This window comes from Corvus cornix, chromosome 4A (genome assembly GCF_000738735.6).
Source record: "Corvus cornix cornix isolate S_Up_H32 chromosome 4A, ASM73873v5, whole genome shotgun sequence".
NCBI lineage: Eukaryota > Metazoa > Chordata > Aves > Passeriformes > Corvidae > Corvus > Corvus cornix.
In genome coordinates this window covers 3,440,070-3,512,158 of record NC_047058.1, presented here as the reverse complement: position 1 = coordinate 3,512,158, position 72,089 = coordinate 3,440,070, and the positions used below count along the sequence as shown (strand labels likewise).

The 72,089-nt window shown below is 42.2% G+C and overlaps 1 protein-coding gene across 3 annotated transcripts; it reads right to left on the bottom strand.

The window, feature by feature from the left end:
• Positions 1-42,996: 42,996 nt before the first annotated feature.
• Positions 42,997-71,602, bottom strand: LOC104691323 (transmembrane 9 superfamily member 2-like). 3 transcript variants are annotated; one of them, XM_010402772.2, is made up of 17 exons: positions 71,370-71,566; positions 70,929-70,996; positions 69,545-69,638; positions 67,847-67,974; positions 67,493-67,622; positions 66,412-66,539; positions 65,118-65,229; positions 62,911-62,990; positions 61,911-62,019; positions 58,601-58,733; positions 57,394-57,513; positions 57,159-57,216; positions 54,729-54,888; positions 53,922-54,073; positions 52,017-52,128; positions 51,435-51,606; positions 42,997-43,634 (listed from the first exon to the last, which is right to left on the bottom strand). In XM_010402772.2, exons 1-17 carry the CDS (start codon positions 71,484-71,486, stop codon positions 43,567-43,569), a joined length of 1,941 nt encoding a protein of 646 aa, XP_010401074.1. In that variant the 5' UTR covers positions 71,487-71,566; the 3' UTR covers positions 42,997-43,566. The 3 variants fall into 3 exon arrangements, with proteins under 3 accessions (XP_010401074.1, XP_019143279.1, XP_019143280.1); XM_019287734.2 differs by lacking the exon at positions 42,997-43,634 and adding an exon at positions 43,641-44,140 and having other exon boundaries at positions 71,370-71,602; XM_019287735.1 differs by lacking the exons at positions 42,997-43,634; positions 69,545-69,638; positions 71,370-71,566 and adding an exon at positions 43,641-44,140.
• Positions 71,603-72,089: the final 487 nt, after the last annotated feature.

Below are 72,089 nucleotides of genomic sequence, written 5' to 3'. Positions count from 1 at the left end.
TTGGTTGGGCTATTCGGGCTCTGCAGTTACAACAAAGAGATCAGCTGCTTCCCAGAGAGTGAGCACTACAGTTTGTAGCCACTGAGGAAACGGGTGGAAAGCAGCTGCATTTTGTGGGAGAAGAAAGAAGTACTGTTTACCCGAACCATGAGAAGTCACCTTCATTAAAACTTTGTGACTGTCATTTGCTTCCACCCATGCAGCACCAATGGTGTTTGTTGTCAGCTGATCTTCAGCCTGACTTGCAGGCAAAGCCTCCTGTAGGGCACAGGCCACTTGTGGGGCAAAAGACCACGTGACAGTTTTGATGTACCCACAACCCTTTACAAAGCACGTAGCCAGTAGCAGAGACGGTGACACACACACACAGGATAACTCCTGCAGATGAGCCATACTGTGAGCTTTACCCCTGCACACTGCTATAACTATCCAGAGCTGCAAGAGCAAGGGAGGTCGTGTCCTGTTCCACCATGTGACAGCTTCCCTGGGACCTCCTGCACACACATGCCATGGTTGGTATGAACAAGCTACTCTTTTGCTCTCACAGTGGTCAATGTAAAGCAGTCCATTGCTCAGCAGTGACATTCTATTCCTCCTGCAGTCTTAAAAAGCTCTAGGACTCTCCAGCATCCGAAGAGGCAAATCAGCTCAGCTGTGGCAACACCAAAGTGGCAGTTTTCCTTGTTCCCAAGTGGGAAGTGATGAACACCACAATTCCCCCTTCTCCAATCCCCTGGCCCTTTTCTAGCAGCACCATGCACAGCTACAGCCATGGAGAGAGTGGTAACGCTGGTGTTGAGGCAAGAAGGAATTTCTGCACCATTTATTATTAAAAAAAAATACATGTGACTTAGTTTCCCCAAGAGCTGTGTACTTCAAAGAGACAGTTTTGCTCCCAAGTTTACTTTTAAGGCACCCAAGCCACGGAAATGCAGTAACTCCTATGTGAGGGGTTTTGTTGGCCAACATAAAATAAGAGGAGTGGCATTTTTGGCAACTGGCACAAATTTTTCCACTGGCAGGGAAACCCTTGCACAAAGGGTGCTACCAAGAGATCAAGAACATCACTAAACTGGTACAATTGCTTTTTTTTTTTCTTTTTATATTTTCAAATTAAAACAATCTTTTGTATCAACAACAAAGAAATGTTGCTGAATTTTTATCTACTGTTTTGAAGACTGCTGCATCAAGTCCTTCCTTTAAATTTCCATCTTTATCAATGCAAAATGATATTCTGTCAACATCAAAATATCTGGAGAACATTACCTGACATTTCTGCTTGCAAGTGCGTTTGGGGAGCATTCATACATTTATTTGCCTGGAAGAAATATAGTTTTAACTGACTCTCTAGTTGCTCACTTTTCAGAAGAGATTATCAAAACACTGGATGAGAAGCTCAGCACAAAACTTGGAAGGAAATCAGAGGAGAATTATCCTATAGGAACTGATCTAATATATCAAATCAGACCTGCATGTAACAGCCCGAATCATTGCTGTGACATTTGTATTTCTTTCTATCACTTTATTCTTCAGGGAGTGGAGGAAAAAGCACCACTTTTTCAAAGAATAGATGAGCCTGGCCACAAAAAGCTCCTCCCAGTGTAAGTAAGTTATTTCGCCTGGGAGAACCCTTCCTCCAGTAGAAGGTTGGAGGGGAGAGGCGGACCCTTCCCCAGGAGAAAAGGCCGCCCTGCGCGCTGCTGCTCCCTGTTGTGCCGGCTCGAGGGTTTACACGGACTAGAGACCCCTGCCGTGGCACAGCCCTCCCTGCCCCACGGGGCTGGGGGTAGCCAAGGGCTGGAAAACAGAGGCAGGGGAGCAACCCCTTCCCCACGCTGCCTTCCACCATTTCTGACACAAAAGGGGAAAATGCAATGTTGCACCAAGCTATTTTTCCAAAAGACGGTTACTTTGGAATAAAAATAATTCTCTTCAAATCCTTTCCATCACATTTTACTTCTTGTGGAGGAAAAAGTAAATATGAAGTTACTTTTTCTCACTCTGAGGACTAGCCATCATGTTTACCCATTTCACTATGAGAAAACAGAGCGTTTTCTCACTCTGAAGTCCAGCCAGTTTTGTTATGACTACCACTTCCTAATGCAAAAAAAGAGGAGGTGGTTTGGGGGGGAAAATCACCTGTAAAGAATTAGGTAACAGAGTGTGAAAGGTCTCTGCTATTCAGGAAATACTTACCGCTGGATTTAATTACAGATTGCAACTAAACCCCCCTTTCCCCTGGTTTTTTTTTTTTTTTTTTTTTTTGAACTTCAGACCTACAATAACATGACATTTATTGAATGTGGTACCGTTGAAGTGCTTGGGACAGTAAAAAGCCTGGGGAACTCTGTTGTTTACAATAAACTTTAAGAATATACTTTATACACAAGATTAATGAGAGTTTTATGGAGAAAGCACATTTTATCCATCTGCATTAGGAAGTACCAATTACGGAAAGAAGAGGCTGCAGGGAGCAGTGCCGGAGACCTGCCCAGGTGCCAGGGCTGTGCTGGCAGCAGCACTCCCCAGCCACATCCTGGGGGCAAGCTGCCTTTTATGGCCCAGCGAACTCGCTCCCTGCTCCCAGCACAGGAACTGGCTTCATCCAGTCCCTCGCACATTTGGTCTAAATTGTGTATTCTCCCCTCAGTATCTCAGCTGAGATGAGCGGTCCTGATACAACGGTATTAAATGTCAAATGAGCAAAAAACAATGTGCAAAGCCAATGCAACTCTGCATTTAATTTAGGCAGTGTCAAAGCAAGGAGTGGAAAGGAATGGCTCTTTTTTTTACACATTTTTATAAAACCACCAAATCCAGCTCATACTTCAGGCTCCTGTCCTAAGCACCTCACGAGAACCCGTTTCTTCCCTCATTCCCTACCAATATTAAATTAATCAGCAGTAAGCAAAAAAACCTAACAATATCTGCCTACATTTGAGTCACTAATTATACAAGGCAATATTAAAACTTCTCCTCTGTTGTGCATTTAATTTGCCCACTTTGGAATGAGACATTAGGATTTTATTTCTAAAGGTATTGATTAAATTGTGTCTCTGCTTTTGCAGCCAGAAATACAGCAGCTTTCCTCTCCACGTATGTAATGAGGCATCCAGCGCCCTGGAATTCATTTAAAAATTTGTATTCCATCATAATTATCTCCACTCATTGTCCATAACACAACAATTTGTTATAAATCAAATACTGTGCATACATATACATGGATTTGGTATCAAGAGTGTCTCTTAAACTTACAAAAGGGAACAAAACTCAGAGTCCAGGCAAAAAATCTGTTTCCCGGAAGGTGTTATCCTATCAATGCTACAGGGTAATTTACAGGATCTGCCACATTTAGGAGCCTGTGGCTTGACTTCTTTGGCTTTTATGAGCTGAAGAACAGAAGCAGGGTCACTGGAGAGATTAAGTTTCCTTTCTGCACTAACATTAGGGAGAGAGACAGAGAGAGACACAGCAAATAAGTGCTCTGCTGTACCCTGAAAATTAAAATACAGCGGGATTACGACTCTAATGATGCCAGTTTTTACAGGGCTCATAGCCTCCCAACACACAGCCACGGGCACAGAGAACTTATATCCTCAGCATTTAACCGAACAAGGAATTGGAAATGGTTTTCATGCCTTTTTTCTTCTTGATTGGGTTTTTAACAAAACAAAAACCTTCTCCTGTTCATGCAGAGCACAGTGGAAATCACCAGTAAATTCTTCCACTGATTCATTTGTCTGCAAGGAAGCTGCTTTCAGTGAGGTACCAATGCCAGTGGAGTAGCACGAAGGCAGATTTTTCCCTTCCTCTGTGCTACAAACAATAAAAATTCAGGTGATAATTTACTCCACAGTGCAGCACCCAAAGCAGGTCCCTCCCATTCCTTAAAAAGCACACACACGAGGGATAAGGAAAAAAATAAAATTGGAGGCATATTCAATTCTCAAACCTTTTCTTTTGATAGGTTATAATTGTAAATCAGGGGGGGAAATTGGATTTCAAATTCTGCCTGCATTTTTTATACATCTGCACTTTTGATTTATCCAAGTTACATGGGAGCAGAAGAGGGAATGTTTGCCTCTATGCTTCTGAAATGAAGAGACAAAACTTTATTTTGCAATTATAGCAAGATATGTAGGCAAAACTAAGAAAGTTTCCTATTTTTTTCTTTTTTTTTCCCCTTTCTTTTTCCCAGGAAAAAAAAAAAATTTACATTGCAAGTCTATTCCGGAGCAAAATGGTATTCATCGCAGGAAGGGAATTTAACCTGATAAATCAGCTTTCTGCAGCTCTTGATTGAAGTGGTTCATGTTCGCATTTGAATGAGTTTTCTTCACCTACACAATTTTGTTAACTGGTTTAATAAATTATGGCAGACCTTTAAAACATGATCGGAGCTGTACAGGGTAGATTTACAGTCAGCCAAACAGGGCAGCAGAAGGTAAAGGCACAATATTTTAGTGTTTTCAATAGGAGGACTCTAATTTTTTTTTTTTTCATTTTTATTATCATCATGAAATGAATATCTGAAGTCTAATGCTCTTTAGTGATCATTTTTCAAAGCAAACTGCAAAAAAAGAAGGAAGCTGTTTAAATCCAGAAACTATTTTGAACCAGTTAGTTGGAAAAACTAAATTAGAATATTGTATTAATATACTCAAATCAAGGAGTAATTTAAAACTGCATCAAAACTGCAAGAAGAAAATTAGATATTCAACAAATGACTTTTTCAACTAAATTTTTTATGGTATTAAAGTCTCTCTTCTCCTTTCCATATTTTCTTACAAAGCATTTGCTATCAAAACAGCAACAACTTTACATTTCTTGGGAGGTGGCTGGTGGGATCAAAATGCCATTTCTTAAACCAGAGGACAAACCAGGTTCATGCCCTGCAGTTTTGTAGGTGTTGTTATTAAATGATGGACAGATAAGACAAGCGTATCCTTTTGTGAACAAATTGTGAGATACCAAAGGGATAGTCTCTTTAAAAAAAATACCAAGTTATTTATATTTTAGAAGCAAATTTTACAATTTTGTATGAATAGTTGTATTTAGGTATCTACTGCATTTAACATTATTGCTGAAATCTAAACTAGATATGTAGATTCTGCTTCTTTTTTTTAAATTGGGATCCATAGAAAATACAAACTAATTAGCCACATGTATCAAAATTATTAATGTAACCTCAGCTATTCAGTTTGCTTGCATTATGCAATAGATGATCCAATAAATTAGGTAACATAACAAAACTAAAAATCAGGCTTAGCTCTCAGTACAAATTAAACTATAAAACATTGTACTCGGTGCCTGAAAACACCCCATCTTTCGTTTCTAAATTATTTAAAAACTAATAAAGGTGGTTTCAAAAAATAAGGAAAACAAACTTATTCCAATTTGGTGTGAAAAATAATTGAATGTGACAATTTTATGAAAGGACTTTGTCTAAGCAGAGCTACAATGCACAAATAAAACACAGTGATTACAAAATAGCCATAATCATCTGACTGGCATTTAATGTGCTTGATGCTTGCAAAAAATGGAGATTATGAACTGAGCACCATAAAATCCCGCATAGTCAAGAGGAGGAAAACCCTCCAAACTCAAGAACACAATTGCTCTGCACCATCGCTGTGCTGCAGCCTTTCACTCCGAGTAGGCTTTTAACCAAATCTGGCTACAGGACCGGAATGGAAAATGGACGAAATATAAGTTTGTTCTGCTCTTTCATCCCTTTCTTGTAGCAGTGCGAGAAGAGACCTTTCCAGGTCTCATTTGTCACAGGGCAAAATTTCTTCCAATGCCTGTGCCTTGTCCTGGTCGCAACACCGGGCTGAGCAACCCATAAATGAGTCTGTTTGCAACTAAACCTGGTTTCCGAAATAGAGAGAGGGGGATGACACTGTCCCTACCTGTGCCCTCCATTTCATCCCCGGCCAGCTAAGCAGAAATCCTCTTACATCCAGTAAAGGGAGAAATTCATCCAAAAGGAAACAGTAAACTTATGTTTAAAAGTGGTGACAGAGGCAACAATGAATACTCCAGAAAAGGCAGACAGCACTTTGAGGATTTATGCAATTAAATTAATCTGGTGCTTGTTCTCTAAAGCATCACTCCTGAATTAAGAAAACCCATTTGACCCAACTATACATTTAAAAAACTCTGCAAATCTTAAAAAATTGACTGATGAAGATTAGGAAAAAAAAGACCAGAAGAAATCCCCAAAGCAGCGTCCCCAGTTGAATCAAAGCATCACGTCAGAAGAGTGAAAATACTGGAAATCCGCATAAACTTTGAGGAGAAATTTTGTTGTTGTTGTTGTTGTTTAGAAACTACACTAAGCAAGAAAGCTATGGTAGAAACCGCCATAGTTTACAGAGGTAAACTACCAAAACCAACACCACTTTTTTTTTAATACCTTGGTGCCCCCTTTTGGTCCATACAGTTCAAGGCATTTTTCCCCGCTTAAAAATTTAATCATAAAAATACAGTAACTTTTCACTGGTGAAGTCTTAATCGAGAGTCTCATGGCTGCTCCATCTTAATGGCAGTCCACTGTCCCTGCGATCGATTTAGCCCCTGTGAACACGCACAAATAGGTCAAAGTAATGGGCTGATTTCCATTAGAAAAATTGCCCAGTTCAAAATTCTTCTTTATGTAGTTATCTTGATAGATAGTAGGAAAAAAAATTAAAAAAAAAAAAAATTAAGAAAAATAAAAGAAAGGAGAAAAAAAAAGACCCATTCATTACCTTTGCTACAGTACACTCAATGGGGGTAGGCTGAGGCGGGTGTGCGGATGATAACTTTGCCTTGCTACATTTGTATGTGCAACACCGAGGAAAGAAAAGCTCCCCAGCAAGTGGGAGCCTGTGCTTGGGTCCAGGTTCTTGGCATGCTGCTAGCACCCAAACCTCGCCAATCTTTGAGGAGAAGAAAGCAAAGTTTGATATATATTAATTAGACAAAAAAAAAAAAAGTCTCATCCTGACCACTTTCATATTGCGATGCTAGTAATTATGCCACAGAAACAAGATCTTTCCACGTTCAACATCACTTTGTGAAGACAAACTTATTTCCAGCAGGGATATTGAGTCCTGCCATCTGAAGGGCCAATCAAGTGTGAAGTACAGTATAGTTTTAGACTCAATTGAAAGGAAAAAGCTTGACTACTAGTTCATAGCATGACAACTTTCATGGATTAGCTCAGACCCTATTCTACTCCATGAAAGGGTATCACAGCATGAAGACAGTTTTCAATGCACTAAACTTTAATAGCTGAGTGGGGGAGCCAAAGCTTCCTTTTGGTCTCTATAGAAACAGTATAGCCAAAATTTGAGGCAAAATTAAGATTCCTGGGTTTCAGTCCTGTATTTAGCCTCCAAGATCCCTATTCACAAAAAGTCTTCAAACTATATATATCGCTATATATATGTATACACACACACATATATAAAAACAATAATTATAGAGAAAACCACATACATGTTTGTGCGTGCCATTTTTCCAATGGAAGATGAAGTGAGTTAAATGCAATTAACTAATTCCCCAGAGCCCCACCACTGCTTTCCAGTGTCCCCAGAGTCCTGGGAGGAAGCAGTGGGTGCAGAGAAGCACCTGAGGAGGCATCACCAGCAATCACTGACATTTCCCTCTCATCCCAGCTGCAAAGCTGTGTGCCATTCATATCCCCATCCCACCAGAGCCCTCACCCCTTTAGCATCCTGCAGAAAGTTGGAGATTTTATTTAGATACCAACTCCCCAAGCAAGGCACTGCCTCCACTGAGCATCTCCATAGGGAACACTGTGTTTTGGCTGTTGATGCCAGAGGCTGATGGAAACTTAACCTGCAGTGGCAGAGGACAACAGCGTTCAACCCAGCAGGAGAAGTTCCCTTTCTGCATTTTAAGAAAAGCGCTCTCATGATGAAATTAAGTTCTGAGAGCAAGGGAAAAAACACGCTCCCACAACAAATTCCTCCCCCGCTCCCCTTGCCCAGCCCATGTGGAGAGTGCGGGTGGCTTCCTGCAGGCGTTGTGCCCACGGAACACGGGGCCAGGCTATGTCACCGTGGGTGTGCCCATCACACAGGGATGCAGAGGAGCCAGCTCCTCTGCAGAATTAACCTCGTTCCTTGTTTCACACTTGACCGTGCATTTGCTAACTACAGTTCCCAGCAAACGTTACCCCTGTACACCAACATGCAGGCAAACACATTTTCTCTTCCCACCTCTCACACGTCCTCTCTTTGCAATCCTTTGATCTGTGCTGTAGAACCAGGGCTGGGCATCCCCCAGTATATTACCTGCAGGTACAAATGCTGTGCTTTTCACCCGTCCTATTCAGGTTTGGCACTTGCGCCTGGGCACTGGCAGGGGCGATCTGGCTCCCTCCGTAAACTTGGCTGGGCCACAGATGCCTTTCTCCCCCCTCTTCCCTCCCCGCACCATCGAGACGTATGAGTGCCTCCTATGGAGAGTCTACATTTCACTATAATGCTCCTACCCTCCTTTTGTGGAGCACTAATCCTGAGTCGCCAGAGCCAGAAACTTGCCTTGCATGGCCAGAGAAGTGATTCCCCCACCCCCCTTACGCCGCCCCTTGGGTCTGAAGTTAATCCAGCTCTGGGCAAGGTCTCTCCACAGCATTCCTGTTACCAGAGCTGTGAATTTCTGCACGGATGCAGGTTTTGATGAGGTTTTGATGCTAAGGCAGGGCCATCCCTGGGATTCTAACAACCCTGGCCGCCAACCCTCCTTGGCCACACAGAGAGCCAGGATCAGCCCAAGGCCCTCTCCCACTGAGCAGGGAGCTGCTGTGGGAGCACGGACTTCACCATAGGGATTGCAACTGGTGGCACATGGAGGGGTTGAGCTGCCCCAGCTGCCCTGCTCATCTCTCCAAAGGTTCTCCTGCTCCGCTGTGCCCTGGGAGTCCCACAGACCCTGGCATGACCCTCCAGGTCTCACCTCAGCAGCATCCCAGCAAGATCCAAGACTCCCCACAAGGGTAAGGAAAGCCCAACTTCACCCATCATCTTCCAGACAAGCATGGCCCGAAGCCCTCCCTGAACATGCTCCACTGTGTACATCTGCTAAAGAGGTTCTCCAAAGACAAATTTTGAATAAGAAGTTCACCTACTCACAAGGAAACAGAAATTTCACATTACCTCATTAAGCCAGCATGTTTCAAAGCTAATGTATCTTCTTTCTTCACCATTCCAGAGAGTCACAATGTCCCAGGACTGGCAGCTTCACCACTCTCCCAGTACATGCTTTCCACAGAGATGCAAAGAGCTGCTTGCTGTAAAACACCCCTCTCCTTTGGGAGCCTCTATCCAACTGTTTCCAGGTGAGAAGTGAGGTTCTGGGGCCACAAAGAGCAGCCAAAATCAATAGGCACCTGATGCCCTTAATAAATTTCAGTCATAACCACATCCCCCATAGTGCTTGCCCTACTTGGGCATCACTTCACAGGTTGAGTGCATGGGTCCAGTTTTCCGAAGATCCTATCTGTGTGCTCTAAGGAATGCTGACAGGCACCTCACAGATGAGCAAACACCTGCACACAGGAGAAAAAGCATCAGCACCACTGTTGTGTGATAAACAAACTCACATTCCTTCCTGGAGGAGGTACCTTTGGACCAGCCAGGCTTGCGCAGGTACTCACTGTAAGAAGAGACTGTGATAGCACTGAGCAGCTGCTGGAAAGCTCAGCGATGTGCAGGCTGGGGGGAGAGTTGCCTGGTCACAGTCCTCATGCTTCAGGCTGGACCACAGCCTCCAAGGCCATCTCCGTCTGGAGAAGCCTTGACTAGCAGAAGCAAACTGGGGAAAAAAATCTGTCCTTGGAAAACAGTGCCTTCTCTTGTCCCCTGGTAAAAGGGATGAAATCCCTGTGGTCTTGGCATCAGCAAAATTGCCTTTGATGCTCAGACCCACTCATCATTAGGACTGTAAGCAGAAATTAGAGAGACATGCTTACAGTTAAACACTATTTCCTCTGTTGGTTAAACACTGCCTACTTCTCTCTCCATTAGGGAAAACATCTCCAAAGCTCCGGGGTGTAATAATAACTCTGAACGGAGACTTTTTCCTTTGTGCAGTGCTCAGCTATGGAGGGAAACAGATTTGAGAAAGCCATGCTGCAGTAATGACACACACACTGGATGGGTCCTGTACCCCCCCAGTCACTCCCTGAGCAGCCAAATATTTTTCCAAGGCTTGGATCAGGCCCAGTGCACTAAGAGCAGTCATTTTTGCACAGGACAGAAAGTCCAAAATGTGGTCCATGGGCACACATTGACAGCTCAATCGATCGCTGGGCTCCTGCCCCCGCCAGTCATGTGCATGGGTGCATGAGTCAATGGCACTATTTAAACCTGCTCCCAGAGCCCTTAGGCCCTACATGTGTCACTGTGTTAGATGCCACTGATGCTGCAGCAGCTTCTTTGCAGGACATCAAAGCATATTGGAGCAAACCCCTCATGTGTGAAGGGAAAGCCAGCCTTTTGCACTGAGGAATCCCCTCTATTCAGCCCTGGAGAGGTTTATGTTTGGAGTCAAACCAGACAGACATCAGTGTGGCCAAGCCCTACAGCAGGAGTGAAACAATGGTGACAGCCAGCCTGGACATGCCACTGTCACCCAACCCCATCCCTGGGAGGGCATGGTAAGAGGAGGATTTGTGAGCTGACAGCAGGAGGCAGGTCTCTGCCTCTCTGCAAGCACCAAAAGAGGAAGAGCCCAACCAGGCTCATGCAGGATGGGTGAAAGTGGGCTGTGCCATCCCCAGCAATGGGACAGGATGCTGGGAAACCCAACCTCTCTTTTTCTCCAGCCAAAGCAAAGGCAGTGGCTGCTCGAGGCAGCTCTGCCACTGGCCTGGCTCAGCACCACACAGTTTCTGGGAAAAGCCAGGAGTGGCTGATTACGGCCATGAACGGATCAGTGCCAGCTTCCAAGGACACAGAAAGGCACTGGACCTCACTTGGGGGATGATGCATACATCTTGCACCTCCAGGTAGACTACAGGTCTTGGTTTGGTGCCGTGAGACCGTGCACTATCTCCAAGGTCTGTGCACTGTGTCACTGTGCCAGAGGTCTCTCTGTGCCAGATATGAAACACTGTGGGAAGTCTCACTCTGCTTCAGTTTCTCCTCCTCATTCAGCTGCAGACTCCTAAATGTGCCTTAGTCTGATAATCCTTTTGTCCAAGGCACACCTGCTTCTTGTGTTCTCTGTTCAATCTGCAGCCCAGCCTTCCCTCCGGTGGAATCATCTAAAGGATCTCTCACACTTTTTGCTGCCCAATTTTTTGCAGCATTTGGGGCATAAACTGTTTGATAGATTCTGAACGGTTGCCTTTGTTTCCCCAAAAAGGTGTTATTTTGTTCACAAACACTCCAAGGAGCTCAGCAGTCTCTTTTCCTACCTCTCTTTTCATCATTGTGACACAAAAGCTAAAGCTTTTGAAATCCCCGTTTCATGTTGGTACATTAGGTATCTGAATTCCTCCCACAGGTGAAGCCTGAGTCTGAACATGAACTCACCCCAAAAATCTCAAGTTTGCAATTTAAGCATTTCCCTTTGATGCATTATTTAAACATACATTTTAATTATTAATTGAGACAGCTTAGTACTGTAATTTAATAGCCAAACCCTGCATTGGGACAGATCCTCACCTGCTGCAAATCCAGGCTGCTCCCATCCCAACACCCCAGCTTTCCTCCCCCTCCATCCTCCACTCCTACCAAAGCACTTCATTAAATTATTTCAACAAGCTTCTCTAATTGGAGTTCAAAGAATTCAGCTAATGAAGTATTTAAACATTTTTGTACCCAAAATTAATCAATTTAGAAAACACCTGGAGAAAACAAAATGATAGTTTTATGGAAAATCATGCTTCGCAATGAATATCTGGAGGAAAAATTGTGCCCCTGCTGTTTAATTTACGGAGGAAACGATCACCCATTACTTCTCTTGATTTCCTGAGAAGTGGGAGATCTCCTCTACAGATGTTTTACCCTCTTTGTCCCTATATTTCCCAGCCTCTTCAGTTGCAGCCATCATGCCTCCAAGAATGGAGTCGTGATTTTTCTGTTCCTAGCCCAGATAGGTCCATCTTTCCTCAGTGCACAGCTGCACCAAGAGCAGAGCTAAACCTTATCCATGGCTTCTCCAGGTGTGGAGAGAGCCCCAAGAAAAGTCACACTTTCTTGCTCATCCCCTGTCTCACTGGGACTAGAGATTGCTCCTCCTCAAATGTCCTTTGATCAAGGTCCGTGCTGTGCTTACAAAGCTTAACAGATGGGTGCAGAGGAGCAATGTGCATCACCTGAGGCAAGTAGAAAGGGAATGCTACATCCACCCTGGTAGATGGGAAGAGTGTTTAGGAACAGGACTATGGCTCAGGGCTGGCAGGAGAAGGCAGCAGCCCTGGAAAAACTGCAGGTGTTGGGGTGCATGTGGGGACTCACTCTGCCTCTGTGCCTCCAGATCTTGGGAGCACCACTACAGCCACAGCTGGGGATTTTGAGTACTCAAACCCAGGATTCCTGCTGAGTTTGGGGTATTAAATGGGGAGTTTCAGGGTGTTGAGTGAACTGCAGGGAAAGCAGACTGCTGCACCCAGGTGGGTCAGCCCTGCCAGCAGCAGGTGCCTGGGGGTACACTCACCTCTGCTCAGTGGAATCTCCTACATATCACCACTGGAGCTCTTAGAAGGAAAAATTAGAAGACCACGTGACCTGCATCCATTCAACAACAACCTACTTCATCCCGGCCCCCAAACAAATCCCTGTTTATCCCAACGCATGAGCAGGAGCCTGGATCAGCCATGCCCATCCCACAAGCACCAGTTTAACACGTGCTCCTTTGCATTTCAGGCATCTACCTGATGAAGATCTCTGCTGTCCACCGAGAATTGGTAAACACGTTGAAGGTGGTCAGCAAGCAGCTCCCTGGAATTTTCCAGGTTATCCCTCCCTGTGCATGCACTGATAGCCACGAGGAGCTGCTGCCTGCACCGCTGGAAAACCAGGGGCTGTGGAAAACAGATTCTGATGCTGCTGAATACCCACAGAGGAGTTGGGGGGTTGATTTATTATGGCTGTGCTTTGGGTTGAAGTCATATGCTCTCCAAACCATAATTAACTGCCATGCTCAAAAAAAATTAATAATAATAAATTACACTAAACAAAAGCCCGGAGGCTGCCCCAATGTGATGCACTTTGTGTAATTACCCAGCACAGCACGAGGGCTGGACCTCATGGGTTGGAGTCACTCATCATGTTCACCAGCACCAAATTCATCCACCCGAAATCTCCTGTCTTTCTTTTCTGCTCCCTGGGTTGCCAACAGTAAAGAGATCTCCAATACGCAGGAGGGTGCAATTTCTCCAGGAGATGGAACAAACCCCCACCCTGGGGAGCACTTCCATTTTGTCTCAGTGGTTGTAAAGGAGGGTTGCTATTATTGCTGCCTCTTCATCTGCCCTCGGCCTCTGTCAGCCGCCTGTGTCTGGGGCTGATCAGATATGATTTGCTCACCCTACACACATGCCAAAATTTAAGGCAACTGCAGCAAAAATTTCTCTACCTGCAATGAACACTGGGATGCCCATAGCACCTAAGAAACTGGTAAATTAGCTGCATGCAGTAAAACCAAATTTTGTTTCCTTTCCACAAAACCATGAAGATATTTATATATAATTTATCTTTCTAAGTTGTCATGTGGCAAAAGACCTCTTGCTGTGAGGCAAGCTTCCCTTCCTACTTAGAGAGAATTACGTGATTAAATAGAGACCTGAAAAGTTGTGAACAAGCATTGAAGAAGAAAAGGTTTCCTCTTAAAGCCTTAATGAAGTGGGTTCATTCCTCCTCCAACATCAACTTAGCCTTGTGTAGTTTGTTTTCACTCTGGTTAATCACTGACCAAAGCTGTAGTGCGGACCACCAGTTTCCAATAACCCATAAAAGGCAGATCAGAAGCTATTGTTCTTTTCTGTAGGGCTTAGCAGACAACAGCTGAATAAACCTGTTCAAAGTCAGAACAGTCAAGGAGGAACAGAAGCCTAGCCATCGGCTGCAGGGAATCCTGAAAAGGAAATTCATTTATTATGACATAATTGATAGCACACACGCAAATACACCACGCGGACTTGGTGCAATCTTGGGTAATTAAATACAGAGCAATTACCGGGTTGCAGTTAGAGAAAACAGTGTTGTTTCAAAAGAGGAATTTGTGCCTGCTTGCTCCCCATGGATGCTAATACTTGGTGGGGGCTCCTGGCATCCTGCAACTGTGATTTTGGGAAAAATCTTTCCATGGGGCAGAAGAAGTGAAAAAGGGAAACCCATGCAAGTGCATGTTTGGAAACGACACCCCTTAAAATGTTGAGAGCTGAGTGAGGGGTGGGAAGGGCCGGAATGTGCTGGGAAAAGACAAAGTGGCTGCTCATGGTGAAGGATTCAGGGAAGTATGAATGCAACCTCCTTTGGGAGGCCCATTTGGTTTTGTTTCATTTGGATTTGCAGCGCTTCTGAATATGCAGAGGGGTCTCTGATGCCATAGAAGTTCATCCCTGTCCTACAACCACCTACCCAAAAGGAAAAGTTTTGCAACAAAGTTACTATCCCCCAAAATAAAAAATTGTCCTGTGAAGCACTGAGATGGTGCTTTTGCTCCAAATTTGCTTCTGCCCCTTCCCAAAACATCAAGTGAGAGCCTCCCTGGTGGCTGTACCCCTTCCAGTTCACAGCAGTGATTCCATCAGCCCTTTCTGCTCTGAGACACTTCTCAAGCCCCTTCCTGAGCAGGGTCCAGCTGAGGCAACAAGCCTATTATAGCAAACTTAAAGAAAGGGCACAACAAGCCTGAACAGATGCGCTGGTGATGACATGATGAGGAGGGACATGTACCCTCCAATCCATGGGTCTAGTTCAGCCGCTTGTTCCGTGCCCCAAAATCTTTGAAGCCCACTTGAAAGTGGCTCATCCCCTTCACAGCTGCCCTGGTGCCAGCACCCAGGGTGAGATCTCATGATTTTATGGTGGGAGGGGAGGATTCTCATCCCTGTGTCTGAGAGGGGACTCTCCCCGTTGTCCCTTCCCAATGCCAACGACAGCACCAGGCTCTCTCCATCTGCTCCTGCAACTCCTTTTTCCTGCTGGGTGCCATTTCTATTCTCCACACTGCTGACAGCGAGCCCTGTCTGAGTGCTGGTCTCCAGTACACCCAGTGCAGGACTTGCCTTCACCACTATCTTCCCTATGCAGCCCAGTACCTGCTTGTCTTTCAGCTGAGGAGAAAGGATTTCCAGCATCACTGAGAGCCATCCAAAAATAAATTGCAGGACCCATCCCAGTGAAGGCAGATGCCAGGCTCTGTTCTTCCCAGGGGAGGATACACTGAGGTTAATGGGAGATTTATGACACTTGTTCACACAAAACTTGTGGTTTCAGGGTAAACAGTAGCCCTGAGGGGAAAAGCAAGAACCAGGGGGACAGGGTGAAACCCCAGTGGGGAGTTGCTCTGGAGCAGTGATGGCAACAGATTTTGGAGGTCCCTTGAGAGAGGCGCGGCACTGCTTTGGTCCTGGAAGGAATAAGTTGAAAGGTTTGGGAAAAACCAGGAGGAGTCAAAGCAGCTGTTCTTTCACCCTGTTTCTTGCCAGAGATAAAGCAAAATAAATAAGTGAAATGTGTGGGTAAAAATAAAGATTAAAGAATAATAAGCAGAGGCTGACGAAGAGCAACAAAGTCTTTCACTGAAACAAGGATTTGTTGTTGCTGCTGCCTGCAGCAGGGAGGGAGGGAGGGGTCATGGGGGAAGAGCCATGATTTGTTGAGAGCACCACTAACTTTTAGACGTAATTTTCTATTTTTCAGCAGTTTATTCCTCTCACCTGCATGCTCCATGGGGAAATACTGGTTGCTTTAATTCTAACATTTGGAGTGGAACCCATTCACGAAACTTTCTGGCTGTGTGATTCAAACGAGCCTTCTCTTTCCTCTTTTTGTTCTCACAAGAAAATCAATTCACTTGAAGAGCCTCTTAATCCCATTTTTGCAATCAACAATTGCCACTTGTATATCGCTCTAATAGATTAAGAAGTGGGATGATGCGGTTGTCTGGTCTAATTCAACCCTATTCAGGTAACTGCAGCCCGAGGCACTTTGTAGTGCCAAGTGTAGAACTCTACAGGAAGACTTTTGCTATCATAATTTCCTGTGGAGCTATGCACTGCCCCCACTGAGTAGCCTGAATTACTTTGAATTAGGCCCGACAACCACAGAGAGCAGAAATCCAACAAGCAACAATAACCAAGTCTTTGAGCATGACTTGCATGGGTTATTTTTTTTTCCCTTTTTTTTCTTTGCATTTGAGCAGAAAGAAGGAATTTCAAAACGCGCATCTATTTAAATGACAGCGACCTGCCATAAATCAAGTGGGAAACAAAAGGGGAAAACAGTTTAAGTGAGAGAGAAGTTGAAGTGGAGGAAAAATTAATCAAAACAGTTTTCAAAAAAAACTTCATCGTAAGAGCCTGTGAAAAAAAAAATTCAGGCCTACAGCATCTCCATGGCAACAGAGAACAAGTACACGTTGGATACCAAAATCATAAAAGGTTTGTTTTGCAGGGATGAAACAGAGACAGATGGATCCATGTTAGCTTTAGTTTAATTTTTAAAAACATTTCAGGCAATTTATCAGCCAGCATGCCCAACTAGTAAAGAAATACCTAGAAAATCATAAAAAAACTTTAGTGCCAGTTCTGCAACACGCCCCTCAAAAGCTGAGAAGCACCAGAGTGGATTCAAAGCCATAAATATAAGGCTTAAAACCGAGATGTGCCTTGAAAGTTTGGCTGACATCGCATCAGGTAAACCAGGCTAACACTCCTTTTCAAATCACAAAGCCAGCTCTACAAAGAAGTAATTCTGTGTGTAGGGGAAAAAAAACCAACCCTGGCATATGCTAAATTGTTGTCTGGTTCCAGAGAGTGAATAAATTGGACAACAGAGTGAAAAACCTATGTCTCGAGGGGTACAAGTTAAAAATGCTCTGGGTAGAAAAACTCTGATCTCAGGGGAGTGAAAAGTGGTTTCTTTCCTTTTCATTTTCTTTCTCCCTTTTTTTTTTAATTTGTCATCATCCCTTAATTATTACCAACATGGCAAAAAATGAATTAAATCTAAATGAATATCGAAGGTTTCTCTTCTTAAGAGTTTCAATCGCTATTCCTACTCTTTTACCTTTCTGTGTTCAGAAAATAAAGAGAACAAAGCAGGAGCCCTACTGGTTCAAAACTACCAGAACAGACAAACAACAGAGCACAACTGTTCCCTCATGCATGCCTGGGATTAGGATAAAAGCAGAAAAGACTTCTGAGAAAAAGAAAACAACAAAAGAAACAGGAGTGCTGACAAAACTTTTTTTCTTTCTATTGAGGCAAAAGAGAGAGAAAAAAGGAGCCCTCCTAATAATAAAAAATAAAAAAAAAAAAAGGAAAAAAAAGAAAAAAAGGAAAAAAGATAAAGAAGGAAAGAAAGCAAGGGGGGGAAAAAAAGAAATCAGAAAGAAAGATAGAAGAAGAAAGATTAACAGACAGAAGTAAATGGGTTTCACCTCCTGTTTTACTTTTTACTTTTAGCCCAATCTGGCCAGGGAAACAAGGCACAGGAGGAGAGCAGGTCCTACCCAGGGCACACTGGAAGAGGGAACCACACTGCCAGGCCATCGCTCCATCCTGGCTCTTCAGTCCCGTGGGTGCATCCCAACATTGGCTGAGGCTCTGCCGCGACGCTCCCCACCAGGAAGCAGCTCCATGTCATGCGTGGATTTTCCTACACCCCACACCCTTGGGCTTCTAATTTAATTATTAAATTAAAAAATCCAAACTAAACCAGAATAGTTCCAAATGGCCCCAGAGGTCAAAGTGGCTAAGGAGAAAACAATTAAAGATCTTATGAACTACAAACTTCAATCAAATGAGTCAGTCTCAGTTAAGGTGACCAACTTTGCAGCTGGACATCAGCATCATATCACAGGTAGCTGCAACTCACCAAACTGAGACACACAACACATTTGCACTGAGACAAGAAAGACCAAAAAGTTTCCCCAAAGTTTTTTGGGTTTCAGCAAAACTTTCCTGCCGAGACCCAAAGTGTTATAGGGGCATCACAGGTGCCTCTGGTGCAGCTTGATCCAACACCAGATCCCTTCCACTACACAAGAAGGGTCAATAACCTTGGGCTGCCTGTGCCAGCTTACAAGGGGCTTACCTTTGTCCTAAATTCTCAAGAGTCCAGGCCTTGCAAATGGCACCTTACTGGCAGTCCTCAAGCTGTTCAGACCCTTGCTTACAGAACCACAGTTTCCTCTGTGCTATCACCAGATATCCACATCTGTGTCATCTACAGATTTGAGAGCAGCAACGAGGAGCAGCAGCCTTTGAACTGCCAAACATGCAGGGGAAAAGTAAAGGCTTCCCTCCCCCACGTGCCCTCCCCGCAGTGGCCCTGGAAAGGGATGCTGTCACCTCCCTGGGAAAGGGACCAAGGCCTGCCCAAAACAGATGGCAGACGTGGAGCAGGAGGACCTCAAGCCCTGCCAGCTCCCACACAGCCTCAAACTTCTCTTGGGAGGGGAAAGACTGCACTAGGATGGTGTGCCAGGCACAGCACTGAGTCCTTGGGATGCTGTAAGTGGGATACAGCAGTGCCCAGGTGGAGGCAGGCAGGGGAATTTCTGCTTTTCCTGCAAAAAAAAAGTCTTTGGTCAACCGTAGGGTTCTCTACACACAAAGAGCAGGACAAGCACTTTGGAGTCTAAATGATTTCTTTGAGTTTGAGGAGAGGGTAAAACAAAGTCTTATATGAGACATTCAACTACGTACTGTTTTGTGTTGTGTCTGAGGTCATGTCCATTTCAGCACAAAAGGGTGAAACAAGGAAATAAAGTTATTGGAGGTGAGGCACAACTCCAAATGTAAACTGCCATCATTAGAGGTTTAAGCCTTCTCCCCCCTGTGCTCTGCCGTCTCCAACCATTTACAGCAAATGTTCTCAAATTGTGTTCCAGCAGCTGAGTGCCCAGTAGCAGAAATTCAGCCCCAAAACGCTACACTAACATTGCACCCATTAGTAATGTGGGATCATGACCCTGAAGATGGAAATATCAAAGCCTGACACTCTCAGAAGCCTCTCTGAGAGCTGTGCCGGTGTGACTCCAGGCCCCTCAGCTCTGGTTTGGAGGGATGGCACTCGCCCCAGATTAGCCCCGCTGGCCACTGGTTGTCACTCTTGCACCATTAAAACTGAGCTATGGACAGTTGATCCCATCTGTACTTAAGGCAATTTTTAATGGCAGGAGCTCCAAAATATTCCTGGGAACATGGTGGCATTTACTCTCTCCAGTTGTGATGCTGGATTAGGTTTCTGTGTCATGGACTGATGCTGCCATGCAACACCAGAAACACCAATGGGCACAGTATCCATCGCAGTGTCCATCTCCCATCTTGGCTGTATCTGGTTCCCAAGGTTTCTCCTAAAATAGCATCATGTCACGCACGTGGCAGGAGCAGTAAGATTTACAGTATTACCCAGTGCTGGCACCTAAACTTGGCGATGTACCCCATCCACACAGGCCCCTCTCCTTGCCACCTTCATCTCCCACACCATGGAGAGCGCTTTCCCCTCAGTGCTTGCTGCTCCTTCCTCTTCTCCTCTCATGTTGCCCTGAATCTGGTTTATATGATAAAAAATCCCTCACACAGAATAATTCTCTTGAAACCAGCAAGACTGAAACACCAATCACAAAACCATCCATAAGCACTAAGTCCAACACATGCAGCTGTATGTACCCCACTGCTCCCTGTAGTGTCACCTGTGCTCATGGTTTCTCACCAGGTTTATCTCCTGAACTTTTTACATCCTCTCTCCTGCCTGCACCTTTCTGCTGAGGAAAACACACTTGCTGTGACTGTCACCAAAGAAGTTGTCAGAGGGACAGCAACCCTGTGGGCTTCATCGAAGTGGTCTTGGGTTTTAGGGAGTGGGGAAAGAGTGGAATAACTCTCAGAGATTTAAATCAAAATTAAAATAATTGCTTGCCAATACCTTATTGAGTAGGATCCTGTGGAAAGCCTCAGGCTCAGGTCTCAAAAGTGTTGCTGCATCACACCCCATATGGGGACATGGTTGTGTTCATGCCATTTCCACCACAGAACAAACAGTTAGCAGGTGTTTAAAAAGCAAAATTCAAAGACAGTGGTTAAAATAATGACTCACTATTTCCTCTGCATGGTCCAAAACCTCAGTCCCTTTAGAAATGCCAGTAATTTCTATTCCAACAGCAGATTATTCTCTGTCATCACTCCTATGGACCAAACACATGCATGTCTTTACTTTTCCAAAGACTCTTCAGGGGCTTTTTCTCCATCACTCCAGATTCCTAAAGGACTCTAGGGTACAGGTGTTGCGTACAGGGAGGAATAACAACTATCCTGGTGTAATTAAAATAAATAAGCACGCAAACTGAGGTTTCAGTGATTTTTGCAGAAGTCATCTTTTCTTGCAATATTCTGCTTTGCTGAACTTCATACTCTATGAGCAGTGCTCAGAAAGCACATAGAACCAGAGCAATTCCACTGAAAAGTAAATATAAGGATCAAATACTGAGACTTCATCCTGCTCCTCTGACTACCATTAGTTCATACAAAAATTAGGGAATTGAAAGTCTAGTTTTAAAAAAAAAACACGTCAAAAACCCCAAATATGAAATATTTTGTCTTTGAAATGTTTGGGATCTAGTCTGACAGATCCTTAATATACACATACGTGCATCCCACTCCATGGCTGGAGATGCTCCAGGTTCCTGTGCCACAGAGCCCTCACTGAGCTTGCAGAGACTGTTCCACAATGCCCACCCCAAGGGATGCATCATCCCAGCCTGGTGCTCCCCTGACTGAAAGTGCTGTGGGATGGAAAGAGGTGTACAAAGCTGTACAAACAATAAAGGAAAGAGAATGAGGTAGAAGCCAGACTGAAAGGGAGATAGGGCACCACAGCAAGGCTGTGCACAAAAGGGAATATCCCATCAGGTGATGACACATTTGAAGAACATGTACTGAGACCACAAGAGTGTTTGTCATTAATGTGTCATTAAAACCATCCCTGTTCATCAAAACCATGAACATGTGCTTAACTGCACCAGAGAGCTCAGTTCCAGTGCTGAAATGCTTTGCTGTGTGTGGCCTGGATGATGGGTAGCTCTGGTCCAGGATTTCTGCAGTGAAAGGCCTCCATCACAACCTGAGCAGGATGAAAACCCTCAAACTTATCCCAGAGCCCATGGAAATTTTGCTCACCTTTCTGCCTGGCCTTCCCTAGAAAGCAAATCATCTCAGCGGCTCATCTTCTGGCTTTTTAATCCAGTATTCGAACCACATGCACACATAATCATGTATAACTATCAAGATTAATAATGTAATCATGTCTCATTTGGGCAAGATACCATCTTGCTTGTACTAATATTTGATTTCTATTACAAATTCCTCATGCTGCTAAACCTCCCCCTCCAGACTAGCCTGTAACACTTGGTGCTGAGGATGTACATAAGGACGGAGAAGGAAAATGCCAAACCTCCACATTGAGGCAAATCTCAGAAAATTATTTAGTGCATTTACATAAAGATAGTTCCAGTTTGACAGTAGGCTGAAACACTGGACTATGTGCAGAATTAATTTGACATAATGAAGATAATTTTCTGGGTTTATATATCTCATATCTCTCTTAGAGGCAGATGCCAAGGACCAGAAAGGTTTTCAGATGGCAGCATCACTGCTTGGCTGGGAGCTCATTAGCAACTGAGCATTTGTTTCAGCAATACTGATGCAGCTACAAGTGTTGTATTAACTCCTGTCAGGTGATCTGGGCTTGATGCCACATGCTTCTCTAATAGCAGTTGTGTTTTTCAGGGCAAAAAAATTTGATTCCTTTCATGCTCAAATATGAAACACTTTCATGCCACATAAAATTATGTTAAAACACGCAAACTTACACAGTGAAGTTTATTTCCACCAGAGAGGCTTCAGACATGTACAGATAAAATGGAAGGATATTTCAGAGTTGTATATTATAAATGTTCATTGAAGTCAAACAGAGTGGCTTTCACTGACTTCAGCAGACACTGGATGAGATCTTTGAAGATCAAAAGGTGTAATTATATCTTACTTGCTGCTGTGAATTTGAGTCTTAAGCAAATTATTCTGTTGGTCTGGTTTTTTGGGTTTGTTTGTTTTGTTTTTTTTTTTTTTGCAGAGCATAGCTTGTTCTGGAAAAGAAAGGATAGTTTTGGGCTTGGAAGCCTGCAAATAGCCAAAAAAGTGAGTTGCTATGTTACCCAAAAGACATCTATGATACCTGCCAGAATCCTTTAGGGTGGGAAAACTTATCTTTAGAGCCATATTGCAGCTAAAAAGTCTCAGGAAAATGAGTTGTGCATGTAAGCATGCCCAGCTGCTCTCCACCAGGTATTTGTGTGGTAAGTGACATCCCTGGCACCCACATAGTCTGGGGACACCACAGCTGCCATCCCCAGGGTGCCCACAAGGTGCAAGTTCTCACCAAGAGCAGCAGAAGTTGGAAGTATTCATCTTCCTCACATTTGACAGTGGGTGCTTTTTATTTTTAAAGTGAGGGGTAATCAGCAGGAGGGGGCATTTGCCACAGGGTGGGACAGGCAACAACTAAGAATAGCTGATTTTCCAGAGGACTGGAAGCACTGTGGAACATCAACAATTTAAATTACATCAGGGTCAGACCAAGTCCCAAGGAGTTCTCTGCTCTTGCTGCCCATCCATGGGCAGGGTAGGCCCTTGGCTTCTGCTCATTACCTGAATTACGCACTCATTACCCTCACATGAAGGAAGACTGGCAGTGAGCAATTATTTATTTCATTAACTAATCCTTTCCCATCCAAGTTTCTGCTTGACTTCACCTATTGTGCAATTTTCTGATGCATCTTATACACAGCTGAGCATTTTTTCTTCCAGGGACACTGGTCACCACCAGAGAGAAATAGCCCAGCTTGTCTCTCCAGTGGCAGGCTGTCTCCCACACACTGACTAAAGGCTGGGGATGTGGCACTGACAGATCCTCTGCAAGGTGTAATGACACAGCCAAGGTACACGGGCACGGTAAATCCTGGGAAAGGGGCAGACTCATCCAAGTACCTTGTTCTGTACAGGGATTTGTATCCACTGGGATCCAACACAAAAAACAAAAATGCATTCCTGCCGTGCAGAGTTTGGACGGCTCCAGACCTGCAGCTGCCTTGCCCAGTTGCCACTTTCAATTTTCATATGACCATCTCAGGGTGGCTGTTTTGGTGCAGCCTCACAAAAAAAACCCCTGCATTCAGAGGTCTGAACTAGCCCACCTCCCAGGGAACCTCCCTGGATAAGGGCTGAGGACCTCAGCATCTTCCAGGGCAATGGACATTTTTAAACTAGTCACAGTGGTATCAATCTTGAGTTTTGGCTACCTGGCACAAATGACACATCTGGATAGTTAGCTAAAACTTAGCTGAACCTCCTATGCTTTATCCCTCCTCCTCACCTATTTCCTTCCATCCCAAACTCCAGCTTCCCAATCTCCAATCCCCTTGCCCTCCATCTGTCCACAGCCACGCACATCCTGGTGATGCAGCTGGATCCCGACATGCCAGCAGGGCTGGGACAGAAGCAGTCGGCATTTTTCCACCCTCGAGAGCCACAGTGGGTTTTAGCTCAGTCGACACTGTCACCAGCAGAGCTACACAAGAACTGCAATCCAGCTGCAGCAGCGGCTCCCGCGGTGTGCAGAGGCAAAGTTAAAGACTCCGGTGTGCGGAGCCTTTAAGGAGCTTTCAGTGCTCGAACGGAAACTTTCACCCACCCCAGAGAAGCAATAGCTGTGTGCAGGGACTGTCCTCTCCTTGGTCCAAATCAGGGATGCAGTGCCACCTCCCCACTGGGCACCCTGTGAGCTGGAGCCTCTGCACCAGTGCCAGCCCACCCACCACAGTGCAGGGCAGGAGCAATGCAGAAATCCCACCTTGGGCAAAGACTGGTGACAGAAAACATATATTGCAACAGACCAATAATTTTCCCCAAAATGAGGACTGTTATCAGAAGATTCTCAGCAACCAGCTCTCACTTTATACATGTGGCAGCAGCTAGCCACTCCTCAATCTGGCTGGTGATATGTTACAGTGCGGATACTGCAACACGCGTATCAGACAACGAGGCCCGTGGAAAAGAAATATATATGGACTGATTCTTGATAGATGTTTCAGAGAGATGTTTATTTTCCCAGCCGCCTGGCTGAGGATCTGCCAAGGAACTGCTGCAATCACAGGACCCGAGGGTCCTTGCCCGCACAGGGGAACACAAAACAACCAGTGGGGAACAAGGCTGACCAGGGCCATGGAAACCCTGTGCCTGCCCCCAGGGCCCCTCTCCCAGGACCACATGGCAGGGGGAGGGCCCCAACAGTGATAATTGAGGGCAAATCACTGACAAGCAGACCAAATTAGGTAGAATTAATTAATCAACATCTGTAAAGAAGTTTGAAGGTGACAAGGACTTGCAGCTGCTCTGTGTTGGACTCCAGTGGAACCTCCTCAAGGTCAAAGCCACTGTGCCATCCCCTTTCCCTCCCACAGGCAGTCTGGTGGATATGACCCACACCAGGGCTGTGAGGGCTCCAGGGGCACAGTGCCATCCCCAGGCTGTGCCCTTGCCCAGCTGTCCCCAAGGCGGTTTAGACCAGATCAGGGAGAGCAGAGCCCCAGAGGTGCTGAATTTCCCCACGATGCTCATTCAGCCCCGCATTCCCACATTGTTCCCGTGCTGTGATTCACCTGCACCCCAGCTGACGGCAGACAGACGTGAATGAAATTTGCATTTATACAACACTTTTCATTCACCAGTATTTCAGTGCTTTGATTTTAAAAAAATATGAAAAACCTCTGATGAGAAGTGCCATCACCCCTCACAGTCCCCAGCTTCTCACAGAGCCCTTCCCTTTGGCTTTCCCACTGCCCCACATGGGCTCACCTTCCACCTGCATCTGGAAACACATTTAAAATGAAACCTTTAAAATAAAGTCCCAAAACTTTCCCTGCACTTGATCAAATCCTGTAAACTATTGAATCTGCTGGGAGGAACACAATGAGTTTCCTCTAATCAAGGAAATAAGACTAAATTATTGCAATAACACAGCACCAGTTTCACTAGAAACCTCCCCAGTTCAGAGAGTTTCAGGACCAGTTTCCCATTCAACAGCCAGATTTGAAGCAGATAACATGGGAAAGATTAGCATAATTAGCCCCAAAGTAAAGAGTTCCTTGTTAAGTGCATTTTACTGCCATATGCCTTGAACACTTTTCTAGAGAGAGCCTGAACCTCTCCTTTCCCCCAGCAGGAACGCCCCCCCCCCCCCCCGCCAGTTTGTGTGTATTCATTAAAATCCTGTCCTAATTGCTTCCTCATCAGCTATGAATCTTAAGAAGCTTAACTGTAAAGTGGTTGTGTTTACTGACAGAAAACAGAATATTCACTAATGATGAGATGGTGATGACTCAGGATTATTGCAGGTCCCGCACACCTAAGGCTTTGGAGATGAGGCAATAATGCTTACACTGAGATTTTTGTCCTTAAAGATGACAGTGAGGCTTTGCCTGGACTGTACAGCACAAAACACAACCCTGGGATGCCACTGGGGTCCCCTCCAGCCAGCGGAGGCTGGAACAGCACCTTGCAACCCTAAAAACCATCTTCCCAAGGCACCTCCCTGCCCTGCAGGGATAGGGCCTTCACCAGCCCAGCACAGGGTGCTTCAGTTTGACACCACATCTCCCATTTCTGGGCAATGTGCACATCAATGAGCTCAGTTTTTTCAGATTTAACCCAGCAGAAGGTCACTGCTGAACACAAACATTAGTTTAAATTTCGAAACTCCCATCCCCTGGCTTTGGCTCAGTGGTGGCTGCTGTGGGGCAGCCCTGCATTAAGTAGTTGATATATTTATGAAGTCCTAACTTCCAAAAATATTGCCAGCAGCAGCTCATAATTCTCTACTGACCTGAAAAGACCAGCTACTGGGAATAGATGTGGTTTTTTCTTTCTCAAGTTCTCCTCTGAGACATATTTGTTGAAATACTTTATTACCTCATCACTGAGCATAATTTAAAACTGCAGTTAAGCACTCAGTGTTTAAGTAAGGGCATGCATCATTCTGACAGTGTTCAGTTGTGAGGGTGTAAAAATTTCACAAATATTAGTCCTAAAATTTCTTAAAATTCTCAGCTATTTGCGCTACAAAAATGCTCTGACTTCGGCATGTTCATTGATGTGAGTTTTGAAGCTTTAGGTTCAGCCTTCTGTGTTTCAAGGTAACTGTTATGGATTGACAAAACGTGTGAATTTAATTAGTGTAATCTAAACAAAAGAAGCATTTCAGAGCTGCTTTAATCCATATGAGACCAATATGTTGATTTGTCAATGTGAATTTAATTAGTGTCTTCGAGTCTAAACTCCAACTCCCTCTTCTTTTATCTAATTATCACACTTATAAAAAACATTATCACATATTCGTTGGCTTAACTGCTTTGCCACGCAGTCAAACTGAAATCTCAGAGTCAACATGCACTTCTAATAGGCTCAATATGTTTCAAGATCACCACACTGGGCACAATAGGTTCCCATATAGCCATTGCACACTCCCTCTCCAGAGGCCCAGGACAACTGCACTGGCATTGTGTCTTTTCCCCATACTTTGCCACGCAAAGAAAGTGAGATCCTTCTAGTGTAACCATCAGTGAAATGCATTGGTTATGCACCATTCTCGGGACAACCACCACAAGGCATTCACTTATATATGACTAATTAACCAGAGAACAACTGCTATTCCTTTTACAAGTGGTTCCCGAGGGCTGCAAGGGGACTGCAGCAATTCACTCTTCATCAAGTAAACATTTGAGTTGTAAGCACGACCCAAATCTCTCCGGGTGGTTAAAGATGTTCTCATTTCTCCCTACAGCCCATATTTGTTAAATCCAGCAAGGCAGTTCCCAAGGCCTGCGCTTCAGCTGTAAGTGGGATACCCTGGGGAATGGGCAGCCAGAGCCAGGGCAGCAGCTGGACCCACACTGTGACCCCAAAGCCCTCAGTGGCCAAGGACCTGCAAAGGAGCCCAGGGCAAAGGAGCAGCACCTCCACTCAGGCCACCTATCTAGCAGCAGGGAAGCTCTTGCATGTGGAGGGAGACAATGTGAGGAGCTCCACCTGGCCACCCTGACCCTCCAAGAGCATTGCACACACCCTCCATTTCGCTGCGTGGCAACAGCACCAGGCTCCAAAAACTCCTTTCCATCAATTGCCAGAAGTCCCCAGCCTTTAGCTTTTAAGACGAGCAGACAAGCTTACATTACAGGGAGCAAAAAATATGTGGCTGGGCAAACTCAACCTGCTGGAGCCAAGCAAGGAATGGGTCATGGCTCCACATGTGCACTAAAAGCAATAAATTCACTTACCCCCAGCTCCAACAGCACCGTAACCTGCCTTTCCCCAAAGGAAAAAAATCCTTCTGCAGGTTATTCTTTAGGTAGTGCAGCAACATTGTTCAAGGAGGCCAGAAGTTTAGGCCCAAATACTGTTCTTCTTTTAAAGTTAGTCAAATTTCCCTAAATGCAACCCATTGAAGGTCATTCAAATAATATGTGATTAGTGATCCCAGATCATTTTGCTCCCTTTCACCTTAGAAATTCACAAATATCCTGAATTGTCCCCTTTTCCCCATGATAAGCTAAAATCCAGTGGGGCAAGGTCAAAGGCTGGATTTAAGACCAGCCCTCAACCCCAGTACAGCAGCACCCCATCCTTCAGGTCATCCCGCTGCCCATCCTCCTTAAGCAGGGTAGCAGATACAGCAGAGCATCATGCTGAGTTATTTTTCTTCTGCATGTAATTATTGTATTTGAAGATAAACTGTCCTTGCTTTGTCAGGTTGTGATTATCAGGAAGTTTGGCTAAGAGATGCTGTCAAGGAATTTAATCACTGGGGTACTGAAGAATGCAGGAGCTTTACAAGAGCACTTGCATCAGGTTTCTGCTCAGAAACAGGCAGACAGCTCTGTTAGAAGAGCAAGATCCTTGAAATGCTCTTTGCTGAGTTTTATAAACTAAACTAGTGCCTGGATTGGTGCTCATCTGAGGTGCCTGGTTACCTTGCCTGTGCTACCAGCAGAGATCCTGTAGTCTGTGCCAAGGGAGGAGAGGAGCTGACCTTGCGGAGGGGAACTGCAGGCCCACCTTGGAAACTCAGTGTTGGAAGCTAGAGAAGAAAACTTGAAAAAAAGTGGCCTGGGAAAGTTATTTAGGTCAAAATTCTCTGAAAGTCTTGAACCACAGAGGATTGAGGAATTGTTGTCCTCTAGACACCTTGACTCATGCACACAACCCTCATGAACTGGGTGTCCTGAAGCCAGCCTGGGCAGTGGGATAGGGCAGAGCACTTTCGGGAGTTCACTTACACAGCTGGTAGAAAACGTGCAGTCTTGCTTTGGACGGAGAGACTTAAGGAAGCATCCAGACAAAGCCAGATTCGACTGATGAACAGCCAAATCATCACGAAGCTTTCCAAAAAAGCAGTGAGGCTCCAGGACAAGGCCAGTGCTGGGAGCAGGAGAGCTGTGCACCTTCCTCCAGTAGCTGGGCCCAAGTTGCCCAATAGACTGCTTGGAAGGTGCCAGAAATCATAGGAAACGGAGCTAGAACAGATGCCCTAGTCTGTTCCCCCACTTCAACACAGACTGTATAAGCCTGCATGGCTGCAAACATACCACGCTGCTCTCACCCCACAGTGCCACAGATGTCCTGGGCAATCCCATCCCTTACACTTAGGAAGGGTTTCTCAGCATGAAGCCTACCCATTCCTGCTGCAGCCCAAACCCTGACTTCTTGCCTTACCCCTTGAAGATACAAGGAACAAGTTACTTATGATCCCTGCAGCAGTTTTGGATATTTGACTGCAACGTTTCCTCTTGCATGTGTGTGAGATGGGGTGGCAGGAGAGGGGGAATCTCCACCAATGAGAGCCAATCTTTTCCATGCAAAAAGATGAAATTCTGCTTTTTTGGCAAAAGTGAATTTTCATTAATTCTCCCAGCTGGAGGTTCACCATTTTCCAGAGGAATTTGGCCATTTTCCCAGTGTGCAAAGCCTCTGTGGGTTAGCACCAGCAGGGTTTCATTTTCACAAGATCAGACTCGAAATATGCAACGCAGCCTATTGTCTAAATACAGTATGAGCGCAGCTCAAGCCACCTGATCAGGGCCTGGTTTCCTGGCATTTACTTTCCCCATCTGTTGGCTTTTAGCATAAATTGAAGCGTGAATGCCTACTAATGTTAGTCTCACATATGAACGTGCTCACAAAACCATATTCTATCATGCAGAGCATATTGGACCCAGTTCAGTTTGTGTGAAATGTGAGGCACATCTCAAAGGCAGAATTGGAATTGCTTTGAGGGCGTGTTCCCTGCCCAGACCTCTCTCTGCTGCACATGCATACACTGGAGACCTCTTTTGGAAATGAGAGAAATGCACGTAAATGGGAGCTTCCCTCAGGCTGACTCTGACCCTGCTTCATTTCTCATCTGACCCCCAAACATGTTCCAAATGAGCTCAGAGAAATCAATCCCGTTGTGTGAGAGACACAGAGTTTTGCATGATGATCCCCTGAACTTCCTGGCACATTAACGACTGGGATGTGCGAAGAAGTGACGCAGCCCCGTGCAGGAGGATGGCTCCCTGCACAGCCACATGCCATCCTAAAGCCAGCCTGGCATTTCCAAGCTACCCACAGCTTTTGTGGCCTCCAAGGATCCTCTCTGCACGAGGGCTGCAATAAACCTGAGCTTCTGGACAAGGTTAAACATCTCCCCTCCTAAAAGTGGAACGGGTGGGTACAGAAACCAAGGTTAGTGTTTCACCATCAGTCATTTTCAAAGGATCCTCTTTCCAGCTCAATGTTGTCTTGGGAAATTGAGACTCAGAGTAGGTGCTTGTCTTGTGCCCTTGACCATTTCCTTCACTCTTCTGCCCAGTGTCACAGCCCTGTGGAGCGGGACCCCTTGCATGCCACCACACAGCCATGGGGATTGCCAATGCTCATCCCTGAACCGGGTTTCTGAAGGTCAGTTTCCCCATAACCCGGGCAAGGAGGGATCATGCCAATTAAGAAGCTTACCAAAATCAGCACCTAGACCTAACCCATGAGGCTTTTCTGGATTTGTGTGCCTGTAATTTCAATAAAGGAGCTTCTTCCATATGTGCACCTTCTCAGCATCTCAGTTTGCCTTTATCTCTTTGATCCATCCTTAAAAACAGCTGTAAAGTCTTGTGCCACATTTCATCTTCCATTTCTCAGAAGTGGCTGAGAAAGCACCAGCTCTCTTCTCAAAGATGGGCACCATGTGACTGCTCTGATGGATCTTGTACATCCCTGTTTCTACTCTTGGTGATATATCCAAGGGCAGCTTCTGAGCCTTTCTCTTTGAGCATCCAAGCAACAGCACTGTGCTCCTGATGGATCCTGTTCAGGATGTTTTGTTTTGCTTTCTCCACTCCCAAAAAGCATGCTATTTTCTACTTTTTCATTCCTTGGCAATTCCAGACAAGGTCTAACCACATCCTTGCGTGCAGACAGCAGCCAAAACTCCCTTCTGAGCCTAAATCTCATTCATCTGCTTCCTCCAGTGCCACACTCACATTTTGTCCTCCCTCGGTGTTGCACGTACATGAGAAGCCAAGTAGGCACAAAGCCAAACAGGCAACAGAGGCCTCAGCAGGAGGGCTGGGAGCAGGTTTGACATGGTCCCAGGAGACCTGCAGCAGTTAAGGAGCAATGGTGACACACAGACAACAGTGGTGGTTGCATCCTCAAGCCAGTTTTGTGGCACTCCCAGGGCTGGGGTAGATGAAATTTAAACTGGAACTGACAGGGAGCTCCATCAGAGACATTTCCCTCCCTTCCCTGGTGCTGCCCAGGTCCCTGCCCAAACCACAAGTGGTCAGGTGTATTTTTCTACAGGAATCTTCACACTACAGCTGGAGCAAAAGGGAAAGGCACAGGCACCCCACATCGCCAGAGTCTCTGGCTCAGGCAGCTGCTTGCTCCTGGCAGCCTTAGGACAGGGTGTCATTCCCAACAATGCTTGTCAGGGAACATCCTGTTCCTCCACAGGAGGAACAGAGGGATGTGGGGTTTGATCAGCAGCACAGGCACCTCCCTATATAGGCAGGTGCTGTTATCACACACAGCCCCTGCCTGCCCTGTGCTCATGTGCTGCATGAGAGGCACAGCCAGGGAATCGCTAGGAGTGTGCCCAGGGCACCACAATAATTAGGGAGAAACCTCCACAGGGCCAGGGCTGTTTCCCATGCCCATGCAAGGTGCCTTGCAGACCCCAGCCCTGCTTCCACCAAGAGCTGGTCACTAAGTGATGCTACATGGACATTGCCCCAACAAAGATTGTGAACAACTTGGCCAAGCATCTCTCCAACACAAAGCAAAGGGCTTTTTGACCTGCATGTGCCCAGGGCAGCTCCCAGCTCCCCACAGATGGGGTCTCAGCTCTGCACATCAGCACAGACCGTATCTGGAAACAGCCATGGCTTTGCAATGCCAGGAGATTTGTTCGCCAGCAGAACTCACCCTGGGGAGCTTTGCGAGCTGTGTAAAACCAGCCCTGGGAGCACACACCACTTCTGCCCCTCGCCAAACTCCTCCTTTTAAGAAAAAAGGAATTCGCCACTCAAAGTACAAGGAATTGCTTAGCAGTGCATCTAACACTATCATTAATGTAGCCAAGTGGTGCAGTTGGGAGTGTAACCACACAGTCTGGCCCCAACACTGGTGAGTTTGGAGGTGCTGTCATTCCACAGAATGGAGAAGAAACTATTGATTTGACTTCCCGCTAACAAATGGTTTTGTTTGAATCTTGTTGATGTCCACCACCTTTCTGACAGTAAACCAAAATCTCAGCTGGCAAACTGTTTTTTTAATGCTGAAGCCGTTAATTCCTCCCTCCTGTGAGTTTCTCAGGGCAGGCAAGAGTTTGCTGGTGTAAGAAGGGGTAAGAAAAAGTTCCACCTTGCACCACCCCAGACGTCCTCAACTAGAAGAAAGCCCACTAACTCATTACAAGATGGGTGTTTTTCCCTCCTCAATCCATTGTAAAAGCTAATGGGCACCACAGCCTCTGTCAAGGGCATGGTCGGAAACAGAGCCTAGGCTGGGTTCTGCATGCCACAACTGTCCTCCACACAGCAGTCCCATGAAAAACACAGCACCTAGCTGTCACCCCTGAGGATCCCAAGTTCTGGCCCAGTACTAGAAAAGATGTTCTGAGTGCTGGTCAAGGACACCTGCATTACCCTACTATGAACAGTCTCTTCAGACTCTGATGTAACACTTCTTTCCAGCACAGCAGGGGTTGTGTCCTACTCCAAGCACTGGTAAATATCACATGCTTTTTAAATACAAAGCACAGCATCCAGCCCTCAGGTTGAAGTTTTTAAAACAGACAGTGTGATGTGAGCCAATACGCATTACATATAAATGCATATGAATATGTTCATTTCATAATCAAGACTAAGCAATGATTTTTTTAGTTCCTAGCTATGAAAACCCCTTTCAAAGAGCAGCTTTTTTACAGCAGTATCTTTCCACTATGGCATAGAAAGAGGCAGCAGGCAGACATGGGATTGAATACTTGAGAAAGTGCCTTTGCACACATAGCGTGCGGAGAACCCAAGCTCCTGGAAAAGCCTGCCTCAGTCAGACAAATCAGGCTTATAAACTCACCCCTTTGGGGGAGGAGGGAGTGCAGGGCGGGGGCTAATGGCTGCTTTATTGCATTAGGCAGTATCTTCATTAAGGCAGAGAAGAGTAACCAAGGGGAATGTGCACGTAGCGTGACTTCTTTGCTAGAACCCCACAAACCACCAACTGGCAGCTCCTTGGCTCCTTGCCACCCAAATCCAAGAGACCATCTGGCAACTGGTTCAGTTATCCCTCCCCAGTTAACAGATGTACGCTAGATGGTGTGGGAACAGCATTTTGCAGAAGCAATTAGTTTAATCCTCAGATAAACAGTTTAAATTCCAAGTGATTTGGAGGAAAAGAAAAGGAAAAGAAAAATCCAAAAAGCAAATCAAATTGTTTCCAATTTCAGTGAGAATAACTAATGAACAGCCAATTCAGCTAGTGTCACGTGCACCCATGGGGCTTGTTCCTACTCCCAGCTTCATGTGCTGTACAACACAAATCCACCAGATTTATTTGGAGGCTGCAACTGCATGGACCCCCTCCATGGCAAGAGCTGCATCCGCTCTCCCACAGCCAAAACCCAGCTGGGTAGAGGCTGATCTCTGAAACACAGATCTTTCCTGAGTTCAGCTCCTTGTCTGGCCTTGGGCAAATCATTTAACCTGGTTCAATCAATTTGCCTGGCTCACACACCTCCCTGTCTCCAGAAAATGAGGTAAATTATGTGGTCCTGCTACAGGGAGTAGTAAGGTGGAATCAATTAGGGTTTGTGAAGCACTTGAAGAGTTGTGAATGGGAGAAATCATAGAAATAGAGAACATCCTTATTAATTACATGAACTGATTAATTATTATTAAATTAGGACAATTTTGTTCTCTTGAGAGGAGAAAAATATGTTTTCCAGACATTTCTTTTGCTCACATCCTTGGAAGAGTGAGTTTCAACTGAAGAAGACTGAATGAGGAGCTTAACCCAAATAAAATAAATTGCCAGTAATTTCTGGTATCCCCTATGCCATTATTGAACAATTTGCATTTGAATTGGGGCTTTTTCCATCACAATCCAGCTTCACCTGATCCTGCTCTATAATCACCATCCCCATTTATGAAATCCCAGCATGTTGCCACAGAAATTATGTCACAAATTCATCATTATGACTTCCCCAGCAGGAGCAATTGGAGCTGGAGATTGGCTGTAAAAGTTGCCTTTTTACCAGTCCTGCTTTAAAGATAATTTTTTTTTTTTTTTTTTTTAAATAGAGTAGAGAAGTGAGATTAGCTACTGTGGGGAATTAGACAAGCATGCCATGAATATCCCAGGGATGCAAGATTACATCCATGAGTCACAGGAACCATAAAATATGATCAAGAGACTTTATGGAGGATGATCTTTGAAATCAACTCCTAATCGCTGAGCCCTTTACATAAAATCGACTGTTAAGTTAAAAAAAAAGTAATTCAAAATTCGAAAGTGAACTCAACTGATAATAGCAAAGTTGCAGCTATTCCTGTCAGGAAGGCTTATCTGTCAAGCCACTCCAAACCCACAGCTCATAGGTTTGCACATTCCTTTGATAACATGGTAATTAGTCAGGTACTGTGGCAAGAAACATCCAGAGAGTAAACTTTGGAGGTAAATTATTTATATTTAAATATTTTAGACTCTTCTTGCTAGGCTACACTCCTGCCTTTGCTGCTTGTCAAAGGCTGGCATGTACTGCATTTCCTAATGAGAGCCACTGAAGAACCTTGACACAGGAAAACCTCAAAATAAAGACTATTTCTGCTATAAGCAATGCACTTTGCCAGCAATTGTCTTATTATACCTCTTAATCGTTGAAAATAAACAATATGAGAATAAAAGCCTCTTTTTAACGGTGTTAAAACTGAGAAAATAATTCAGTGAAAAAATAACACCTTATAGAGAGTGTAACATCCAGTTTGAGGGCCACACACATGAGCTTGGGTCTTGACTGGATCCATTCACACTTTCCCTCCTTTCTCCCATGCACCCATCCCTCCATGCAGCTGGAGCCCACCCACTCCTCTGGGTTTTGGCAGCAAAGCCTGGTGATTTGAGAAGCGCCTGCTCCCGTGGCTGAGGAGATCAAAGCTACCATGTGCCAGGTCCTCACTGTATCAGCTATTAACTCAAACTGCCATCAGTTCTCATTTGAGCTAACACAAATTATGGCAGCTGGAAAATTACCCAGCCATAAATCACCACCACTTGGTTGTCAACTATCAGTTCTCCAGTCAGATGCACAGAGTTCCCCTCATTCCCCCACCAGCTTTCCACCTTCTCTAAATTAAAAACAAGCAAACGAGGCAGCAGATACATCCTGTACTTAGTCAGAAGAAATCTTCTTGCAATGTTGTTGAGCAGTCTGGCAGGTTAATTAGTTCTCTGAGGTATCCTAGAGAGTAAGGTTTGATTGGTAAGCGAAACACCATCCATTTTAAACCCACTAAAAGTACTGAGGATGAGAAAGAAACCCCAAGATTTTGCAAAAAACCCCAATCAACTGAAGAAAAGGAAAAAAAATGTGTGATACAGACAGGGGCTTATGCCTCCCCATGTCCCCAGAAGAGGAGCCCTACAAGCAGAGAGTAACCATCAACCTTCAGGTAAATAACAAGAGTTATTTAGCACCAGTAAGCCTGTTACACTGCAATTGAGCCCTTCCACTTCCCGGCAGTGACAGGCAATAATCAATTAGTAACAAACACTCTAATGGGTAGTTGGTCGTTACTCCAGCAACTAGACTCTTTCAGCTGAGGCATCTGTCCCAGTGTGGTACAACTCATTAAGGGAAAGAGCAGGAGGAAACTTGGGAGTCATTCAGGTCTGGAATAAGAAGGAAGTAAAGAGGCAGAAATGCCTGGTTCCACACACCCTGTGGCAAGATCCTGAGGAGGTGGGTAAGTGGATCACACTGGTGTGTGATTTCCTACCCAGGGAGCATGTGTCTGAAGCCTGCTCACCTCTGGTCAGTATGTAAGGAGCATTACATGTAGTACACAGGAACAGTGGTTTAAAGTTTTTAGCAATGTGGGAAAGCACCCTGTGCTTCCTGAAGGATACCTGCATTGGGCCAGGAAAGCATGGCTGGGCTCACAAACCACACTCTGAAGTACCTGTCACTCAAAGAGGGACCTGGAGATAAAAGCCACCCACTGGGTTTGATACACATGTCATGGACCTGTTCAGGGCCTCAGAGGAATCTTCTCTGAGGCTGAGTCAGAAGTCTATGGGGCAAAAGGCATCCTCCTCCCTATATCACCCAACACAGTGCTGTCCTACAATATCTGTAGGAGTTCTCTGTGCCCACAGCTACCCCAGTCAGCCCTTTCACAAATTCCAAGCACAATGCAGATATGTCTGCCCCAGCCACAGCACAGGCCATGGTGTGACAGCAGAGGAGCTGAACAGAACACACACCCTGAGAGTCCCTCTTGGGCAATCGTAGGCTGGCCACCCATGGCAGGGACAGGCCTGTCCTTCCATCTCGGAGGGACAAACATTGCAACCAGGGGACAGGCATCCTCCTGGTTTTATACCCAAGGCACAGGAAAACCCCAGCTGATGGGAAGATGACAAGAGTCTAATTCCCTGCTTTAAATGTCACAATTCACCATGAAACTTTTGGTCTCAGTTAAGCACAGGACAAGTCATTGCCCCACCTGCAGCACCACTGCTGTTTTCCAGACAGCATATATCTGCCAGCTCCTGGGGAGGTATATGGTCTGCGGAGGACAACAAGCTTGCTGTGACAGTAGCACCACAGCCTAGGGGCACACCACAGCACAGCCACCATCCTGCCCAGAGACATTCCCTGCCCCAAGAGAGCCTCGGAAGACAACTCCCACCTTCTAGATGACCACACAGCCCACTTCTGCCCAGAAAACCTCTACCCCAAGTCAATGGCACCACAATTACTGCCCTCAGAGAGGGGAAGTTCAAAAACTGTGGATTGTTTAACTCACATACTGTCCTGCTGTCTGAGATCAAGGATCAGCAGACCCTCCAGCCAACAATCCAGCACACACTCCCTTCCCCAGCTCCTTCCTCACCACACCTGAAAGCCATAACAATCCCAAAAAGTCACTGGCTTTGCTGCTTAACTACCCTCAGCTGCACAGTCAACACCAGTTCACCCAGTTCCCTCCTCTCCCACTGATGCTGGAGCTAGTGGATCTCCCCCGCCTGTCCTGCAGTAAGCTGCACATGCATCCCCCTGAGACACATGCTAGACCTGCTTTTCCTCTACCTCTGCTTCAGCTTCCCCAATCCCCTCAGGACTTCTTCCCACAGCATGAGCTCACCCTGCAGGGCACAGATGATAATGGGCACCTGTTTTGGATAAAGCATCTGCCTTTTTCTTTTCTTCCTTCTTAACCAAAGCTTTCCCACTGATGCAGCCTCCAAAGAAGGTGCTTGGAGAGGAGAGATAGGAGGAAGCTGGAAGCCAGATGAGGCTGTGTGGAGCCCGAGGAATCGCAGTCACCTGCGTGACCCCACTTCCCCAAGTCTGGCAGGGAGCTTCCCACTGACATCCCATCCACATCCGTGCCAGAGGGATGCCTGGACCGATGCAGTCATTTCACCCTGCTTGAACATCACAGGAGCCTTGCAAAGCTAACAGTGCTTCTCTTTCTGCTCCCAGATCACTGCCACTAAGAAACCCAGAGGGGCTCTCCTGCTGCTGCATAGGAGAATCAGAAAACATCTACTTGCTACATCACACATGTCCATGGCATATGGATGACTGGTCTAGAAAGAGTAGTTATAGCAGGCAGGAGGAGACTGTCCTGAGACACCCAGTGCCAGCAACAGTAGGAAATTTGTTGGAAAAAGTACCCCATGCTAAGCTCAGAGAAAACCCCACTTTGGCCCCTTCCATTCTGATGGATTGTCTCTTAATTGGGATAAAGTCTAACCCCAAGAACACATCCAGCGTGTACAAGTTAAAGGCATGAGCAGCATCTGCCAGATGAGCTGAGCCAAGTGCAGCCACAGGTTCTGCAGTTTGGGAAAACCACGTTCTGCTGGTCAACCCACTGCCAAAGTGACAGTGTTTCCCTACAACCCCTCCCAAAATGCTCAGATGTTACTCACATTGGTATTGCAGAAACCCTTAAGGAAGAGGCAGGGCTGTGGCAGCCACAGGGATCTCTGGACAGTGGTGGGAAAAGCGCTCCAGGCAGAGGGAATGTCTTACTGAGCCAACCAGGACAGCCAGGACACCCAGCTCTGGGATGCCCACCCCAGGTCCATTCCACTGGCCAGGCTCTGACCTATAGCTCCCACCTGCTGGGGTCTGATGTGAGCCACCAAGTTCCAGCTTTCCCTGCATAACCAGTTCTAGCCACCTTCTAAACAGTTTCTTTAGTTTATCTCTTTTTACCTGCAACCATCATCCTTTGGGATGAGTGTTTCTGAGGTGCTGACATCCCAGTGAGAGCTCCAGCAGAGTCTGGGAGCATCAACTCTCAATCCACCCACTGGGATTTCCTGTATTACCTTTCTCCAGAAGCTGCAGCCTCATCAGGAGCTCAGTTGTGTATTGCCTCTTCTCTATTAATAGAAGGAGATGAATATCCACTGGACATACAAATGTAATTCTTCTCCTGTAGACGCCAAAAGACTTTTGCCAGGGCTCGCAGGACTTTTCATCTACTGCTCAGCTTTTCAAGGAGCAGGAGGGAAACAAATCCAGAAAATATGGGAGATACATGTGCATGTCTGAGTAACCCAATTTTCTATGATAAACAAAGCAGCTCAAGGGCCCTGTTGTCTCTGTCTCTGTAATAAATCTCCCAGTTTTACTGTTTTATGATGTCAAACATCTAAGAGCTTTCCCCAAGTTGCAAATAGAACATAAATTACCTTGGGTAAACTATGCAGACACTAATGTTGTCTATAAAACTCGGGCACTAATAACTTCACAGAACGTCTGAGGGCTCCCTGTTTGTATGAGCAAAGCTAATTAGTGTGTGCAGCCTGTAATTCAGAGGCATCAAGATTAGGAGGATGATGTACTGAACTGTGAACTCCTGAATTGTAGCTACTTTGGATACCAAAATAGATGGTGACCCTGACCTGAAGGTTTGGTTGGGGGCTGTACATCTCAACAGAACATGAAAGAAATCCATCCTGCTTTTATCCCAGCAAAGTCAAAGATATCCCGCCTGGATGCAAAGAAACCATCCTAAGAAGGATGAACTGTGTCTCCAGGAGAGCTGCATTGCTGGTTATTATCTCAGGGAAAGCCTAGACTGTTGTTAAGCCTTTTCCCAACATCTTTGCCATAAAGAAATCCGTTCTGCACAAGGAAATCACATTGTGGGCAAATCATGACTTTAGCCTTAATGAAGAAGGCAAAACAGTTTGACCTCTTCTCATGTACGTGAGCCCTCCAACACCTGTAGGGGCTGTGCCCTTCAGGAACTGCTCTGGGCTTGGTTCCTGCAGCAGTGCACTGGAGAGCTCTGGAAATGGAAGTCAGATCCTCTTTTCCATGTTCTTCTGGCAAAAGGACCTCTTCTCAGAGCAAAGGAGTCTCTCCAGGTACAAAAGTGAAACGGAAAATAGAGGCCACAAACCCAAATCCACCCACACTGCCCTAAACATCTCTTCTAAAAATAATGTAGTGCACACAATTAATATTTAATAAAACCCAGAAATATTAAAATAACTCATCTCCACAACACACGTTTAGCTGACACTACTTTAAGACTTATTTTATGACTTAGATAAATCATAGCTGCAGGTGAAGAGCACAGCAGCTTCATCTCTCCATTCTTAAAGCCTGGAAGCACCAGCAACTGCTCTGTAGAAATGCTGTGATTTCAGTCCTGCTTTGCAAGTGAAAATGTGAAGTGGTATCACACTCAGCAGAGAAACAGCAACACCCATGCATAAATTTACTGCTCCATTTCCCTTAGATTTCGTGATACAGCTTATAGGAATAGGACTGGACAGCTGAACATCTGGTGTAAGACTATGGAGGGCACCACACACCCAAGAATCACCCTTCTCTTTACCGTTTGTGACCAACATGGCCCAACTTTTTCCATTCACCTCAGCAGTCATTGGACTTGGTCCCAATTCTTATGATGCAAAACACCTAAATACTCTTTTCAACATGTGATTTTCACTGCTGGAACTTCACATGTTGAGTGTTGTTAAAGAGCTCACCCATAGGTCCCAAAAGAGATCCCATGTCTACATCAGCATTTAACTGCAGGCAAATTTGGTTTGGACTTCCTCTCTCAGTCCTTTGACACAGATCTCTGTAAACATTCGAGCTTTTGGCATAGCTGACTTAAGTAGGAGACAAATTTTAAATGTGAACTTGGAATCAAACAAAAACACAACTAGTATAAGGAACATCAGCAAGCCACTGAAGCCAAGCTTATTCTGTTCATTAAACAATCTTCCACCACAACTTGTCATGAATGTGCCACATGCTCCCAGCTCCCCCAGAGGAGCACTATTCGTAGTCCTCAGGAACGTTCATACAGGTGTGGGAATGGATCCCACATCCACACCACCCCCAACTCCCCTCCCTGCTGCACATCTGCATCTTCTTGGCATTTCCATTCAGGAACAAAGATGCTGTAGCTGTTCAACACTGTTCAAGCACGTGGAATGAAATGTAAAACATCAGCACTGAAATCCCCCCTTCCTTTGAGGTTCTGTTGTAACTTGTCAAGTTTTACTTAAAATATGACAAACATGACATTCTACAACATCTGCTGGATTTGGGTGGTTATTACCAGGAGAGTCTCTAACTGGGGCTGCTTTATGTGATCTGAGAGCATCACAAAAACACAACGTAGGGAATGCTTTACTAAGTCTGTTGTTCTCATGGGAGTAGATGAAGAATGGTTATTTCCATGTGATAGCTATTATTCATAAATTAATATGAAACAGATTAGGTATCAAGGCATCAGTTGCTGGTATCTAAGTACTCAAAAAATTCATGTCCCCATAATGACCATTTCATCTTCAAAACCCATCACTGACTCAACAGAGAGTGGACAAGATCTTTAGCTGTGCTTGAAAACCTGCCAAAGAAAATGACATTATTACAGCCCATTCTGTGCTCAATAAAATTAAAACTAAGAAGTAAAACTAAGAAGTAAAACTAAGAAGTTTGTCTCTTATTTTCTGGCTAGGGCTTACACCACCTTTAAATGATATGTACTCAGAACCACTTGTATTTAACTTACAGCCAAGGGGCTTTCTCTATAAGCACAAAGCCAAATGACAGCTGGCACCTTTTCCGTGGTCAAAAAAAGATGCCAGAAAATGTTGAGGGCATATATTCAGATTCTCTACAAAACAGCACAAATCTTAGATCTGGGGACAGCAAAAGTATTTAGTATTTAAATTAGTATTTAGTATTTTGCCTCAGGAGGCAAAATGGGTGGTTGTCTCTTTGGCAGGGGGAGTGCAGCAGCAGCAGCAGCAAATCTCACACACACACACACACAAAGTTCTCTGATAACAGTTTGAGAACAACCAATTTTACTTCATGGCTTTGGCTCTGGACTACTGGCAAGCTTCAGAAACCTGTTCAACCCACTTTCTATGTTTTAGCTCAGTAGCAGTCACAGTAAAAGCGCCATAAATACAATTTTACAACCCATTGGACTTTGCCTCTTGTGAAAAGCATATTTATTAATCCGGAAAAATTTCCTGCTGGGAGTTTATGGCAATTGTAGCTCCAAATTCTCTCATGGATTCATTTCCCTCTGAACATGTAAAATTTAAAAGCAGCTTCATGCAACATAAGTATCCAATAAAATCCCACCAAACTTTAAATATTTAATAGGAAGGACTTGCATAAACAGAGCAGCACCAATTTCAAGAGCATGCAATCTTTAACAGAGTGAATGGTATTCTTGAACCAGCTGATAACCAACCACAACCTGATTTCTCTAATACCAATGCTGTTGTTTTCCACCTCTGGGAGGGAACAGAAGGGAAATGGAGATTTTGTCGGTAGGAGGGGAAAATATTTGCGAGGCCGAGTTGCCATCAAGAGCATATCTGAACCTCATTGAAAACTATGCTTACTGTAGCCAGCTCTTCCTGGTACACCAATGGTTGACACTTTTTAAGTTGTCTAAAGCTTCATTTTTATGCCACAGGCACTGTTCAAAAGATATGGCCTGGCAGTCATCCCACCTGAGTCAGGTGATCTGTCCCAACATTTCAGTAACCTGGAAGGAACAGCTACACAGAGGTGACAATTGATATCCCCATACCAAAGATTACCTTTTTGAAAGGATAATAAACATTAACTGCAGTTACGCAGTGTTTATATGGCTATGAAAAGATACAGAGTCATTTTGGAGTCATTTTGGGTCTTGTTAAATTGTGGATTTAGGTGCTGAAAAGTAGGTTCCAGTGATGAATGTTTCCATATGCCACTTAAGTTTTGAGTATTTCACCCATTAATCTGAGTGAACATCCCCCTACTCATCTCCAACAGCATCTGTAACACAGCCATTGGAATTACATCTTTGCAGTGACTCTGCTCAGTTTCCACAGCAATGCAAGAATTTGGGGAGCCTCTTTAAAACCTTAACATTCCTGAGAGAAGAATCCATGCCATCTTATAGCTGAAGAGGTTATTAAGATACTCCATCTCATGTAATCCAGCATTGAAGCACAAGCTCTGCAGAGGAGGAAAAAGGCTTCACCTTTATGAAACACCCATTCCCAAGCCCACTAGATTCACGTCTAAACTTCCCAACAAGCTCAATTAATCTTCACAGGATGAAGAATAAGGAGACATATGTTTCAGATGGCTACAAGAAGAAAAATGGGATTAATCTTTGATAGAAAGTAATGGTTTGCCCAGCAAAAAATATTTTGGGGTAAGTTGGAGAAAGTACGGAGCTAATGCACAGGTCCAGAAGCCCCTGCCCATCCTACAGCCATAGATTCAAGTGACCCACCAGTCCTTGCACAATCTGCGGCCAAAGCCACAGTCAAACTGCTTATAAACAATATAAAACTCAAAACCAATCAGCTGGTTAAACTAATATGATCTGTGTCCAAGTAGTGAAGACCTAACTAACAAGAAAGGAAACATGTCAGCTGGAGTTGTGCAGTTTTATTTGAACAAAAACCAGTGTCAATATTTTTAATAAGGTCTACATTACACTAAACGCATGTACATTTGTAAGAAGATAACCTAGTTGTAAAGAAGGTGCAGGATAATATGTACAATCATAGTTAAGTTAAAAAAATTCACATTTTACATAGATATACTTGACAGTCCTAGGCTTTCATATAAATGGTAACCAAAAGAGGTAACAAAAAACCTCAGACCCTAGTCACAAGGAAATTCAGCTGGAGGACTGCATAATGTACTCAATTTTTCAAATAAACTAGTTCACAAAATTCTTATTTGTCCTAAATCGAATTTTGGATATAATTTTTGAATTACTGTAATTAACATGTTCCATGAGCATACTGATATAAACAAAAATGTTTACATTAAAATGGCAATGGTGCCATTTCCTTCAATAAAAATCTGTATTTTATGTTGTGGTCTGGTCTTCTGCTTTTACAAATTAGAATAATTACACAGGATGTTTTTCAATACATGGTAAAAATTATCAAACAGCAAGGGAGATACGTTCAAAAGACACTTTGAAAGCTTTTCAGTCCACCTTCACAACACTGTAAATCTTACTTACAAACCAGAAGCAGGCAAAAAATCCAATAGTCCCTGAAACGAGAAAGTAAAAATGGTTAGTTTATCTTACAGTTTGCTCTGAGAGAGAAATCTAACAAGCACTTCCCAGCAGGACAGAACAGAACATTGTAATCCAGCTAACTACCCAGAAAAACAGCACTTCTTAAATTTAACAACACACATTCATCCCCAGGCTAGGTTATTGATTTAGATCAATGATGACTTTTAGGGACCAAGCCGCTTCACGTACACTTAAGCCACCAATGACCGTGTTGACACCACCATGAGCAGGGACACAAGCACCAGTTCAGAAAGCGACTTTTATACACACACCAAGTCAGCCCCTACCTGGTTTTTTTTTTGGTCTACAATACTTCACCGCCACCTATGAATTATGACACATAACAAGGCCTTGGAAAAATTCACCTGTCCCAGTTTTATATTCATCGTGCTCTGTTTATACTTGAGAATAGAAATTTCTTCTTCTGTATATCCTGTTACTTCCTTTTGGCAAAGGAATGCTCTGAGTGCTACAGCAGCTGGAAGCAAGCAGCAAGTGAAAGCAGCAGTGACAAACCAAAACATTGAATGAGATTAGTGTATACCAATTTTCTAGTTTTAAACTGATGAGCAAATTTGTGGTTTTCACCAACAGTCACTATTATGGGGCAACTGCAAAGACACTGTCCATCCCATTTACTTTTAAATTACTTTAAGAACTTCATATGCAAGGAGACTTCATATGCAAGAGTCCCAGTCAATTAATTTAGTCTTCAGACTCTAAAGGAAGCAATGCACTGCTCCTCACACTTTTACCTAGTTGCAAACTGCCACACAGATGTTAAGTCTTAACAGATAAAAAAAGGGAAGATCTCATTTGCACTGAATTCCCTCTCAAAGACATAGCTACATGCCAGCCCTGGAATAGCCCTTCCCAGCTCTACTGCAGGCACTCATAGTATCATGCACTCAGCTCCTCCAGTTTTGTATTATCCTTTTCTGTATGTACAGCCCACGTTTAACATCAGCTCCAATCTCTTTCACTTTTGTGACTGACTTAATAACTAGAAGATTCTTTATTAAGCACTTGGGTTTTTTACCTGAGTTACATTTCTGTCTTTCAGACCACATCTACACATTTCCCAAGCAAGGAACCCATCTTGGGATGCTTATTATCTGTATGCCAATTCTTACATTCCTCGTGCTACGATGTATATTTGTAGTTAAAGGGGTTTTGACAGACTATTATTATATGCCACAGATTACCCCTTCCCTCCAAGTTTGCAGTTGTTATTCTCTGAGACAGTAGGAGACAGCAGATTTATGGCTGTTGATAGGAGATCAGACATCAACCATACAAGGAATGTAATTCCTTTGTAGGCTTGACATCACTGAGTCTTTGCAGTTCACGGTGAATTCTCACTCCTTCCTACTTCCTCCAATACCAGCATTGTTACTCTAAGCCTTACTCTCACAGTTTTGTCCTAATAATGGTTCTCAGCCTCTGCTTCCTGGTTGTTTTTATAAAATAGCCCAATCCGAGCCTTTTTTGGCTTTGAAAGGAGTTTCTTCCAAATGTTTACCAGATGAGGTACTGTAAAAATTTATCTGCTGTTCTAGAACAGAAATGTACTACTATAACAAAAATGTACAACTATCCCAAGAACGACAGCTACCATAGTTTGCTGAGCATGCCACAACTTAATATGGGAACACACTGTAAATCCACATATTTTCCTTCGATCCTTGTTAGTCTGAATCTTTATAATACATCGGTTTTCTATAAAACATTGCCTCAGTCATAACAGAACTCAAAGACTTCACACTGTGAACAAGCATTTCATCTATAAACAGATTTTCACAGATTTCAGTAACATTGATTTTCAACTCCCCCTCCTAAAAAAAGTCTGTTTAGCAAATCAAAGACAAAGTACATCCTGCTCATTTTTTAAACTTTACAAAAAATATTGCCAATGTACTGGAAGCAGAGTAAGACATTGTTTTAAAGTGGTAATGTTTGTCAGATACCAGATTTGAATCATGAACTCAGGAGAGAAAGACAACACTCATCACCAAGACACAGCCTTAGGTAGTCAGAACCTCCTCTGGTGAGCACAGATTTCTTCTGTTGTTACTTCTACATCAATAACTGGGGCTTACCAGCACTGTAATTTCTTCTTCCCTCCCATGAACAAATATATCCTACAAACTCCATATGTGGACAGCTACAAGGACCAGAAACATCAAAAAAAGAACATCAAACTAAGGACTCCCATCATCTGTCAAATGCACCTCTCCTAAACAGCCACGTGATGCTCTAAGTTCAGAATGGTTTAAAGGTGCTGGCACAAACTAGGTTGAAAACTGGTTTTCAACTGGGTTAAAAATCCAACTGCAGATTTAGGAGTGCAAATTAATCACACCAAATCAACTAGGTGGCTTTAGTGCTTTTTGTTTTTTTTAATAACATGGGCCAAACAGACTAGAAGCTTCCAAAGGCTCAGGTCAGCACAGAGTTGTGTTGACATTGCAAAATCAGTACTACTGGACAGAAATTAATGTAAGGTAAGAGAACATTATTTATAAGGTTCCCCTGAACAGTTGCTTTACCTACATGATTGCTTATGTTACTGCAAAACATTAACTTCTGCCTTTATTTTTAAGAACACGAACCACAGCAGAATGCCTGGTTCCACTGAAATTCAGTGTGTTTTCCACCTCAGCCCTAGGGGTGCTTGTGATACCATGAACACTATAAAGCCCACAAAAGGTAAAGCAGTCAAAAAGCTTCTGATTTCCTACACAGTAATAAATGTCCCAGTGAAAGGGATCTGCAAATGAGTAGCAGTCAGGGAAGAAAAATAGCTCTGAACCAGTGTGGCTCATTTGAAAATTCTAGCCAGAACATTTTCCACATTTTCTGTGTTTTAGCCCATTTCACAAATTTGTCCCTTGCTCCAGATTTTAGCACTTAATACTGGGCAGCACTTCATACTGGATCTTTAGGCTGGTGCTGACAAGTATCACAGGTTCTCAGATTCTCCTTTTAACTGCTTTGACTAAAAACAATCTTAAAACACAGCACACTCTGTTTCCTATACCCACCCATACCTCTACCCAGTAAAATTGCTATTACTAGTTGCACTAGTTAAAATCCAACCTTACCATCTCACACTGCATGGCTTGAAATGTATTTTCTTGAAGAGCATAGGTAGCACTTCAATCTTGAGCGCTTTTCTATGCTCATCTTGCACCAAAATTAGAATAATCTCTTATTAAAATGAGCCTCTCATTAGAACAAGAGAGCTATTTAGGTAAGGTTTAGGTAAGATCAGACCAGGATCTTGCTTTTATTTGTCTCTTTCAAAACATATTCAAACTGAAACGCAAGTTTTGAAGCACTATCAACAAGAAGCACACCTCTGCAGCTCAGGCTTCTCTGACAGACTTCAATGAACACAACGGGACAGGGAGCAGATACCCAAAGGTATTTTTGGTAAAGCTGTTAAAAAAAAAAATTCTAACACTTAGTACTTAAAAAAACCCCAAAAACACAACAACAAAAAAGACCCCAACAAAGCAACAAACAAACAAAAACCCACAGAAAAAACCAAAATCCCCAAACAAATAAATAAAATACCCCACTATTTGAAGGTGAAAGAGTTGAGACCATTACATTTATTTTCTGATTGGTCTAAACTCCTTTGTATCTTAAGGTTTTTACAGCTTTCACATGCACATCTCTATCAAATGACCCAGCGCCAAGCCGAACACCAATTCCTCCAATGAGCCTGTATAATCTGTTTGTTTGGTTTAATCCAATATAACAAATTCGTTTCCTGGCTAGTGTTTACTTTAACCAATCCTAACCACTCACCAGCTTAAACTGAATGAAAAAGCACCTGAATGGTCTGCATTAAAGAACTCACTGTTGTGGGATAGATCCTTATTATTCCCCTAAGTGGGTGACCTGCATATTTTAAGATTCTTTTTAAATAACCCCTACTAGCCTAGGAAAGTGATGCCATCCCAGTGCACAGCAGCTCACTGCACATCAGTGATCTTTCTAGGGAGGTACAGGTAAAAGATCTTTTGCAGGACCCATTTAAAACTCACAAACCCAGATGTGAAGATGACTCATGACACTTCTTTAGCCAAGAAGCAAGATGTGTCCAAAAATCCAGGAAACTCAAGGCCCTTTTAAAGGTAGATTACCTCCAATAGTTGCTAAGTACGTACATTATTTTTACTTTTCTACCAACGCCTAATGAACTATCAATTCACATAGCCCTGTACTGTGGCATTTTCTAACCAATTGTTCTGTACTACCAATACTGCAGAAAATGGAGTAGGTGAATGTAGTGGAAATGTAGTGTTTGCTAACCCATGACAGTGAAGAAGAAGGAAGAGACCTGAAAAATGACAGGGATCCTCCATCTTGCCTTCATCTACTTACCATATTAATAAACCTAAAAACTCTAAATTTTTCACCCTGTAACAAACTATGTATTATACTACCACCTAACTCACACCCTTGTAGATTCTAATTCATCCCAAAGCCTTGGCAGCTTTCTCCATGGACAAAGGTTAAAAACAGTGTTTTCCTGGGGGGATGGGTCCTTCAGGACAGGCAGAGAAATATTCCCTGCACCTTGGGTTCCAACATGAAGCCACTGATACCTCAGTTGTTTTTTGATTGTCTCAAATCAATCAACCTCAGCTTTACATTCTGCTGAATAGCCTGGTCTGCAAAATATATATACTACCACTTTCTGATACACAGAAACAAGATGTTATACACAAAGCCAGCACCTAACTGAGTAAGGGACAGTTATTAGTAAACCAGTTTAAATTCAAAATTAAAAATAAGGATTATTGCACAGAATAATGTCAAAATACATTACGCAGACTCTTCTGCTCTATCAGTCTCTTCTAGCTTCATTGTTTAATGAAGAAAATAGAATTCAAAGCACGAGCAGATTGTAAGAAAGCAAATAGAAAAGCACTCTGCACTTGGCTGATACTTCTCATGTACCTTAAAAGCTCTCTGTATCATACTGGTTTCAATCACCGCACAGTGGTGGGTGCTTCAGAATCTCAGATTCAAAACACAATCTACCCAGAAGATCAAAACTCAATTTTGAAAATGGCATTAACTCACAAGTGAAAATGATGTTCAAAAATAGAGGTCACTGTAAAGAAACATGCTTTGACTATGTTCAGCATTTTTTTGCCTCCTCGAATAAAATACATGTAATCATGTAGCTATCCCCATCCAACCTCACTTGTTATTTCTTGAAAGATTAGCTGCACTTTGTACATTAAAATCGAATTGTCTGGTTTGGGTGTACACACCATTAGATTTCACTGGTCAGATTATATTACTGTCAGTGTTACCATACAAGCATTCAGTTCCTATTTACTTATTCATTATGATCCCTTTTGTAATGCCCCGGGTAACACAACACGCTGCCATGGAGGAGGTATTAACATTGCCCTTTATATTCTGTCATAGTTGCTGAGACCTAATAGGCAAGAATAGAGAAAACCAAAATACCTAGTGCTAGCTTAAGTGGAACAGATCAAGGTCCCATTTTGGGAACACTATTCATACAAACAGTGTGTAAAATTACATTAGCAAACTCCTTCACCTCCAGAAACTGTGAAGGACTGAACCCTTATTTTCTAAAACAAGGGTTGCTATGGAATATTTTACAAAACAAAGCAAAGTTAAGTGTCTTCTGCTTGTGCCATCTGTTTAGAACAGCTTACATTTCAAGCCCAAAAATCTACCATCAAATTGAATATGGAAAAGAAAGTTATTACAGCCTTTTACATTAGCAAGGATTTATTAGGCACTCTGTGTATCTGTTGTACCCATTAGCTTTCTAGTGATTAGCTGTTCTATTAAATGGAAAAAAAAAAAGGGGACCATGTAGTAGTTTTCCTCATGAGCTACAAAAGCAGCATAGGGAGCACCATTGTCGGTTTCCTTCAAAAGAAAAAGACGACGCTGCAAAAATAACAGCAGCACAGTTTATTACCGTACTTCAGGGGCCTCACTGGCCTTCACATCAAGAAGTCCAGGATCAGCATATCTGAAGCTTTTAATACCATTTCAGCAGCTGCTATGACAATTTCAAATATCATTTTATATATGAAAGGGCTATTTTTAATTCCACCAATTTGCATCTTATAAGTGAAATTGAAATTGGCAGGATAGCAACTAACCTATGCTAAAACCCAGACACATATTAACATATTGCTTTAGTTTAAAACTAATTAAAACATTTTAGACTATATTTTTGGGCTTTTTTAAAATACAGATAGATATATATTACAGAAGACACCTGCAGCTTGTCTCTTTCACCAGGATTTAAGCAGGGGGTTACCCAGCAATATGTGAATGCAAATATTCCATGTTTGCCTTCTAATAATTAAAAAATAGAAAAATTAAATCCTCCTTTTTTTTCCCCTGCTTCTTTTGTCCTTCTTAGAAGAGACACATTTCTAAAGAACAAGAACCACCAATAGCAGTTACTGCTATTTAATATAATTTCTATAGCATAACTGCTTTGTTCAAACACATACAGCAATTTTCTTCTTCATTTTTTTATGAACATTGGTTTTTTTGCTTTGTGTCAACCAGTAGTAGAAGAAACAGAGATGAAAGAGGTCCTTCTTACTGCTACACTGATAAACTTGAAGTCTGACACTAAGACTTACTTTCATTACCTATTTTAGCCACTCTTTTTTAACTGCATTTAAGTGCACTTAACTAAAAGATGTATTTCACAAAGTGAACATGAAGTATCACAGCAGCTTTCCACAAACAGGCAGAAGAAGTTAAAAAGTAACAATATAAACTATCATGCCCTCCACAGAGAAATCCTCTGCTACAAATCTTTGGAGTGACTATCAAGGCTGTTTTTATGAACAGCCCGTCATATATGAACAAGCATTTTCTCTAGTTCTGTCATTGCAGTATTTCATGATGCCAAGCAGTGACACCTAAAAGATCTGACTTCCTGTGTTAAATCTACATATACAACAGCAGCAGTATGATGAACACCAAGACAAAACACTCATGGCTATTTTTCAAGGCCAGTACTCTTCAAAGAGCCTCTTATTTCACTAACACATGGTAAATTGGGCACAGATTTCTCATCAAACCAACTTGGAAATTATAGTTTCAGTCAAGTGATTATGAACATTAGAATAATACTGTAGAAGACACTTAGTCTGCGTGAGTAACCTCAGAAAAGTTGGACAAGTAACACTGGAGAGCCATATTTCAAATCAGTTCCTCCAGTTAAGGTACATTTCCATCATTATGAAGTGGTGCTTAAGAAGCAGGCAAGACAACTAACAGTACTAAAACTCTATCGTCAACATTCACTTTTTCCCCAGCACCATCCTCCTTCACTTGCTGATAGTGAAAGCTGAAAATATCTTTCATCCTCCATACACAGAGTGAAATTATCTCTAACTACAGAACTTCTAGAACCAATTATGAAATCCAGGATCAAGTTAACACTTGATATTAAAGCAAACAAGAACAGGCCTTTGAAAATGTAATGGTTTGAACTCATTGCTAATATAATATTCAATAAAGGAAATTAATTTTACCATAAATAAATGTAACTTCAAGTTAGGAGGAAAATGTAAAAAAGTATCTTACTGTGCTATGTGGTGCCACGAACCATATAAGTAACACTGCCTAAAGAGTCATAAATTGTATTTAATGTTCCATGTAGTCTAAATTTCACCTAATGTTTCTCATTTCAAAACCAAAGCCCTCCATATTAATCTTAGTTCGAACATTGTACTTACCTGTGAAAAGGAAAAAAATCAAGACCATGATCATTGTGTAACCAAAGTATAAAATGGTGCTGGCAGTTCCTGTTATCTGGAGTTTGGAGAAGAAGTAATGGACTGCATAGATGAAGAGATAAACTGCTGTAAAGCTGCTAGTCAAGAACGACCTCCACCACCAGTGATAGTCCTGAAAGAAACAGTAAACCATTCACTAAGAATTATCATGTAGGAAATTGAATATAGATAAGATGGTGAAAAAATAACATTGTCTTATGAAACACATTTAATTCTGCAAAATTTAGATCGGAAAAATTCCAACACGCCACGTAGATACTTTCTTTCTTCAAAGTCAGCTGTATTGCTTCCACTAGGAACATGAAATTACTCTAAGATCAAGGCTGTTTATTTTTATCTCTTGCCAGCAGTGGATTTTGAAGCAAAAGGCACATTTCAGAAGAGTGGCTAAGACAGGTACGTCAAGGCTGAAAATGCAATCAGTTCAGTGTCCAGCACTTCACAGCGTATGTGAATACCTCACCTCTATTTCTAACATCTTCCAGATACAAGTCGTATCTACATCAAAAGCGTAACTTTTACCTCTGCACACAGATGGAAGTAGCACAGCAAAACTGTAGCTTCTGAACATGTAATTAGAAGAATTATAAAAACTAGGAACAGGAATCCAAACATGTAATACATCTGATGAGACCTAAAATTAAAACCAAATAAAAACGTGAGTCTCATTTTTGGTTGAAGCTCTGAGTTAACTCACAGTGTCACATTACCTGACGCTGAGTTAACCAAAAAGCAAAAAAAATCCAAACTAGCAAACCCAGAAAACCTATGCTATCATGGTATCCCGCAGCGGTAGGGAGGAGAAGAGAGATCCAGCAGGCAGGAATTGTGCAGCAAGATTGATTTACTTAATTATTTTACAACTCTTTTATAGACTTTTTTCTTCATAGTCTAATTGGTCAAAGATCAGACACCCCTTGGGGTGATTGGCTAAAATCCTAAAACATCCATTGTCAAAGTATTTTTCTACTGTACTATAAACAACAGTTCGCAAGGTTGCAGGTGTTCATGGTTTATAGAACTCTACTAATATCTTCCATGAGAGAGAAAAATATCTCACAGGACTGGAAAGAAGCAAGAAAAATTCTTGCTAGCCGCATATTTGTATCCACACTACACCACTGGGGTGACTGTGCCTATACCACTATTGGCTAATTCGTAAGAAGTTTTCTTTACCTGAATATACTCTGTAAACATGCATATATTTAAGCTAACAGTAATAAAATCATTGCTTTACAGAGCAACAAACTCTTCAATTATACCTGAAATCAGCATCTATGAACTTTCACAGACAATAGTTACAGGCAATTTCCACCAGAGATGTTTATCACTTCATGTCTCTTTGTTGGGAAGACCTTTAGCTTCCCCAACTCCTGCATCACCTGTACTCTTCCCTAGTTACAATACTAACTTCCTTCCGGCTACTGCAGCTAAGTTTTCCAGGCGTCTCTGCATACAACCAGATGTTCCTCCACTCCCATTCTACCCCCAGACCAAGGCTGACTTGAACCCAAGTGCTAACCAAACACAAAATCACCCACAAAAATAAATACAAGGGAAATATGTTCATTTACTTTTAATCTGGTGTCTTTCAGATAAGGGAAGTAAACAAATTATTGAGTGAAGGTGACAATTACTGCATTTGACAGAGGGAGTATTAGTTGCATATTCCCTCCATGCTTCACTTTTGTAGGATAAATAATGAGAAACAATTTAAGAATTTGCTAATTTCAACTACAAAAGTCCACAATACACCTGTTTGTCAGCTGATTATATTTTTCAGCACAGCTACATTACACGGTTTCTATTTTTTTGAGGACTGATATAAAAAGCTAAACTAATTTATTTGCATTTAAGATCTGATTTAGAAAACTGTTCTGTAAGACATCTCAACCTGTACAGATGACATCATAAAAACCTGGCACCTTCAGGATAATATTACCCATTGAACAACAATGTATTAGACATTTCACACTTACATTGTGAAAGTTATGAAAGATTGCACTGGTTTAATTTTTTGTGTACTGCTTGATTAGGTTTTGCAAGATTTAGGAGTGGAGTAATTGTCCATAGGGAGCGGAAACTGCTAGATCACATAAATTTCATAAATCATAACATAGTTACACAATGGATTAGGCTCTACCTAACCACAACAGCAAGAAACCACGTTTGTGCTGTTCAGAGCTAGGAAGTTAAACAAGGCAATAGGACTCTCATATCATACTGTTAAGTTGCCATTAAGAAGAATTAGTTTTGTAAGTTCTAAGCACAGAAATACAGACTCTGGAAATTCCATAAAATCTGTAAAATTATCAAAAAATTTTAAAATTGGTTTATTCCTTATATTGGTTGCTTTGGGATGCTCAAACTCACTGCGTTTATTATCATACCTGTATAACTATAGGGGAAAAAAAAAGTGATACTCACCAAATGCTATTCAGAATGAAAAAAAGTTGAATAAAAATACAGCCAAAGGGTAAGATACCACCCATGATGATACCAGGCAATGGCTTTGTGAAAAATGACTGCTCCGGGATTTGGCGAGGAATCTGGTTTGTGCGCACTGGATGTTCAATAGGCTGCAGAAAAAAATAACAGAAATAAAAGATTAATTATTACATCATAAATAAGATTACTTTTCCCTAATATTAGCATATAAGGATTTGATAAACATAACTATAATTTTATTCATAAGCCATCATAAGTTATCAAACAAAAAAACCGACAAACTTGATGTCCATCGTTAAGAAAAAGCACACGTGCTTTAGACATTACAACTATGAGACAGTAAGCAAGGTAGAACAAGAAGGAAATAAATCTGTTCAGTCCTTAATTAGAAACAAAATAAAACTAAAAAAATCCAATAACATCCCCTTTTTCTTAGTTGTCTGGCATTACCTCAAACCAATGAAGTACAAAACTGAAGCCTCTCTGAAGCACTACTTCAAAACTCAGCAATACTACTGAGGTATCACTGAAGCACAAAAGGCAGGTAAGACCTCCAAGAACATTATTAAAACCTGATTCTAGGGAATGGACAGAAAAAACCTGATTGGTGTGACATTACAAATATACACTCTGTTTCAATATCAAGACAGTAAAATATCATTTTACAATCATGGGATCACAGATGTTTCAATCCAACCAGATCCTGTCTGGAACTCCTACTTAGAGATTCAATGGCTCAATTACAGAGGACAGGTATATTTCAAATCTGTATTTAAAGGGCCCTACCTTCTCTTTGAAGCCAAAATAGGCACCAACAAATGTTAACGGGACTGAAATTCCAAACCACATAGCAAGAATAGCAACCAAAGTGCCAAAAGGGATGGCAGCTGAGGAGCCTTTCACCCACAGAATGAGATTCATAATGAAGAAATCAGCAAAGACAATCCTGAAAAATAAAATCAGAAAAGATACTAAAATATTCAAGAAAGAATAAATATCACTTAGTATTACAAAACATAAATCAGTTGAAACAAATGTAGCTTCTTTCAATCTTCCAATTTCCCAACAGTCCTAGCTCCTTTCACCACTGGTATAGTTAAAGTAAAAAAGCCTGCACCATCCAATGCTTGTAATGTAGGAACCTACAGTAAAGCCATTATTTAAATAAAGACTCTGTACATAATACCAAAAAGTAACAGAAACATGCCATTGAAAAAAAAATCTATACAAAGAATGGAAAAATACAGAATAAATTTAAAAACTCCTTATCTGAACCTCCTTTCCTATTAAAATCAGAGATATATCCTTTATTTAGGTCCGCTATAAACAGTAAATTCCTTCTGAATAAATACAGTGATAGCAAAATCTCCTATTTAGGAAGCCCCATGGACTCTCACAACAAACTTAATGTGCTGCTGCAGTTTGTGTCACAAGGGGAAGGGGGCATTAAAGAGCGCTCTGCCCTAAACCAGAAATATTTGTATAAGCATGGAGTTACACATACTAAGTAGCCTATGCTTCTGGAGAATTTAAATAAAGACTGCACCAGTCATGACAAGTCTCCAGACCTGCTCTTCCCTCCCCCATTAAACACATCTGCCTCATTTTCTAAACATCCTGGACAAACACTAAAAAAGAACTCAGAGACATGAGATTAAGATTTCAAACATCCCATTCTGAAAACAAAGCAGAACCTTCATTCTGCAAAGGAACCTCATATAAAATAGAAGCTTGTGTGAATTGCCATTATTCCTGGATTCAAAGATATAGCACAGAAAATTCAGCCTCAGAAAGAGTCCTGCAAAGAGCACCATTGTCTGGGTTCTGTTAAAAAAGTGTTCCTGAGGCAGAATTTAAGCTGCCCTGAAGTGAACATGCATCCTTCCGCTGTATTTAATTTAAAAATGAAGGAGGGAGGATTAGAGCAATAGACAGGCCCCTTTCTTCCTAGGAGAGGCCTGACACTTGCCAAAACTGTTTGGGGGAACAGACTTGTTCAATAAGCACACCCAAACGACCCCTGGTGTAAGCATCTTGTTGAACAAAAAATAAAAATCAAATCCATTTTAGAAGTCTTTCTAATCTTTATCATCTACCCAGGCTTATAACACAGACCTCACTTACCCCATCCACAGTTAGAAAAAATACTGCAAATATGAACTCTCATCAGTCTACTGAGATTAAAAAGGCCTTGGGCTGTTTATGATATTATGCAAATTCACTGAACTAGCACAGCGTAATCAGGACATCTGTTCATATTCTACCAGCCCCAGTCATTTTACTTCCTCTGTGAAACTCAATTTATCTGGGAGTTTAAATGATCAGCACAGTATTCCTTCCATTGATATATATTTTCTTCTCTCTCCTGATAACATCTAAATGACAGCAGGGAGACTGGAGCACATTTTGTTTAGAACTAAGATTTCTCATAGAAATACTACACTTGGTTGTTATTGAATACATTATCTTTCATTTGATGAAATTCTGCTTTATTTGAAGCCAAGTCATGTTTTATTCATTCTGAGGTTTTTGGGCGGAAGAAATACCTTAAGAAATTTATAATATTTTCTTCCACTTCTGCCAAGACATTTGCCAAGGGGTAACTTCGTGTACCCAAAGCTGCAACCAAGAAATATGAAGACTTGCAGAAGAAATTAGTTTCTGCTCCCTCACCCCCTTAATTCTCACAAAAGGTCATGAGAGCTAAGAGAAAACAAAAGGTTGAAGTGCTATTGCCCTTCCCAAGCAGGACATTGGCCACACTACGTAGTACGATACACACTACAGCCGTATCCCAAACTGGACACCACCCACATTTATGTAAGAAGATTATAACCAGCATTACCTGGAATATACTGAGTACTACAGTACCAAACTGGAATTACCCCATCACTGTGCCAAATGCTCTGGTGCAGTGATTCCCAAAGGCTGTGACACAACCTTGCAAAGACTTGCCCCATTCCTCCTACCCCCACAGCTGACAACAAAACAAGAAGCCAAGAAGCTGTATTCTAGATTACCAGACTCCACCTCCTCAGAATTCACTTTTTATAATCACAGATAGGCAATGCACAAAAGGAACAGCAGCTTGGGAGTACCATAAACAAAATCACACAGACAAGCATCGTAACAGTTGGCTTTCCCCCAACTCCTTCCCACCTCAGATTTGTTCGTACTTAAAGAGTAAAGGAAAGAATGAGGGGAAACAATACTAACCCAGGACAGAGCAGAGCTGTAAGCAAGACATTTGTCTTCCACTTCTCGCCTCTGAACGCTGAGGAATAAAAGTAAAAACAATTTCAAGGTCAAGACTTTTTCCAACTGTTCTACAGCATGGCAGCAAGAAGCAGATATGCTGTCTGAGACACCAGCTCCAGTTGGAGGCTTATATTCAGCCCAGCAATTCTGAATTTAACATGTTGCGTCACATTATATAAATGCATGTACTTACTCTTGTACATTCTAGCAGACACATAACCAGCTGGAGTTCCCAGTAAGACCCACAACACAACTGCACAGGTCATCAAAGCACCACGGTTGGCAGGAGAAAGGAATCCAAGACAAGCCAGGACTAAAGAAACAAAAAGATTTAGTTATTTGCGGACATGTGTCAAAATTCCCCTATAACACAGATCACTGTGAAGGTTTATCCCTCCCACTACCACATATTTAAATGAAGGCTGAGTGCATAAGCTCTTTTACAACCCCATCACATGACCATACCCTAACAGCACTGTTTCATTCAAAAGCATTATTTCCACCTCATCTCTTAAATAGAAAGTTTCTCATAGCCATAAGGCTGAAAAATAAAATGCCATCATCCACCAAAAGGGTTTTCTCTTGCCACCAATTTCTTTCTATACTACCACACTGATTGCACAGGAAACTATCACTGCTAAGCAAGATACAGAGTTGTGATCAACACTGAAAGACAAGTCTATCAAGAAAATTCTAGTATTCTTGCAGTATCATGCAATAAATGGAAAAAAGCAGTTCCCCTATGAAAGATCAAAAAAATCTGAATTAAACCTGGAGAACAAAATTTGGAAGATTCTTCTTTTGTACTAAATATCAGTGCACTTTCCCATTTGTCTGTACAGTAAGAAAAGGAATGCTCATAAACTTTACAGATAACCAATAATAAAATGCCACCTTGTGACAGGTTACATAATCACACGCATTTATAGCTATTTATGGTAGGCTCTCATTATGTCAACATTGTGTCAGTACTATTTCACTGGCCTGCACGCCTGCTCTTATTTCTGTATGGCTGCAGGCTCATGTCAAACACATCGGACAGAGGGGCTCCCAGAACATTAAAGCTTTGATTACATCTTTGAACTTGCATTACTGAACCCTTGGATAATTTACAGCATGCAAAACTGTGTTTTTTAAAAAGAAATTGGTAAGAAGGAAGTTTGATTTCTGAATTCATGAAGAATCTGCATTAGCCCAGATATCACAATGCTTTCAATGGCAATGCTCACAACAGCATTACTGAAGCTATCTAATTATTGTTATGAAATTGCATTAATATTTTATGTTATTAATGGAAGGACTTCATTTCCAAAAGAAGGCTTCTATCATTTGTTTAATAATACTGCAACTTTCTTATTACTATTACACTACAATCACATCACCTTAATGAAGTTACTTACATAAAGTAATAAATGTCATTATGAAAATTTGTGTTCCTTGGCCCAAAAAGACAGACAGTAACATTCCCTTCCTTGGAGGTCTAAACACATCTCCATGAACCAGCTTCCAGCCAAATTCCTCTTGGGCATCTTCCTGTGTAAAATCAACAATGTCTTTAGCAGAGATACATAATGCAGTAGTGAATTAACACAAACAAGATGCAAAACACATATTTAAAGTTTGATTAGCTTCCAGTTAAGATCCAAAGCCAGACTAATTGCATCTGATTCATCACTCATTGATTTCATAACCCCCTAATGGTTCAGTGAAAAAGGCAAGATTTATCAAGAAAATTCTCGTCTCCTAAAGCAAGAAAAAGCAAATGCAATTAGCCAAACCATAGAACATCATTCTAAATTTAAAATAAAACAAAGCATTCAGTTTAGTTTTAACTTCAATCTAGTTCATGCATTTATCTTTTTCTGTTTCAATTTCAGAGCACATTGGCCTCAATGACAATACTGGAAAAGAATGAAACTGTCTCTGTACTCCAGAAGACAGTTTGCTCCCCGGAATCCTGAGAGACAAGTACCAACACTCTGTCTCACTGCCAGAGGTGAATGGATGGAAGGATGGAACAAGGAGGGGGGAAACCTCAGTCCAGTGGCTCTAAGGACCCACAGTTGAAGAAAAAAACTTTTTAATGAAGTCACTCAAAACAGACACCTCCCCTCACAAAAAACAAACAAACAACAAAACCAACACACACAACCACAGATAAACAACCCCACAAGAAGACCCTCTGCTCCTCATAAAAGTTAAAAGCTACAGGTTCCATTCAGTGTAGGAATATTGAGTTCAGTTCAAAGGACTGCTTACCACTAGAATCACAGCTTGCCGAAAAACAGGGTAAGAAAGAAACCAGACCACACTGGTAAATGACATAGAGCACCTTAAATTGCAACAGATGATGTAACTTTTCTTTTTCTGGAAGATTGTCCTTGCTTTCCCCATACTGATATCTCTGCTTGCTAGAAATTACTCTCAGAAGGCTGATATATGAATACAAAAATTGAAAACTATTGAACACAAGGTAACACTGATTAAAATACAAAACCACACCCCATACCTGATAGAAAATGATACCAGATATCCAGGTATAATTCCAACACGTCAATCTTCCAGTAAAGAAAGATTTGTTTGGTCAAAGAAGCATAAATACAAAACTTTCATGTAAGTCTGAACTTGAAGGATATGTGATAATGATGAGAAAATTGTACGTAAGACAGAAGAAAGGCTTTTCCTAGGTAATTTTAAGTAAGGAATGAAAGAGTGGCAAAGATTACCACCTGAAGGAAATCTCTGTTTCCAAAATGGTGAGCACTAAGCAAGAACAAATGCTACTTAGTACTTCACTTCCTGACAGAACACAGAAAATGTTTACAGATTTGGAATGGCTTGTATAGAATCCTTGTCAACAACTCATCTGGGAAATGCACTCAAAAGACACCTTCTGGCTCTAACATGAACTTTAAAACAAATAGCTACATGGTAATTATCTTGGTTTAAGAAATAAAGAGAAACCAAGTCTGGCAGATTGAGACCTCCAATTTATCCTGTATGAGCCTATGTGCCACAGTTTGTCTCAAAGCTTCCCTTTTAAATTAAGTTCTTTCATCACTGGCTAGTTACCTGTGAGTCAGAGTATTTTTCAGGCTTCTGTTCAAAAAATTCAGCAGTATTTTATATTGCTAACCTTTAACGTACAACATAACGAAAAGAACTGTACAAGTAGTGAGCTATACTTTAGAGATTCAAAAAATATTAGAGCAAAATTAAACTTATCAAAGGTGCAGCAATCCTCATCTTACCATTAATTTAGCTTAGTTATCAAAACATTCTAACAAAGATTTAAGTCCCCTACATTCAAGTAGTCATTATCAAAGATTTTAGAGAGGAAAAAAAACAAACAAAGAAAGTTTTACCACTCACTGGTGAAAACATATTGACATGAGTTCTCTTCAGTTCAGGAATCCTCTTTTAGTCATAAGACCCTAAAAGTAATCTAATGATTTCTAAACACTTCATTAATGAATGTCTCACTAAATTCACATCACACTAAAAGCCAGTGGGCACTAGTTGAAACATTAAACGCACATTCTAAGATCACACTCACTGGCTGGTGCATCAATCTCTTCTGAAGTACAATCACCAGCATCCCCTAAACGTGAGATACTAATTTGCTTCACTGCATCTTCTTCAGCCCAGGTCCTCTTTTGCACAATTATTTCACACCTTTTTAAATAAGCTCCTTGAACTGCAACAGATCTTTAAGTCTCTCACACCTGGCAAGAAAATAAAAAACTGTGGCTTTCTGAAAGTCACACCTATCCCTGCTGCTACTCATAAAACCTAATCAAGCTTCTACAAGTCTTGCTCTTTATCACATTAAGAATGATCAACAAATAAAGATAACACAGTATAAGATATTGAACGTAATTTAATTGAGAGATCAAACAGAAGCCTCAAAAAAACCGTCAGTTAAAGGATGTGAGAAAAATCATTCCACTTTAAATCACTGTCTGATTTACATTAACAAAAGATACTCGATATCAAAACCACAAAGAAGTAGTATTTTCAGATGTTTTCATTTCAATATGAAACATTTTTGTGCATTTTGAAGAATTTCTTTAACCAGACAGACAGCAACAAGAGTGAAAATTCAAACCTTTGTTGCATCTGACATTACTTCTCGTCTTTGAGTTGCAGATACCACTTTTACCAAAGAGTAAAAGGCTGAGTAAAAATTACTCTCAGTCTACTGGTCAAGTCTTTTTAACTCATAATCAGTTATATTCTCTTCCACTATAGAAACCTGCCACTTTGCCATTTTACGGAGTACATATTTCAAAAGAACTCACAACAGGTTCAGTTGGATGGCAACAGGCTTCAGTCATCTCAGTAATTTAAACAAACTAGACTCAGTTTAACTTGTATTTTATTTACAAATAAAATAAAATATCATTAATGCACATACCAAGAAGTTCTAATACAGCTAGAGGTCAGAAGTTGTGTTGCACATGAACTGCAATATTATCATCTCCTAACTAAACAAAGTGATTCCACCAAACTCTCCATCCACAGATAACATCAATTTGTATCAGCCTATGTTAATCAGAATATCTCCAATAATTTTTAACCCCCAGAGATATTATCATGTATCAAACTCATCCTAGTTATACATCTCTCTAGACTGTACTCAAAACTAAGAGACAGACATCACTATAGCCAGAAAAATGTGCTCATGTAAAAGCTGCAAATTTTACTCACAGAAGAGTCAATCTGGTTGTATCTTGCAATATCTTTATGAAGGGTCCTCAGAATGATCATAGCCACCATGCCAGATAAGAAGAGAACAATTACGAGGGAATTCATTATACTGTAGATAAAGAAACAGTCAAACTTTGAATCCAGTTATTCAAGTTTTAGGAGATGTACCAGTTCATACTACACGTACAGCTCAAATCTGAGGAAAACCCTTAGATATTCAGACCTTCCAGTATTTTCCCACCCAGACAAGATAAAGGTACACAATTTAGAAGTCTATGACTTCTTAGGAGACAGAAGTGAGGAGAACAGTATTTCATGATACCTTGCTAATTCTGAAGACAGTTATATATTGCTTTTCTTTGTTTTCCTCCTTATATAGCCCAGAAGTAATTTCCCTGGTGAAACAGCTACAGTTCTTAAAGCAAACCGTCAAGTAGGTTTTATATCTATCAACCAATGGAATGGATATTGTGCCATTCAATACTTTGTAGAGAACAATTCATTCGGATTAGCTTTTCAAGATTTACATTGCAAAACATTAACGCTTCAAAACAAATTATATACTTACTTAGTATCATTCCCATGCTATGGAGGGAAATAAGCAAGAGCTTTTCACATGCATCTTTTACTCATAAAAAAAGACCTTTTTACTGTAAGCACCTGCTGAGTACAAAACATGCATTACACATATGTACCTCTCACTGGGCGGTCAAAGCCAGACAGTAACAACAAGAACACTGCACAGCAGCAATGACTCAAAACTTCTCCAGAACGGAGATTGTAAAGTAAAACAATGGAAGCTGCTTTCCTTTTGGACACTGATGATGCATTCCTTTCACAAAAGGAAGTAATACAATTGCTCCCAAGAGATGAAAACTTACTTCACATAGGAAAGCAAAAAGTTTTCTTGACTGAAAACCTACAGACTTCCCTAGAAGTACAACTAAGAAATCTTTGTGCTCCCCTGCAAGGTTACTCACTGAATAAATGCAAATCTTACCTAAACCACTGGATGTTTGTATGCGGCATGGACTCCAAAATGTAGTCCCACCTGGAAGCCCACTTAATATTATTCTTTTCCTATAAGGAAATGAAATAGCAATTAACAGAAGCAAGTACAAGTTTGTTGCAGCCTCCAAGAGGGAATAAGCAAGCACAACACATCCCTTCCCCAAACCTTCCAGTCAGCATTGACATCTAAGCTTGGTATCAACCCTGGGTGCAAGACTTTCCTCTTGCATTAATTCATCTCTAGAGACTCTAAAAGAGTGTCCTTCCATTGAAATCTCCTATCCACATCTCCTACCTTTAAATTTGACTTCACTAAGCCTCGTATTTCCATGATTTGCGATGTAGCTGCCTGCAGATCCCAACTGCTGAAAAACAATCATGCCATCACTACAAGATTCTCCCAGCATAGCACACTGATCTTGAAACTTCAACTTTGTCAAACATACTCGAGAGAAAAATTCCAGGGGAAACTAGAAATGTTTTTCTCATCACTTTTAATGCATTTAGCACAGGCTTCTTTGCTCTCTGCCATAATGCTGGCTGATACAGACGGTTTTCCACTCTGATTCCTGACAGACAACTTGTACTTCCAGGTATTCCTGTGATGGATCTTCATGCATACAACTAAGGACTCTTTCTGACCCACAAGCCTTGTCCTCCTCAGTTGTCTCTTTCGATATACACACGTGTTGTCCTGCTACCAAATTCTATCCCCTAACTGGCATGAAGTTCTGCTGAATTTCTTAATCTACTCACAAGGTGCTAAGTTTGTACAGTTGAGTACCAAACTGCTCTCATGCTTACATTTTTTACACTTGTGTACTAAACATTAGTGCCACGATGATGTATTCTTTTCACAAAGAGCTAAATACCTTGCTCATTTCAGTTAATTAAAGCAGACACTGTAACTTTCTTGTCAGAAATCAGCTGCCATATTAGAAAGGACCATAAAACAGCTACACATTTTACTGCTTTATGTAGTCAGGCTTACTGAAACGGATGTTTTCCTATTTAAAAACACTTCCCACTGACAAACACTCCTCTTTTAAGTTATTTTGAAACTACTAATAAAAAGTAAAACACGTGAGGTATTATTTCAAATCAAGGGTTATGGATGACAGAGAGAATAAGCAGTTTTGGAGTGCCATCTGCTGGAAGTATCCAAATCCACTGGATGTGAGCCTTACCTGCTCCATGACAGGGAGAAAGAGTGTAGGTACTCAAACACCTAACCCATTGCGTGACTAACCAGACAAAGTTCACACTGAAGTTCTGAATCGCAATTTACCTCAAGATTTAAACACAAATGTTAGTGACAGAAGGCTCATTCATGTAGGAAAATCAAAGCTGGAAGAGGATTGGGTGTCTCAAGGGAAAAGTAACAGGATATTGAGCCTTGCACCTCAAGGTCACTGGTTCAAATCAAATTCAATTTGGCAGGATGAAAGCTGTTGCCATATGATGGCTGCTTCACTGCCTGTACAAAACAGGCTGGTGGTCTCAAGCCAAACCCTCTAAGATTGGTGTCTTACATCAAAAAAACAACCACACTTTCAGGACAGACTGGAACAGAGGTACTAAGGTTTGAAGTACCTTGAATCAAATTACTGTCACATGCACAGGAGGTTCACTTTCCATGCTGGGGTTAAGACCCATTTGCCAGAAAGACTAGTTTCCTCCTAACTCATTTATAGGCTGAATAAAGCATTAGTGTATTAGTAAATATTACAGTATTAATTGTGAAAAATAAATGATCACCTACTCAAGAAAAAGCCAGTAAACAAAACAAAAACCACACAAAATGAGACAAAGCCTGCAACCTCACAAGGAAAAGCTTTACAGTCAATACTTAATGCAATGTCCCCAAATACAAACTGTTCTTCAACACAAGACTCTCAGCACCCCGAAAGCAGAGTTTACCTCAAGGAAGACAACTCTTGCAGTTACTCAATCTACTAATTTTCTATTAGTAATAAAACACGGGGAAAAAAAACAGGTCTTCATTTATATATTCATAGTGTCACTTAAATTACAGGAACAAAAAATGTGTTAAGATTTTCAGAAAAATACTTCACAAGACCATCCTTACAGAATTTACACTGCTGTAATCCAGTTATGGCTATTAGCAAGTTATCCAATTGCTTTGATTTCACTCTTTTGGGAATTACGTATTCATGTAACAGATTTAATACTTACTTCAAATGTCACAGAGTAAGTATAAACCAAATTCAGTTTATTGGTGAATTCTCCAGGAATCTCCATAGGTGGACCTTCACAACTTAAGTTGTTCTCATCTGTATGTTTGTAGCTAATGGGGAAAAGAAGTTAAATAAAATTTTTTAAAATTTTAATTTTTTCTAAAATTTAGCATTGTGCTCCAACCACAAATACTCCCCTATCAGGAGAGCTTCAAAGTTGAAGCAAAGCACCTGGTGAGAGAACAACAAAATTAAGGTTATGTGCAACCTAACTGCCCTCTTGTGGTCTACACTGCCAAGGAAAAGGCAAATTCTCATTTTTCAGCCATTCAGGATGCTACTGATAAAGCATTAATGAAAAATGAGTAAGTTTGGTAGAATCTTCCTGGCACTCATGGAAGGAATGAACTTGCATAGCAAGTATAATTCACTAAAAACACATTGTACCTTTGCAAGAGAAAAACCAAGTACAATCAAGTCGTGTTGTACCAAGCATGTCTGCATGACTTGAGAAACTGCAGTACTGTCATTTATTAACTTACTTCTATAGGAAAGAGAGAAAAGTTTAGCTATTAAAAAAAAAACCTACTTTGAAATCTTATAACTGGACTGCAGTTTTCAAATATACATAAGTATGAACTGTGTATGAACAGATTGACTAGAGGCAAAGTAGTTGCTTCAGTCTTCTTCTGACCTCTGAGTTGTTGCACCTCCACTCTGGTCAACACAAAAATTAAGAAGCTACTGTTTGAGAAAATCAGCTAGTCTTCTTAGGAAATTAGTTGTCATCTGCAGTTCTGAATGTCAATGCTAAGATGGTATTTCACCTATACCTCAGTATCCAAACTTACACAGGAAAAAGTACACCTGTACATTCATCCAAAGTACATTTGGGACACAGGTAATAGATCCAATATGAGAAACTGTTACTCAGTGAAAGGATGTTTCTCAGTGTATCTGAAAACATGCATATCCAGATACAGATCAATCAAAACATGAAAAAGGCTCTGTTGTTTGGGTCAGGTTCTAAGAGTCTGCATAAGCAGCTTTTCCACCACAAAGCACTTCAGGGAACACTTTTAAGAGCAAAGTTAAATTACATTTACAGTTGTGGAACTGTCCTTGTAAACAGTTCCAGACATAAACCAGCACAATGAAAGCTTTACCAAAAGTCAGAATAACACGTTCCTCAGAATTTATTAACACCAATAACATCTCTAAGGAACCATTCCCTTTGGAACTGCTGTTAGGACTCCAGAGTACCAGAACCTGCTGCTTTAATGCACAATTACCTTTGTGGTCTCAGTCTTGCCATCACCAGTCTTGCACCAGGCCAGTTTTCATCCTTTCCGCTGTGGTACATGATTGTTATGTCAACATGGTTGAAGAGGTAGAAAGTGTTCTTCTTGTTAAACTCTGACTACAAAACATAATAAGGAGACTGAGCAACTTCTCCAACAGGAGAGGGCGCAAGAAGTCAAGAACTTTAAAATGAGGCAGGTATTGTATGAAGGAGCAAAAAAAGGGAAACACTTCAACATTAATACACCTGTATAAAAGATCACTTTCAAGAGCCTGGGGAGCCTGAGGAGTAACTGAGTTGGAAGGTGACTGCAGACAGAGTAAACTGAACATGCATGATAAATGCAACACTTCAAAGAAGCATCAGACCTGCTGCATACAAATGAACTGACTGCACTGCACACAAGCAGCAGGTCAAGTGGCACAGCAGAGTCACGGAGAGCTCTCTCCTCACCAAGACGAGTGTTGTCCTACACCCAGGAGGGATAAAACTCTATCACTATTATCTGTAACTGTACTAGTTCACAATGGAACCCCTGGGATGACTGACACATTTCCAACTGTCAACATAATTTTCCCTGTCACAGCTATGTTTGTTATCCTTCAGCCATCTGGGAAAACCCTGACACATTTAACTTGTAAACTGTGCTAGACGTAACTTTTGCAACTAGAACACAGAGCTCATTTCTAGGACTTCACTAGAAAGCTTCTATCTGATACTGATAAAAGAACGTCTTGCACGTGAACACGGCAGAGACAAAGATTGAATAGGTACTAGGATGGATACACATGAAATTTCAGAACAAAACCTCAATTTTCTAAGGCTTTTAAACACCCACACCATTATTTTGTAGCTTTATAAAACATATATTGGTCAAAGACATGTATGAACATTTTATTTGGACAATTGTATCAGTGAGACACTGCACACACTAGCAGCACTCAGCTGTTAGTGCCCACAGTCTGAACATTAATCATGTTTACAAACGTATGTTTCTTTCTCAGGAAAAGAAAGCTTAAAACCACAAATGAAACCACCCTATACTAACAAAAAAAAGTTCCACCACTTACATTTATAACACAAGCATCTTTAACTCTACCATCTGGAGTAACAAAACATCCTATTGGAAATCCCGGATTACAGTATTTTTGTCCATCTTCCACATCATAACACCACGTTACAGGCATGTTATCGATAATCCTAGACAGAAATCATCAAAGAACACGTCCTCAGAAAGGGATGCACCTCACTTCACAGTGGCATTTCACATTCATGTAATGCACACACTTTTCAGTAGTGCCTACAAGATGCACAGTAGAGAGACAACTATCACACAGAAGGAAGAAAGCAACCACTTAAAACATATATAACAAATGTCCAAAAGCAGAAAGTAAACCAAACCTCAAGCACATGTCTTGGCTTACCAGTGATGCTGATAATTCAACTGCATTCCTTTCTTCAAAAAAGCCAGTTTGCTTTTATCAGCACTGTTTCCTGGATCATATGATCTTGTACAAACCTTCTTGCATGTTTCTTGCTTTTTAAAAGTGAACTGTTAAAAAAAAAGCACACAACAAAGAGTCACTTTAATTTTGCTTCAAAAATCTTTTAGGGGTTTTGGGTTTTTTTCAGGTAAAGTAGGGGGGTTTTTTTAGCTACCTCACCTCCTTGCTGTAAAAGTTTCTAAAGGATAAACCCTGAGGACTGAAAATTGAAAATTAGTAGAAAAGGTATTGCTTTTTCTTTTACCAGTTTGTTTTGTTTTGGTAATTTCATCATCTGCTAAAACAGACTTCCACTACACCCTTCTTGAATATTTCACGTTACCTTTAGCTGGTTTTCCCCACGACAACCAAGTCAGATAAGGATGCCAAAACCACAGGTTGCACAACATCTAAACTTCAAGCACAGACATCATCTAACACAAACACGCTCACATTTGCATCTCCAACTTCTAACCTAGCTAGGATTTACCTGTTAGTGAGCTTAAAACACAACTGAAAATTCTAATATTATCAAGGCCCAAATGCTAACCAGGAACAGCACTTTCTAATTACTGTAGTGTGCAGCCATTTCAAACAATTGTTACAACACTTAATCTATTCAATATGTATCCAGTCCAAATGACCCATCATGCTACATATTTAAAAGCTTCTTGTGACCAGTGGACATAACACTTAAAATTACATTAGCTCAGAAAATCAAGGAGATTTCTAAGTGCAGCTCATACAAGGGAAGGGACATCACTTGCTTAACAGACTAATGAAAAGATGTGATCAGGTCCCTAATGACTACGCAGCAGCAGGCCCAGAAACTGCTGCTTCTTTTTCTCACACGGATTTGGATTATCTAGCAACCATCACACACACACATAGCAGAGTTTTCAGCTTCACTGGCAAATCCCAGTCTGGAAACTGCATTTGAACACCATATAGCTCTCAAATACCAAGAGCCACTGTTTGACCACAGCTCCTCCACTGCTAATAACTGTCCCAAGTTGATGGCACAGCTTTTTTAGATATGCTACATTTGGTCATTGCTAATACAGAAAAATACCACATACCACAAAATATTTCCTTACATTTATTTTACATTAGGTTCCAAGTGATATGCATCAACAATGAAAAATATGGTTTTAGACAACAGATGTTAAGCATGTTCTAGCAAAGAAAAGCTGCAAGTGAGCAATAACGTAATTTCCCCTTCCCACTCTGGAAGTTGCCCAATACTACAACCAAGTATACGGAACAGTTTCTGAACCATCACTTTGTAGTCTCCACTGCTACATTTAATAAACAAATTATTTCAGATCACCTAACACACCTTACATCCAGCTATTAAATAACTACCTAAGATATAGTTTCTGGACATCCCTACCACAGAGCAACAGGCAAGAAGGGTGATTACTGGCTCAGTTTCCTAATTGTAATTAACCACCCTAAGATGCCTTTGGGCTGGGAGGAGTTTTGGTTTTATTACATAAACTCCATAGTGCTTATATTAAAAAATATAAACAAAAATAATCATCTAGTTATCAAATCTTCAGCTATGTCTATGGATTACAGCCATCAGAATGACAGCTATCAAATTTAAACAGGATCAACTTCAAGGCATAAAATAACCTTATATGGAGATGATGCTATTCTCTCCCCAAACAGCACTTGTCCAAGATTTTCTGATGGTCTTTTCTCTTCCTTATCTTGACAGAAGTCAAAACTGGAAAAAAGTAGCAAAGTTTCCCTTTTATTTTTAATTGACATATAACTGTAAATACCAGCCTAAAACAAATTCTTAAATTATGTCCTTAACAGTAGTTTCCTTTTTTTTTGACAGTTCAGCCACTGCTAGCAAAAAATCTGAGTGCCTTTGCGAAGAAAGCTGGCATCTATTTTAATATCAATTTCAACCAATACATGTGCCAGAGTATCTTTAACAAAATGCATGATGCTTAGTCCACCCACCCTTTTCAAATGGCAACTTCAACAAACAACAGAATGTTTCATTTTGTGGGGAAAAAAAAGGGACTGTGCTACGAACTTTTCATTTCTCTTGCAAAAAGTTTCTAAAAAACTACACCCTTTCTTTAAGGAATATTTACAAATAGCATTTAACATGAAACACATTTTAAAGAAGGAAAGTGATTTTAGTATTACAGTGCCACATTGTCGAACACCATTCACCAATTCTTTTCAACTACATACAACCCGAAACTGCTGAATATGGGAGAATGTAACCATTCTGGCTTTTCATTAAACACAGGTAACAGCAGGTTACATAAAGAAACCCCAACATAACAACAAACAAACCCATATTTTCCTTTGTTACATAAGTATTTTTCCTCAATCAGTGGTCCTAAATTCACTGGCTTCCATAAAATTTAACAGAAAGAGAGACACGGGGATTTTTTAGCTAGTCTCTGGTCTTGTTTCTATTGCTGCACTGCCCAGGGAAAGACCTAAAACATCTGGAAGTTTTCTTTTCTGTGCCCAACAGCAAGACTGCAAATCATATTGTTTATCATTACTTTGTAGGCCTATGAATATCTGCAAAAGCAGACAGAAGTTTTCATAGAAAAGAATCAAAATGAAACAAAACCAAGACCAACAAACCAAGAATAAGCTACAGAGCTTTGGCAAAAAAAGGAAAGCTAACAGTAACTGGTCTCCGAGTTTCCAAGAGGAAAAAAAGAGGAACTCCAAGCATCGGACCTCCTAGATTTGCCAAACAGAAAGAACTTTCAAATATGTCAAACAGTTAACACTAAATCTTGTATTCAGCTCAAAAAAACGCACCCGTAAGAAACTCTGCAGCCTTTTTTTTAATAATAGCAGAGGACTGTCAGGTGGCACAGGTGTGGCCTTCATCCTTCCCACCCTCTTGTACTTCATTCCTTCTACTGAGTGCTGGATTCACTCTTCCATCGCTACAGCCAAAATACAGCCACCCTTATGGTAACAGAAAAGCGCCTTTCCAAACGCTTCTAGAAACCTGTTGGGATATACTTACGCATCGTATTCGTATGGCAGAACTGATTCAACAGAGTCCAGCCTGTTCACGAAGAGCTCAATTAGTGACTGAAACAGGAAAGGAGGAGAAAAAGTATGAAAATACTGACTTTCAGAAACTTAGTGTGGCTGGTACGAAACGCGTGGCTAACTAGCAAGTGCTGCTACCCCATGGCGGAGTTACCCTTGGCTGCTGACAGGCCCCGGCCACGCCAGGAAGAAGGAACTAAGGGTCCTCCCAACGCTGGCTGGAAAGTTCAGCGGGAAAAGGGAATACCAGCGGGAGGTGTCTGTCTTCCCGGAGCAAAGGTTGCCGCCCGCGGCAGGACACCCGCGTGCGGCGGGATTGGAAATACCCCGCGGACCCAGCTCGCCGCGGGAGCCCCGAGCGGGGCAGAGCGAGGGGACGGCCCGCGTCGGGCCCGCCCGTGAGGACTCTCACCTTGCAGCTCTCGGTCTCCTCACCCTCCTCACAGAAGCTGACGGGCGCCAATCCGGGCAGGTAGAAGGCGGCGCCGAGAGGCGCCACCAGCAAGAGTGCGGCAGCCAGCAGCCTCATCTTGCAGCCTGGACGGGCAAAGGCACCATGAGGCGAGACTGCAACCCCGACCACCCCGGGTAACGTCTTGCGGAGGCGGCCCCAACACAGTCAGAGGCGGGGGTGGCCGCGTCACGGCCGGGTCGGGGCCACAGCGGCTGCGCGGTGCGGGGGGGAAGTGCCGGGCGCCATCTTGGGGGAGGGCACTCTGAGAAACGGGAAATGACAGGGTGAGGGGAAACTGCTTCCCACTGCCTGAGGACGGGGTTAGATGGGCTACTGGAGAGAAGTTCTTCCCTGGGAGAGCGGTGAGGCCCTGGCGCAGGTTGCAGAGAGAAGCTGTGGATGGTTCACTGGAAGTGCTCAAGGCCAGATTGAACAGGGTTCTGAGCAACGTGATCTAGGCGAAGGCGTCACTGCCCATGGCGGGTGGGGTGGGAGTGGTAGAATTAGGTGATCTTTAAGGCCCCTTCCAACCCAAGCCATTCTAGGATTCCGTGATACCAGAATCTCTTTCCAGGTTTTAGCCCCCAGCAAAAAAACCACTGAATCAGTTAGGTTGGAAAATATCTCTGAGATCATCGAGTTTAACATAGGACCCAACACCACCATGTCAAGCCGATC

Bases quoted from the DNA above. Each gene is read 5' to 3' on its own strand.
- LOC104691323 (XM_019287734.2), bottom strand. From the start codon at position 71,486: ATGAGGCTGCTGGCTGCCGCACTCTTGCTGGTGGCGCCTCTCGGCGCC. The intron at 58,734-61,910 runs GTGAGTAAAATT...GATTTTACACAG, and splicing joins ACAACCAGATTGACTCTTCT to GAAGATGCCCAAGAGGAATT. The intron at 44,141-51,434 runs GTAAGTACAATG...GCTTGCTTCCAG, and splicing joins GATTTTTTTCCTTTTCACAG to CTGCTGTAGCACTCAGAGCA.